Raw genomic sequence first — 63,460 nt, 5'->3', positions numbered from 1 at the left:
GCGTGTATATATAGAAACTTTACACTTGCATAATTGCATCAAGCAGACGAAAAATACAATACATCATAGATAAGTAAATGTGCGTAATAAACAATACAGAATCTTAAACGAAATGAGGCAGAAGCCAACGCAGAAGTCAATACAGAAGTCAATACAGAAGCCAAGGGAAAGGAAAGGAAAAAGGAACAATAAAGGAGGGGGGGGGGGGGGGGGGGGGGGAGAGAAGATGGTGGTCACATTACTCGTGTGTATGAAACAGCTCGGATTGATAAAAACATAGATGTACACACATTGGGAATTAAATATCACCAGACCCTTCACATCCGGTATTGTGTGTCACAATACTGATACCCCAGTCACACATAGACGCCGCTTCTATACTACGCTTGAAAAGTGTCACAGAGCGTGGCCAGTGGGAGGATCTCCATGAGCGTGATTTGGCCGTCGGGGTGGGATCTGTTAGGTCGGGAAGCTGCACGTGACGCTCTCCCTACACTTATTTTGAACTGCACAAAAGAAGCGTAGCCGGGTCGTGTCGCAGTCCAGTCGGGATGTAGTTTTTTCTTTTATTTGCTGTGTGCTGTATTTTGACGGCGATATGCCGCGATTTGATAACTTTTTCAGATCGGCGAGATCGGCATGGTCGTGATAAAGATGTAGTGCTAGTAGACTGGGGTATCAGTCAATACTTGCTGTTCCTTGTATCGCAGCTTGATGCGACACGAAGTATTATACAACACGTGACCTACGAAGTGCTGGCTTCTTTGCGTACAACCACCTCATGTCCCAAATAGATCCTTATTCTGGGGATAATAATAGAAATTTAGCATAGTGCTGGATTTGCCCTTCTCCGCATTTATTTTTGTTTCCATATTATATTCTGGTTGCATTTAGCATTTTTCATCTATCAATTCGTTCCATTTGTATGCTTCTTTAAGTGAATATGATATGTTTAGTATGTGTTTAAGGACAGGTTGCCTTAAACCTTTATCCTTGTAAAATTAAGTTCGTCCGTTTGTTCCCTGGCTGGATTAAACAATTATTCGCGCACACAGAGTTGAAAAGGCTGTAAAAAAAATCCACATCGGCTGTCGCCATTCGGTTGTCACCTTCGGGTCGACACCTTCCGGTTATCTTCGATTTATATTCAAGTATACATTGTACTACCCGTAATAAAACAAACACCTCAGCAGATGGGTTTGAGTGCAGATCTGTGTGATGAGGTCTGTTATTGTAAAACCGGTAATATGACTGGAAAGGTATACTTCATTTCCCTACCAAATTCTGCAACGATTTTAAATGAGGTGGTTTCTATACAGTGAAACCTACAACACACTGAGACACCTCCGAAAGTCACATTCACAAAAGCAAGGTTCACACGTAAAGTCGTAAAGATTTACAAAAATCAGAACAGCTGAAACTGAACAAGTTTTGAAAGAACAACAAAATGTGTACTCAAAGCTGTTTTGTTCACCTATCTGGCATACAATGACGTTATGGCTTGTTCAGCCCGGTAGCTCAGTTGGTAGAGCACAGAGTGATCGGAAGGTCGCAGCTAGGTTCGAATTCGGGCTGGGACGGACACGGGTCAACTTTTTATGTGCAGACCCACTGAGACGGAAGGCATATCCCACCCCCGTGTCACCACAATGGCACGTCACAAAAGACCTTGGTCATTCTGCCATAAGTGCAGGTGGTTGCATGAATACACCTAAACACGCAGACACCTGGGTAGCGCGACTCCGTTGCTGCTAGCTTTCCACTGGGAGGAAGCGACCCGAATTTCCCAGCGGTGGGACAATAAAGTAATGAAATATGAAATAAAAAATGCAGGTGTTATTCTTCTGAGAAGCCATAATTGCAGGTTTTGAAGACAAAAAGCAATACATTTCACTACCTCTTTAAAACACTGCCTTCAAATCAAATTGTTGTTGTTGTTGTTGCCGGGTGGTGGTGGAGGTGTTGTTGGTGGTGGTGGTAGTGGAGGTGTCGTCGTCGTTGTTGTTGGTGGTGGAGTTGTTGTTGTTGTTGTTGGTGGTGAAGGTGTTGTTGTTGTTGGTGGTGGTGGTGGAGGTGTTGTTGTTGTTGGTGGTGGTGGTGAAGGTGGTGGTGGTGTTGTTGTTGGTGGCGGTGGAGGTGTTGTTGTTGATGGTAGTGGAGGTGGTGGTGTTGCGGTTGTTGTTGTTGCCGGGTGGAGGTGTTGCGTTGTTGTTGTTGTGTCGATCTAAACATCAACCTGGCAGATAAAATCTTTCATCCAGATGCACGAATGGTCGATCAAGCGAGCGAGGGTTGTGTTCGGCGTGGATTGCACCCATTGCACATTGAGAGCTCTCGTGACAACATTCACACACATCAATGGTCCTTCACCGTCTGGTTCACCTGGGAGCCACACGTTGTCGCTCAGTGGCAGCAATGTCCCGTCTCCCCACCGAAAGCTGCCGTCGTCCTGGGTCTTTGTTGCTCCTGCCATGTACCAGCCACTTGGGGCAACTGTGCATGTACACAAACGAAGCAGATATATGTACAAGTAAAAAATAAACTGACAAGTCGCGTGAAGCGAAATTACTACATTTAGTCAAGCTGTGGAACTCACAGAATGAAACTGAACGTAGTCCGCCGCTAGTGCAAAAGGCAGTGAAAGCGACGAGCCTGTTTGGCGCGGTAGCGGTTGCGCTGTGCTTCATAGCACGCTTTACTGTACCTCTCTTCGTTTTAACTTTCTGAGCGTGTTTTTAATCCAAACATATCATATCTATATGTTTTTGGAATCAGGAACCGACAAGGAATAAGATGAAATAGTTTTTAAAACGATTTCGGAAATTTAATTTTGATCATAATTTTCATATTTTTAATTTTGAGAGCTTGTTTTTAATCCAAATATAACATATTTATATGTTTATGGAATCAGAAAATGATGAAAAATAAGATGAACGTAAATTTGGATCGTTTCATAAAAAAATATTTTTTTTACAATTTTCAGATTTTTAATGACCAAAGTCAATACTTAATTTTTAATCCTCCAAACTGAAATGCAATACCAAAGTCCGGCCTTCGACGAAGATGGCTTGGCCAAAATTTCAATTAATTTGATTGAAAAATGAGGGTGTGAGACAGTGCCGCCTCAACTTTTACAAAAAACCGGATATGACGTCATCAAAGACATTTATCGAAAAAAAAACGTCTGGGGATATCATTCCCAGGAACTCTCATGTCAAATTTCATAAAGATCGGTCCAGTAGTTTAGTGTGAATCGCTCTACACACACACACACACACACACACACACACACACACAGACAGACAGACAGACACACACACACACACACACACACACACACACACACACACACACAGAGACACACACACACACACACACACACACACACACACACACACACACACACGCACATACACCACGACCCTCGTCTCGATTCCCCCCTCTATGTTCAGACATATAGTCAAAACTTGACTAAATGTAAAAAAGCGACCAACCAGCCAAGCAAACAAGCAAGGAAGGGAGCAAGCAGCCATTCAACCAAACGAACAAAGAACAAGTCGTGTAAGGCGAAATTACTACATTTAGTCAAGCTGTGGAACTCACAGAATGAAACTGAACGTAGTCCGCCGCTAGTGCAAAAGGCAGTGAAAGCGACGAGCCTGTTTGGCGCGGTAGCGGTTGCGCTGTGCTTCATAGCACGCTTTACTGTACTTCTCTTCGTTTTAACTTTCTAAGCGTGTTTTTAATCCAAACATATAATATCTATATGTTTTTGGAATCAGGAACCGACAAGGAATAAGATGAAATAGTTTTTAAAACGATTTCGGAAATTTAATTTTGATCATAATTTTTATATTTTTAATTTTGAGAGCTTGTTTTTAATCCAAATATAACATATTTATATGTTTTTGGAATCAGAAAATGATGAAAAATAAGATGAACGTAAATTTGGATCGTTTCGTAAAAAAAAAAATATTTTTAATGACCAAAGTCATTACTTAATTTTTAAGCCACCAAACTGAAATGCAATACCGAAGTCCGGCTTTCGTCGAAGATTGCTTGGCCAAAATTTCAATCAATTTGATTGAAAAATGAGGGTGTGACAGTGCTGCCTCAACTTTTACAAAAAGCCGGATATGACGTCATCAAAAATGTCACGATCTAGTGACATGGATCAAGAAAGTGTCACTCGGTGGGGTGCCTTCTCTTGGTCAATTACGATAGAAAGCGCCTGTGCGTGAGACTGGGCTACAGCAGAGTTTTGCTGACAGCGCAGGACAAACACGGATATTGTGTCGCTCGGATTTCACGGGGTGATTTCTGCTGTCGAGGCAGAATTGTCGATAGCTGAACTTGATATGTGACAAGGTTAGTCACGTGTTTTCGTCAAGGTTGTCTGTCAGACATGATAACTGGACACTTGACAATCAGCGGCAAGAGGAGAAGGGTCGGTGTCTGCGTCCTTAGAGTATGAGGGTTTTCATCACGACTAGATATTTCACTTCTATCTACGTGCCGTTCTGCTAGCACAGTTAGGGCTCTAAAGGAACTTCAACGAGATACCACCTTTTCGCTGTTACATGTTTGCTGAGGACGAGTCGTCAATTTCTCTTCGCCGTGCGGGGATGGTTCTTCACCGCATAAAGTATTCGGCAAGAGGTTGGATGGTGTATCACTATTGACGAACAGAGGCCATTCCAGGGAGGAAGCGGTTTTTGCTTCCATGAGGGTGCTACATTCATAGGCTTTTTGAGGTAATAAATCATTATCTAACGCTGTTGACGAGTCTGTGTTTGTGGAATGAAATACTCTCTGTTTTCCAGGTTAGCGCATAATTTGCTCTTTGTGACGCTAAAATACTAATCTGTATATGGTTTTTGCAGATATGGAGAGAAGGACGGAAAATGGCTGATTTGTTGTTGTAAAAAGTCCGTTTGTGAAGGCCCACGTGCTCGATGAGATATGTAAAGATGACATGTTTAAAGGTTGAGGTTGAGGGGTAGCTGGCATGTTTAGTGCACCGGTGCTTTCTGTTGCAGCCTTTCTATCTTCTGTTTGGCTGCCTACCTGCGGGACACTGTTAGCTGCAGACGCTGTAACCGGGATCATCTGATGTAACCAACTAACCGGTTAACCAGCAAACCGGCTAACCAGCTAACCAGCGACTGGGTGCGGCGTCTGATGTCTCCACTTTTCCCTGCTTCGTAACAACGCCAGCCGGCACTACATTCTACGGAGCAGTTGTGGAGACTATGAACAAATTACAGGCCGTCCACCCAGTGGCAAAACAAAGCTAAGTGCACCATGTCTTTGCACCCCGTTGACCACCGTTGTCATCTTTTCTATTTGTGATTATATTCGAGTAGTGACAACGTGGGGTGTGTGACACCTGCATTAACTAGCACTTTTGGGCAGATCAGCTATATCTTCCTAACTTTACACGGGATCAGCGTGTTACTATAATTTTCTATATTCTAACTGGCATTTTGTCAGTGACCGTGTTATTTACGTTTTGAACGTGAAAGAACATTTTGGGAGTGAAGTCTCGAGGGAGGTGGCGAGTTGTTGCATAAACAGGCGTCTGAAACTTATACTTTTGTTGTTTCCATTAAATTGTATGACTGCGAGAGTGGATCGTGGTGTGGTTAGTTAGTTAGAAGTAACTAACCGTTTCATAATCACCTTAAGTGATATAGTGAAACGTGACAAAAGATATTTATCGAAAAACGGAAAAAAAACGTCCGGGGATATCATTCCCAGGAACTCTCATGTCAAATTTCATAAAGATCGGTCCAGTAGTTTAGTCTAAATCGCTCTACACACACACAGACAGACACACACAGACAGACACACACACACACACACACACACACACACACACACACACACACACACACACACACACACGCACATACACCACGACCCTCGTCTCGATTCCCCCCTCTATGTTAAGACATTTAGTCAAAACTTGACTAAATGTAAAATCAACCAGATCCTGATGTAAGATTCTTATCGGAGGTTTTCCGCGCTCGAGCGCACATACACACACGCACTGACGCACGCACGCACACACACGCACACACACACACACACACACACACACACACACACACACACACACACACACACACACACGGAACACACACACACACACGCACACACGCACACACACACATAGAAGGAAATGAACAAAAACATGATTTTGTGACAAATACACAAGATTAATAATTTCACATCCGTATTGTAAAAACAAATGTATTGCAGTTACTGACAGTGATCAGCATTTGTAAACGTTCAGGCAGTGATAATCATCACATTTCAATGTCACTCCTTGCTAACAAAGATAATACTCAACTTGAAATCCATAAGTTAATTTTAACACACATGAGAAACAAATAAATGACCTCATCAAGAATAAAAACGGTTAATGAGTTGGACACGTTATTTAGAAAATGTTAACGGTTCTTAGCTGTCATCATTGCTGATAAACACAGGGGCCTATTCAAATTAATGTTGTTGCTTCAAGCTCCTGTAACTGTGCTCACACTATGCCTCTAGTAAACTTGGCCAAACAACTATTGCAACAAATTTCGCGCCCAAATTAAAGCATTAATTTCAGTGTCATTTCATTAAAACTTTATATGCCAGTTAAGGCCGTTCATTAAATATCAGGATCACCTTTTGGATTAAAGATTTCTTTTTACAGGGATCACGTGACCGCCGCTCAAATAAGGGTACCCTCAAAATCGACCAGACGAAAACGGAAGGGCCAAATGGAAAATCGACACAAAATCACAATAGGCAAAACTTTGCAACTTTTACATACGAGAATAAAGTCAAATCAATTATCTATCCTGAACAAATTGCTTTGTTTAGCTACCTTGCGTATTTCGTGTGCTATGCTATTCCTACTGCTTCAGGTGTCGATCGCAAGAGCGGTCAAAAACGGGACTTTTTGCGTCATTGTTTAGGGGTATCCTGCAATGATTTTGTGGCCAAGTTTATATAATTCCACCACCTTACATAACCGACTTGCCATTCAGGTAACCCAGGTTCAAATGAATTACTCTCACTTCACCTCTTCTTTCAGTTTAACACAACTTCGGCCCCTGTTAATTTTTATCAACTATTTCTCTTGTGCATGCTATTTTCAGGATGACAAGCAGTCTTCACACTCTACGTACGAGGTGTCTGGGAGCACCTCCGCGCAGAGGGGTTTTGCGGGCAGCGCAGCAAAGATAAAGAGGGACGTTTTTCTCGGGCTCGCGAGGCAGCAAGCACTTTGTATACTCTTCAGGCAAAATATTTCACTTATTGTTGTTGTCTGTTGTCTGTTAACAATGTGATTAAAAATGATACTTCAAAGGGAAACAGTAACCAGATTTTGTTGTTGTTTTTATTTCTCGGCACACTTCACAAATGACCTTTCGAGTTTTTACTGGACAAGTTCACATTATTTTGTAATTGAGAGAAAATGTATGGTCAATGTTGGGTTCTGTTAACCAATGGATCTAAATCGAGCAAAAACTGAAATACGAAAACCAGACCAAACCAAACCAAAACGACAACAACAACACGAAGGAAAAAACAAAGTTTTACGCCCTCACGGCAAAGCCATTAGGGGCATGTTACACGGGAAAACCCGGTGTAACACGAAATTTTTACTCCACGAAAAATTTACTCCGGAGTAAATATTCCGTACGAAATTCTTACTCCGAGTACACTTTTCGTGCGAGAAAAGAACTCCCCAAGGCACGAAAAAATTACTCCCTCCACGAAATTTTTACTCCCCATTTTTACATTTTGTCAAGTTTTTACTAAATGTTTTAACGTAGAGGGGGGAATCGAGACGAGGGTCGTGGTGTATGTGTGTGCGTGTGTCTGTGTGTGTGTGTAGAGCGATTCCGACTAAACTACTGGACCGATCTTTATGAAATTTTACACGAGAGTTCCTGGGATTGATATCCCCGAACCTTTGTTTCTTTTTTTTGGATAAATGTCTCTGATGACGTCATATCCGGCTTTTCGTGAAAGTTGAGGCGGCACTGTCACGCTCTCATTTTTCAACCAAATTGGTTGAAATTTTGGTCAAGTAATCTTCGACAAAGCCCGGACTTCGGTATTGCATTTCAGCTTGGTGGCTTAAAAATTAATTAATGACTTTGGTCATTAAAAATCTGAAAATTGTTACAAAAAATATATAAAACGATTCAAATTTACGTTCATCTTATTCTCCATCATTTTCTGATTCCAAAAACATATAAATATGTTATATTTGGATTAAAAACAAGCTCTGAAAATTAAAAATATAAAAATTATTATCAAAATTAAATTTTCGAAATCAATTTAAAAACACTTTCATCTTATTCCTTGTCGGTTCCTGATTCCAAAAACATAGATATATGTTTGGATTAAAAACACGCTCAGAAAGTTAAAACGAAGAGAGGTACAGAAAAGCGTGCTATCCTTCTCAGAGCAACTACTACCCCGCTCTTCTTGTCAATTTCACTGCCTGTGCCATGAGCGGTGGACTGACGATGGTACGAGTATACGGTCTTGCTGAAATATTGCATTGCGTTCAGTTTCATTCCGTGTGAGTTCGACAGCTACTTGACTAAATGTTGTATTTTCGCCTTTCGCGACTTGTTTTTACTTCCAGTAAAAATCTCGTACGCAAAAATGGGATGCGGGCGAAGGGATAATGCCAATAAGTGATCTCGCGCACACGAATGTCGCGCTACCCCCCTTCCACCACTTCCACCACCAAGACTAACAAGGGACAAGAGAGTAAAAATTTTGTACACCTGGCATGGGAAGTTAAATTGCTTGTGTTTGGGTGAAGTAATTTATTCGTTTTTATTCGTCAGGGGAGTAACATTTTTGTACGAAATTTTTACTCGGAACTCACCTGTCTTGGGGAGTAATTTTCTCGTGAAATGGGGGAGTGCTTTTTTCGTAAAGGGAGTAACTTTTTCGTACGAAATGTTTACTCCGGAGTAAAAATCTCGTGGGAGTAATTTTCTCGTGTTACACCGGCTTTGTATGAAAATAAAAATAACAAGAAATTCCTCCGAGGAGGTAGGAAAAACACCCCCGTTGGTCAAAGGGAAATAACCATTCTCACTGCCACCAACTGAGAAGGTTATTTCCCTTTGACCATTAATATGTGCCTCTATAAGTCCTTGTAGAATCTTAATCCACCAATAACTCCCTAACCGTGTGTTTGACTGGTCCCAATTTTTGTAAGGACCGTCTCAGGAATGTATAGAACCTGTTCACCAAGTTTGGTGACGATCGGTCCGTTCATTCTTGAGATCTATATGCGAACACAAACAAACAAACACATCGAGCGAAACCTATACACACCCCTATACCGGGGGTGTAAAAATGCAGGCGGGGGATGTAGACAGCTGGCTGCCGGCCTATCAGGGCACTTTCCCCCTGGATTTTTTCCCCCCCTGACTTTATCCCCCCGAATTTTTCCACCCGGATTATTTCCACCCGTGACCGCTTTTCCCCCTCAGACTATTTCCCCCGTGACTCTTTCCCCCACACATCGCTGGTCATCCTCCACCACCCAAAAGAAGGAAATACAAAGACTCTAACGAGCGCATTTTGCGGCTCGTTCGGTCATATGACAACAGAAACCTTGACACATACCTACTCGGAATTGCACACAATGTTTTCTTTTAGACGTTTCAAGATGTGAACATAGCAGAGATTGCTCAACACGTCGCTCGTCATCCTCCGCCACACACAAGAAGGAAATACCAAGACTCTAACCAGCGCATTTCGCGCCGGGCATACAGTGTTTTCTTTTGGACTATTTTAGACTCTTTTAGATGTGTATGTATGTAAATGTACGTGTTTTAAACCAAAGCTGCTGAATTAAAAGTAGGAACCACACATGTGTAAGAATACACATTTTATTTATCCATTTTATCAAAAAATTAAGCATTAAGCATTAACAAAAAAATTAAAATAAAATGACGGAAAGAGTCAAGGGGGGAAAGAGTCACGGGGGAAAGTGCCGCAGGGCGGAAAAGTCACGGGGGAAAAAAGTATCAGGGGGAAAATGTCACGGGGGGAAAAAATCTGGGTGGAAGAATTCGGGGGGATAAAGTCAGGGGGGAAAAAATCCAGGGGGAAAGTGTCCTAGAATCTGCTTTTGGAGACCTGAAATGGGCTAGGGACCGGGTTTGGTCGTCTTGGGTCAGTGCTGAAATGGTTACTTTAACAACAAAGACGACGATGACTTACCCAGGTTGCTAGTGACGTCATGGATGACCTGTTCTTCAGGGTCCAGGGTCTTGAAGTAGTACAGATGACCACCGTCCGCAGCACATCTTGTCCGAGCGTCTGACACTTCCTTTTTCTCCTCGTACACCTTCACACATCGTCGTCTGATCAGTTGGTAACCCAGGGCAACTGGGCATGCCATCTTTTCTGCAGAGAAAAAAACAATTCTTCACTCGTCAAGCCATCCAATAGTCTGAATAGACGGGCGCAGTGGCGTGGTGGTAAGACGTCGGCCTCCTAATCGGGAGGTCGTGAGTTCGAATCCAGGTCGCTGCCGCCTGGTGGGTTAAAGAGTGGAGATTTTTTTTTCGATCTCCCAGGTCAACTTATGTGCAGACCTGCTAGTGACTTAACCCCCTTTAGTGTGGCACTAAAATTAAACTTGGAGAATACATGGATTAACCTAGTTTTCTTGGTAGTTATTGAAGTGACTTATAACAATGAATGAAAAATTTGTAAATATTAATGGACACAGATCGCCGTTGCTATGGAAACAGCCGCCATTCATTGTTATAAATCCCTCTAACAAACTGGGGGTCCTGATTTGGCCTATATGGTCCGCTGAACCCAAAAAGCAACAACTAACTAACCAAGAAAACTAGGTTATTCCATGTATTCTCCAAGTTTAATTTTAGTGCCACACATCGCCTTAAGTCAACCTGTCGGTCTGAAATTGAAAGCTCGAGACGGAAAACCTGGGATCAGTCATCGTCGAGAATACCCAAATCTGACTAGCCAAATCCCGTAAACCCAGGCGGCTCAAGCTGCATGGTCTCGGAGAAGCATGCCAACATAAGACCCAATTTGCATAAACCAACTTTCTTTAGTTCAGTGTGAACATAACATATTTATACCTTTTGGAATTATTTTTAAACATACTAATGCAAATTCGATTGAAATGACTCAAATGACTTAAAACTTCAATGAAAAACCGAATGAATTAATTCTTAGCTGAAATGCAATCCCAAAGTCCGGACTGACTCCATTGTTTTTGTTTACAAAAGTTTCAATCAATTTGTTTAAAAACTGAGTGACCACAGTGCGGCCTCAACATTTCAAAAAGCCGGATATGGCGTAGTTACTTCAGAGTCTCCCCCTGTTCAGAAAATAATATTTAAATATGTACTACGTACTCATGTCGGGTTTGTCTTATTAGAAATGCGATGTGGTGCCAACACAATTTTTTTCCATGTTTGTGTAAAATGAAAATGGACATTAAAGTTTTCTTACCTTATCTTATCTTATCTTATTACTCATGTTGGGTTTAGAATGTTAGCAATCTAATTGTTCCGGATATCAGTGACAAACTGGCAAACCAACCAACCAACGAAGAAGTAAACACAGAAACAAACCAACAAACGTAACATAGAGCAAGCGATAAATTAATTTAATTTACGAATCAAGATGAAAAACAAAGCAATAATTCATATTACCTCTCACGAAGCAGCGGTAACCAACGACACTGGGCAGGAGCTGTTTGTACCGAAGTGACGTAGTTTGCACGTAACAAGCCAATGACGTCTCGCTCCAACAGAACAGCGTGCAGCATGGGCTTGAGTCACATGATTGCTCAGGAAGGCATCTCAGAGCACACTGCCCCAGAGACCTGGCATCTTCCACTGCGTTCAGGACAGTTCCTGGGTTGAGGCTGACAGCTATGTACTTTGCCTGCTGAAGATAGGCAAAGGCTTCAGGAGACACGACGATGAGAGATGTCAAAGCCATCGCCATCCTGTAGCAAAGACGTGTTTGGATTTCAGAAACCATTTTGTTTTTCGCGTTGGCGGAGAGATTGCTGCTGCTGGTGAATGCTGATCTTCTTCTTCTTCTATTTCTTCTTGTTCTTGTTCTTCTTGTTCTTCTCCTTGTTCTGCTTCTTCTTCTCCTTCTTGTTCTTGTTCTTTTTGTTCTTGTTCTTGTTCTCGTTTCTGTCGTTAAAGTTGTTGTTGACGTGATACTTCTTCTGTCAATCTACGTGCCCAGATAAGTCAGTAATGATCGCTCTTGTCCGTCCTCAGAAGAAGAGTTTAGAAACTACATTGAAAAGTTCACGACAAAAGTGTTTTAAAGAATACCTGTTAATTAAGACAGCGATCGATCAACGCTTAAAGGGGCGGTGCGGCTCAGAGCAATACTGACGCAATGATTTCAACTTTTGTCGTAGTAAAAAGTATAACAAGAGGCGAAGCCTTCAAGGCTCACGTAAGAAATCGACAAACAGTAACACAAACTCAATGACTCCGTCACACATATACACACACACACACACACACACACACACAGTAAGCATAGGTGACACGGTGCACGAATGCGAGACACTAGATCTAGATCTGTCTGTCTGTAGCCTACTGACGGGGACACGACTGCCAGATGGCCAGATCGACACTGCGCTTTCGACAGCGCTTCCTCGCGCAGACACTGGAAACACGGCTGTGCAGATTTCGAAAGCGCTTCCTCGCGCAGATACTGGAAACACGCTGTGCAGATTAACCTGTAGGAAATCTCCTTTGGTATCTTCTTTATCTATTTTTCTGGAGCTACGAAACCGAACAATGTGAAACCGAATCGGCAAACTGCAGCTCGGTAATAACTGTATCTATACCACAATCCTTCACGATCTGACCTAACCTTGACCCCTGACCTGGTCTACATACCACACACGACACAAACCAGTGACCTGTTTTTACCCCCCCCCCCAAAAAAACAAACAAAAAAACCCAAAAACCCACCACCCGTTTTCTTTGGATACACACTTTAACTACATACGTGCCGACGAAATGTTGATCATTGCTTCAATATTTTGAAGCTGTTGCTTGGATAATAACCAGGTAAAATTAGTATTTCGGTGTTTAGTCAAATGTTAAAGTTTCTATCACACACATACAGACACACACCCACGCACAGACAGACAAAGTTTAGCATTGCATAGGCTACACTTACGTGAGCCAAAAATCAGTAAAAACTCATAAGATTTTCTCATCAATACTTTATTGGACGTTTTCAAAAATGCCGCCAATTCGGATAGCTTCAAAATCCTTATTTTGGTGTTGTTTCACCGGGTTAGTAGTGCAAACAAGAAATATTCCAGCTTAATAACATTTGGTAAGAGTACGAGAGACACTGTTACCCTCTTTGGTTTGTTTATCCAGGTCGGTGGGTTTGTCTGCCTATCTGTCTGTCTGTCTGTCTGTCTGTCTGTCTGCCTGTCTGTATGTCTGTCTGTCCGTCACTGTACGTGATTGTATGTGCGTCAGCGTTTGTTGCATGTTTTCATGCTTGTCTGTGTTGCCATGTGTACCTGTGTGGGTGCTTTTGTTCTTTCTCAAAGTAACTACATATTTTATTTATACTGTCACGGTATTGTCTGGAACCATATTGCAAGATTTCCCAGGTAATACAAAACGAGCCTTCACGCGCTGATGAGCTTAAACTAGCTAGAGTCCTGCGGTGTCTGCACGTCGACAAGAGGTTCGTTCAGTTCACTGAAATAATTATTCTGTCGTTTGCTCTGAAACGACTTTACAGTTGAGATTTTAATCATGAATCATTCAAATGTTGTTTTCAGTGTCACAGACTGACAACAAATGAATACTAATTGAAATCATATCTGGACCATTGACACACAATTTTTCCGCAGTTGTAGAGAAAGCAGGTACCTACTTCCCTTGAATGTTTACGTTCACACTGATAATTATAACACGTGACAACCTTGCATGCAAAACGCAGCCCGCATACATGTGGAGGACACACGCACACACACACACACACACACCACACATAACACTGACACACACACACACCACACATAACACTGACACACACTAACACACACACCACACACACACACACACACCACACATAACACTGACACACACACACCACACATAACACTGACACACACTAACACACACACACACACTAATCCACACACACACACAAAACACACACGCACACACACACACACACACACGCACACACTGGCACACACGCACACACTGGCACACACACACACACTAATCCACACACACACACACACAACACACACTAACACACACACTAACATACCAAACACACACACTAACACCCACATACACACACACACACACACTGAGCAGGGTTTAGCCTGGAAGAAAAAAACAATGGGACATTTGTCCCTCTCAACCATAATTTTGATGGGACATTACATAGTCGAAGGCAAAACTCGCAATGCAGGCTAGGCGGTCCGAAAATGCTTTTGTCGAATGACGCAAAATAGTGCTTTTTGGTGCCATAAACACTATGAGTGCATTACATAAACTTTCACCTAAAAAATAACGCTTCAGTTTGCTTGTTAAAAAAATGCATTTTTACGATTTTTGTAGCATGTTGACTGAAGTGACACGTTTGCCTGCAATCACGATTCACTTGACCCCTACCCTGTATAACACAATTTATGAAAAAGTAAAAAACAAAAACGATTAAATACTTTGAACTCATCCTAGACCCAGTAAAATAATCCACACGAATCTGTTTTTCTTTTTGATTTACCTTATCTGGTTCATATTTTACGACAATTTGAAAATGATGAAAAATCACTTGCAACAGTGGGCGCGAATAAGTTGCGTTTCTTTCACCGGGTACTGTACATGTGGCAAAAATGAACATCAGGAACGGACCAGGCTTGAAAGTGTATTTATGGTAGAGGTTTGCAGAAAAGGTATGATATGAACACCGCAACACTGACAGAGGTACAGATATGGACAAAGAAAGAACGTACGCAGGCACTCACACACACACACACTGACACACACACACACACACACACGCACACACACGCACGCACACACACACACACACACACACACACACACACACACACACACACACACACACACACACACACACACTCAGTTACGCCAACGAGGAAGTTTTTTGTAGTTGGAATTTATTAACTCTAAAACACGCAAACCATGAGTACGCGTACAAAGTATGGAACCCACAGCCGCTGCGTATTATCGTTCTTGCATGATAATTTTCTAAGTCTTGGACTATAAACACGAGAACTAAATCTGGCACTTCTCTACGTGTTTATGCAAAATCTATGCATACATTTTGTTCATAATGAATAAGTACATACATGAAACATTAAAGGTACTGAACTTGTCAAATCCAGGTGCACGGAGCCCCTGGGGCTTTTAGTCATACCTCAGGCAGCTATCCGTTAGAAGAACTACCAAGTTTCATTAACTTGCACCCAAAGAGTCAAGAACTGCGATCATTTTGTTACGAATTAATTTCGTACTCGGACCCGGCTGGTCTTGACCTATTTTTGGATCTAAATTTAGATCAGGTAGATCACCACATCATGCACAAAAAGACACGTCACTAGCAAACTATGTCAGACGTCATCATGAGTTTGTGTAAAACAAAATCGGGAGGCCGGAATCACTCAGTTGAATCGAACTCCGACCAAACACCACGTAACAACTAGGTTAATTCATGCACTCGCGTGAACAAGAAACTGTCGAGCTTCACAGATGTCGTCGTTGGGTAGTTTTGGGTTTGTTTTACTACCATAGGAGGATTTTTGAACTGTAAATGCACTCAGCTGCAGCACTCAAAACGAAGGCTGTGACTGAGCTGCACTGTGCCTTTAATCATACACAATACAAAATTAAAAAATACTCTCTACATAATTCAAAGAATCAATGGTTCACATAGTCTAACTGTAGCTGATAGTGAGTAATGTACAGCTCTGCTGTCTTTGGGGATCATGTGGGCTGCATTTCTCCACTCCATTCGTGGTTACCGTGGCGGCAGATGCTACAGCACTGTCTCGAAACGGCTAACGCAATAGTCGGACAGAGTTGCGCCCCTGGAACGGCAGGTAGTTCCGGGCTGTGTCAGGGACGGACAACTCTTATCACTTTCGTTTTGAGACAATGCTATAATTATACGAATGTGGGACCCAGATCGGCTAACTGGCCCAAGAAGACATGTGCAAAATAACATGGGCCGATATGAGGCTCACATGCGGTGCTGGTAGGGCGTAATGTATTGCAAAATAATGACAATTTGGTATAATGTTCCTTGGCGCTCCAAGTTACCCTTTCAGCAGTTGCAGACAGAACACACACACACGCACACACACACACACACACTCACACACACACACACCGTCACACACACACACACACACACACACACACACACACACACACACACACACACACACACACACACACACACACTCACACACACACACTAATTAGGTTTGAGTAATTGTGTCGACAGTACAAAATTCACGTTGATACTGAAGAGATCTCGTTATCAAAGTGAAATATCTATCACTGCTAATTCAATCTATTGTCGGATGAAGATCATTTAACCCTGCTTTTAGAAAGTTGTCATTCTCTTTTAGATAGTTCTAAACAGTCGCTCCTGCTCTCAATCATTTGTTGTTGTTGTTGTTGTTGTTGTTGTTGTTCGGTTGTTGCTGCTGTTCAACTGAGCTGGCAAGCGTTTGCCACCATGCTAAATTTGAGCATGCCATACTTAATGATAATAATGACAGCTTATATAGCGTGTACCAAACTATGAATACAAAACACACACACACACACACACACACACACACACACACACACACACACACACACACACACATACACACACACACACACCCACACACACACACACACACACACACGCACACACCGTCTCACACACACACACACACACACACACACTCACACACACACACACACACACACACACACTAAGTCAACAGTGGATGCATATTAATCCTAAAATAACCATAGAACAATAAATACTAATTTCTCGGGTTTGATAGACAAAATACACGTGTTCAAATGTGGTTGTGTCCCTGTGCTTTCTTCATGTTTATCAACAGTTTATATGGTGACTTGTGTAAAACGGAACACAACCTAATATCCACAGAATTAATTTTTTTCTAATCCGGCCAAAGCGGCATGTTTGGCCTGCCAGATGATGTGAAACATGACGTGAGTTAAAGTCAATCAAAATCAGTCCAGTCAGTAATGAAATGAGAAAATATATCTAAATAAATTCTACATTTTAATCAATCGAACAGGCATGTATACACAAACTATGCCAATGAGTCAGAAATTCAAACGCAATCACGCACAACTATGTTTATGAGACACAATGTACACATCCACTAAACACAAAGAAATAGAGATCCCAGCAAATGTACAACACTCAATCAATCAATGAGGCTTATATCGCGCATATTCCGTGGGTACAGTTCTAGGCGCTCTGCAGTGATGCCGTGTGAGATGAAATTTTATACGGCCAGTAGATTGCAGCCATTTCGGCGCATATTTACCTTTCACGGCCTATTATTCCAATTAAAGTCACACGGGTATAGGTAGACAATTATTAACTGTGCCTAAGCCATTTTTGCCAGGAAAGACCCTTTTGTCAATCGTGGGATCTTTAACGTGCACACCCAATGTAGTGTACACGGGGGGGAGTTCGGACACCAAAGAGAGTCTGCACACAAATTTGACTCTGAAATAAATTTCCGCCGAACCTGGGATCGAACTCACGCTGACAGCGGCCAACTGAATACAAATCCAGCGCGCTACCGACTGAGCTATATCCCCGCCAACACGGGGAGAATACAACTGTACTATACAAACCCTATTTTATTTTGAATTCCGTCACCTCCGAATGTCAACTTTGCTTAAAAACTATACTCTTTTGAAATCTTCTGCCAACTGAACAGCTGATTGTTTTGGGTTGACAAAACCTCGGGACTGTCACGAGACCGGCAAAGATGACATGTTTATGACAACAGTAGAACTCTCTTTTAAGACTCCCTCCTTTTTAAGACCTTGTCTTCTTAGACTTTCTGTTCATAACCTCTGTAAAATTACCCCCAATCTAAGACTCCCTCCTTTTTAAGACCTTGTCTTCTTAGACTTTCTGTTCATAACCTCTGTAAAATTACCCCCAATTTAAGACTCCCTCCTTTTTAAGACCTTGTCTTCTTAGACCGTTTTTGTTCATAACCTCTGTAAAATTACACCCACCTTTTTAAGACCTTGTCTTCTTAGACTTTCGGTTCATACATAACCTCTGTAAAATTACTCCCTCCCTTTTAAGACCTTGTCTTCTTAGACTTTCTGTTCATAACCTCTGTAAAATTACACCCACCTTTTTAAGACCTTGTCTTCTTAGACTTTCGGTTCATACATAACCTCTGTAAAATTACTCCCTCCTTTTTAAGACCTTGTCTTCTTAGACTTGGGCGGGGATATAGCTCAGTTGGTAGCGCGCTGGATTTGTATTCAGTTGGCCGCTGTCAGCGTGAGTTCGATCCCAGGTTCGGCGGAAATTTATTTCACAGAGTCAACTTTGTGTGCAGACTCTCTTCGGTGTCCGAACCTCCCCCCGTGTACACTACATTGGGTGTGCACGTTAAAGATCCCACGATTGACAAAAGGGTCTTTCCTGGCAAAATTGCTTAGGCACAGTTAATAATTGTCTACCTATACCCGTGTGACTTGGAATAATAGGCCGTGAAAGGTAAATATGCGCCGAAATGGCTGCAATCTACTGGCCGTATAAAATTTCATCTCACACGGCATCACTGCAGAGCGCCTAGAACTGTACCCACGGAATATGCGCGATATAAGACTCATTGATTGATTGATTGATTAGACTTTCGGTTCATAACCTCTGTAAAATTACCCCCAATCTAAGACTCCCACCTTTTTAAGACCTTGTTTTCTTAGACTTTCGGTTCATAACCTCTGTAAAATTACCCCCACCTTTTTAAGACTTTGTTTTCTTAGACTTTCGGTTCATAACCTCTGTAAAATTACCCCCACCTTTTTAAGACTTTGTTTTCTTAGACTTTCGGTTCATAACCTCTGTAAAATTACCCCCACCTTTTTAAGACCCGATTTTCTTAGATTTTTGTTGGTCTTAAATAGGGGGTTCCACTGTATTCACGTGTGGAGGCACACTCCTTCCCGTGTTGACCTTTGGGCTCACCATCTCAGATCTGCATGCCTACTTGGCCACGGACAAAAAAATTAATAGCCTGACAGGGATGGTCAAATCTCAAATTTTAACTCGTCAACCGGGCGAGTAACTTCAATAAAGTTACTAGCCCGCCAGAAATTTCGCCGCCCCGGTAAGCCTACATACCACAATTGCTGCACCTGCAGTGTTTACATGGCTTTGAAACTCGTTATTTACAACCAAAAGTGTCGCATTGGACCAGAATTGTCACTGGCCAGCCGGGCGAGTTGCCAGCCGCTCTCTACTAGCCCGGTGGATGTTTTACTCGCCCGGCCCTGGCGAAAGGGCGGACGATTTGGCCATCCCCGTCAAACTACTTTCTATATAGAGCAGGATGTTTTGTTTAAATGAACTAATTTAATAAAAAGCCGCTCCCGGCCACATCGGAGATATTGACCATGACCGTTTCCAGGGGAAAGACCTCGAACATGTTATGCTTATTAACTTCTTGTTATCCTTTCGAAATTCTTATGTAAGCTCGACTAAATTTAAACTTTGAATGATATTATGCTCATTTACTTCTTGTTATCATTTGGATATTCTTGTAGAAGTCAAACTAAATATAAAGTTTGAATTATATGATGCTCATTAACTTCTTGTTATCACTTCGAAATTCTTATGTAAGTTAAACCTACTCTAAACTTTGAATCTTTAAGAAAGTGTAAATGATGCATTGGGGTAACTCTGACTGAACTCCCGCAGAACAGAACATTTACTAAGTTTTATTTTACAAATCACCTCTGTAAAACAAATAAGCCTACATTTAAACAAATGAACACACATGGTAAACATTTATTTCAGCAGCTATGATGAAAAACAATAAAAGGTCTGTACTAGTCCCCGCAATGAGAGTCAGAACACCTTCTAGTCCGTTTTGTGCCAAAACACAGTCAGAACACCTTCTATTCCGTTCTGTGCGAAAACACAGTCCGAACAGAACAGACAAGTTGTACATGTACGATGTTGGTGCATTAGCTACAGCAAGTTATACACAAACAGAAAAGCGCTACTCTTATTGAATAGTTCATATAGCCTACGGTAGCATTGTATATTTACAACCTACGCACTAATCAAAACACGGGTACCCCCACCCCCCCACCCCCCAAAAGGTCAAAAGATGTGAAGGCTTCTTATGGTTAAGCACACCTCATCACTGCAATATAAATGCTATCAGTCACTAATCATGCTGTCCCGGAGCAGTTTCATACATGATAATTATATTGTACTCATAACATATTCATTTATCAGTGCCTTCTAAGCCCACACGCTTCTGTGCTTTTGTCTATGAAAACACTCATGGTCTACAGTAGGGTGAGAGTAGCACTAGTATTAAACAATAGTGGTTACAAAAAGGCAAAATACACAAACATCTTTTCATTTTAGTTTGAAGCAGACTATCAAACTGTAGAGCGTCTTTATTCCACTAGCACTAATCGTCCTAAACAACAATATACAAGTTGCTTTGGTCTTTTTTGAATAACAAAAAAATATGTCCATCGTTTACACATCAGACAGATTGTTCGCGAGAAAGGGTTTCGGCGAATCTACCTACGCAATACTAGAACGTAAGCGCGACTTATTCAGTGAGTAACTTCAACATCCAAAATGAATATGATTGTGAAAATCATTCAGGCGAAAGTACTCAGACATATTATTACTATCAAAATTGTCGTTGAAAAAATCTCTGCTTGTGGCCCGCAGTGCATAGCGGTTCTGTACCACACTGTCAATTGTGTTCTATTATGCCCCCTAAGTTTCTTTCGGATGGTAACTGGCGCCACCTCGCGGCAAGATCACACGAGAAAGGAAAAAAGACTTGCATTGGTCCCAAATAGCATATCGGTTTGGTAACAGTTCGTGTGTAAGTCGTGCATTTTATACGGTAAACAGACAATGGTCGGTTCTGGTGAGGTAATGCCCCTTCTTTCTTTCGGCTGGTAACTGGCGCCACCTTGCGGCAAGATCACAGGAGTTGTCTCGCGTTATCACCCCAGAAGCGCTCATTGATTGATATACTGATTTGCACTTCTATCATTAATTTTTTTTAACTAAAGTTGGATGTACAGCTTGAATAAATATCATCTGTGTTGTATCTAACTTATTCTCATCAGCTTCCATTCAGGGACACCCGAGTATGCTCAGTCTTGTGTGAAAATGTGTCTTTTATTATGGGTAGTTGACGTGTGTGTGTGTGTTTGTGTTTGTGTTTGTGTGTGTGTTTGTGTTGTGTGTGTGTGTGTGTGTGTGTGTGTGTGTGTGTGTGTGTGTGTGTGTGTGTGTGTGTGCTCTGTTTGTCTGAACTGATGTTACTTCCCATTTTTGTTGTATCGCTTGCCGTGAGTTGCAGAAAACCACTCTGGCTAACCCGGGACAATCCAAACTTTTTATGGTCGCAATTATTTGGAGTTTACACTCAGTTATTCCCCGAGATTAAAAATGTCAGAATAGTCCAGCCACAGATGAACATGTTCAAATCAATCACAATATGAGCGTGATCGGATTGTCAGCCAAAAAGCCAACATTTTTTCCTTCAACTTTGGCCTCACTTGCGTCATCGCCGGCTGTGACGTCACAGTCCATGCCTACGTCACTAAGCATCACGCTCATCTCGTCGACGCTCAGACACGTGCAACCACAACTGGAGTAGCTCGTGAGACTGAGTCGCGCGCTGTCCAAGCTACTGAGAGAACCCCCTCCCTTGTTTTTGGTCAGACCACACGAGTCTGAGAGAAACGCCGGGTTCAGCGACTCATACAGAGATTCCTCGGTATCGTCCAACAACAGCTTGGTTTTGTCACCGATGGCGTAAATATCCAGAGAAGCGGAGGAGTTTTTTCTTTCTTTCTCTTTGGAAAGAAGTGCGGAGAGAGCGATGTCTTTGAGTCTTTTCTTGCAGAGGTCATAGTCGGAGAGAGTATTTTCGTCGTGTTCATCCTTGAAGGGGTAGGTGGAATAGGTTTTGTAGTGAGGAATCACATCCTCGTCATGGTGGTGCCTGCGACGGGTGGGAAAAGTGGAATATCTCTCCTCACTCTTATCCCTGCTACGGATGGATCTTGTTTCAGGGATGAGCCTTCGAGTCATCTCTGGCGTGATGGCCCTTCTACCCGGCTCCGGTTTCGGGTTGGTGTTTCGCCGGGTGGGCGGGACAGGGGGTGGTGTCGGAGACTGGGCTAGCGTGTCGTAGCTCGAGCGTTTCTTTTTCTCTTCTATCAGGCGAGGGGCTACGTCACTGAGCACGTCGTACACATGACCTTCACCTTCGTAGATGTCTTCCGTGTCTTGCTGGGAGGTAGGAGTAGTCTCGTCGTCAGACTTTTGGGGACCAGTTTCTGCAGGTGCAGGTATTTCAGGTAACTGAATGTGTTGTCTGCGACCATGAACCTGACTTTGTTCATTTTGACCTTGACCTTCACGATTTTGGCCTTGACCTTGAGAAAGTTGACCTTGGTCTTTAGATAAACTGTCGCCTCCCAGCTTTGCTCTGTTCTGGCAAACGGGACACTTGTCGTCTTTGCTCTCTTCGTCCTTATGCGTGTGATCGGTCCTGGGCTTTTTCAGCACCGATTTCAGAGGCTTCTGAAGACCGGGAGCAGCAATGGGGCGCACGGCTCCGGAGTAGGTGACCTTGGGCCTGGAAGTCGGGGACGAGGAGGCAGTGGCTGTGCACGTCGTCTGCGTGGACAAGGAAGAAGAGGAGTGGGTGGTGGTGGGCGAGGAGGAGGAGGAGGAGGAGGTGGTGGTGGCTGGAGGTCTGGACGAAGACGAAGTTGGACGCTTGAACCCTGAAGAGTACACCTCTATCGTCTCCTCCTGCTCCGCCATCTCGCCACCCACTGCGCCATCGTGGCTCTCCCCAGGGCGGTAATCGAGGAAGACCATTTTGCGGGGAGTGCTTGGCAGATCCGGGAGGTGGATCTCTCGGTTGTGAAAACACTCCCACGGTCTCAGGTGACGCATGGGGGTCCGGATCACAGAGTTACTGTCTACTTCCACGCTCTCGATGTAAGGCTGTGACTCGCCATCCGTGTCGGTTTCGATCGAGGCTCGGTATTGGAGGAGATTTTCACGAGCCGCGATCGCTGATTGGTTAGCGGCGTCTGCGACGGCAGCGTTGCTAAGGTCCTCTTCGCTACGCTCTTCTTGGATGCCCCAATCGTCGTGGAACTTGGGAAGCTCCGCCCTGTTTCTCACGCCCTTGTCTTGCAAGGAGAAGAACTTGTTGGTTAGCGTGGGCCTGCCGGAGATCAGCTGGTTTCTTCGGAAAGTGAAGTTGTTCTCCAAATCTGCCTGACGATACGGGACGGGCATGCAACCATTGCGATTCGTCGGCGCGTTGAGACGAGCATGGATCTGCATGTCTTCGGAACAACATGGCAGACCGCACGTGTGCCCCGGTGGATTGTGGGAGAATCTCTCGTGAGGTTGGGATTTCTGCTTCTTGCGCATGCGCGTCAGATTGCGCCGCCTGGTGGAGAAGGGGCGAGGTGGCCTCCATCCGAATCCAAACTGCACCTGTTAAAAAAATAAACAAGATTAAAAGGTTAAAGGCTGATGTTAGTATATAGTGATGATAACCAACCCCTTTAGGACTGCCAAAATATATGAGGAATTGACATCTGAAAAAGGAGGGAATCTTTAAATGGAAATAACTTTACAGCCAGGTCTTAAAAGGAAGCGAGTCGTTAAATGGAGGTATCTTTGCAGAAGTAAAGAATTTTTACCGTTATGACCGCAGAAAATCGTAGAAACACTGTCTCAAAAGGAGACGGCTTAAATAGGGGGACCTAGAAATGGGTTCCCTCTGAAATAGAATGACAGCATTCGCAAAATGAGTTCTAGGTAAGCGTGAGCCAAACCGTTTAGGCCTAAAAAAAAAAATAGGTGTGGTTACGGTAACCCGACCTACCCTATTTTTAGGGGCCGATCCTATAACTTTTTATTACATTTGTCAAAAACAAAAAAAACAAAAAAAACCGAGTGCAAAAAACGCAATGAAAGCGAAAGCGCCCGTGTCGCACACTTATTTCCCTGTCAAGTAGGTTTAATTTGTACACATTAGAAAAAAAAGTTTAAAAAAAAAAAGTGATTGCCTACCTACTTACCCTATTTTTTGGGGCTATGTTACCATAACCACACCTAATTTTTTTTTGGCCTTACACGGGAAGGGCTGTGCTTTCAAGATGTTGGTAAACGCGAGTTAGTCATTCGTGCACTACCGGCACGGTGGCCTAGTGGTAAGGCGTCCGCCCCGTGATCGGGAGGTCGTGGGTTCGAACCCCGGCCGGGTCATACCTAAGACTTTAAAATTGGCAATCTAGTGGCTGCTCCGCCTGGCGTCTGGCATAATGGGGTTAGTGCTAGGACTGGTTGGTCCGGTGTCAGAATAATGTGACTGGGTGAGACATGAAGCCTGTGCTGCGACTTCTGTCTTGTGTGTGGCGCACGTTATATGTCAAAGCAGCACCGCCCTGATATGGCCCTTCGTGGTCGGCTGGGCGTTAAGCAAACAAACAAACAAACAAATTCGTGCACTGAGGCGGAAACAACGAACATGTAAGGGTTATGGTATATTAACGAGTTAGTCAATGGGTGTTATCAAAGCTTATGTATCTATACATTTATACTTCTAAAGAATACAAGTTTCATACACGTAAAGGTAAACTTTTTTTGTATGTCAATGAGCTGTGGGTCAGTAACAAGATGGATTAAAATTAACAAAACAGCACCGATGAGACAACGGAATACACATTGTAAATGTAGTTAGTGAAATTACAACCATAGAAGTGATAGTGACACTGCAAACAGAAAATCGAAAGTTATACATCAATCAATCAATGAGGCTTATATCGCGCATATTCCGTGGGTACAGTTCTAGGCGCTCTGCAGTGATGCCGTGTGAGATGTAGAGATTACATGCCGAGTCTCATTGATTATCAAAAATAATGGTCGAAGTTAGCGGATCATGAAAAATGCGAGCTTTAGCGAGCTTTTTCATGACCGCGAACTGAGACCATTATTTTTGATAATCACTGAGACGAGGTGTGTAACCTCTTTATTCCTCCTTTCTTCAGTTATTCAAAGAAAAGAGGAGGTTTTTTGCGAAAGTTTGATCGAATCCTATTCACTCAACCAGTCAACCTGCGCAGGCGATCGATTAATGCGCGGTTGTATAGTTCCGTGCAAATCATTCCATTCTGTTAACACTTCTTGTCAGTTTTCCTATTTTGGACTAAAATCAAGTACACAGATATGCTGTTATTCTGCTGTGGCGGCAAAGGTAGATATTGTGTGTTCTGTATATGTTTTGGTATCGCTTAGGATAATGACTGTTCTTTCGTCAAATGGGACTAGCAGACGAACTTTTGCACCCGTGTTCCAACGTTAAAAACTGTATGAAGTTAAGTTTTCTGGGGAAAATAGTGTATGAAACCGCTTTATGTTGTTTAAATTGATGATATGTGTGCATTTGGTTGCGTGTGATCTGTTTATTAAATGAAATATTGTTGAAAACTGACCGTCGGATTGCAGTCTGTTGTCGAAGAAACTGAGTGAAAAGAAGGGGAACTACTCTTGTCGCGAGACAAAGTATGAGCCTTGCGGGAAATTGCTTGTGATGAACGTTTGAGCACGGAAAATCTAGATTCAGAAAACAACCGAACTCATGGATTTTATATGAAGATTCATGTGTTCAGGCCTGTAGTTGTTAATTTAAATGCGGTATGTTTGTATTGTTTGCTCCAGAGATGTATACTTCGTACGTTAGAGCGTTCGGAACTTTTCAGTCGCAAAAAGTAGTACCGAAACAGAACAATTTTCAACCCATTGCACTATCGAGGATTCAGGCTGTTGCTGGGTCGTTATTTGTTTGGTTGCTGGGTCATTATCGAAAAATAACTACCCCTACAAGTTTACAGAGGTAAAGAAGCAGAGGGGGGAATAAGAAATTTTATACGGCCAGTAGATTGCAGCCATTTCGGCGCATATTTACCTTTCACGGCCTATTACTCCAAGTCACACGGGTATGGGTAGACAATTATCAACTGTGCCTAAGCAATTTTGCCAGGAAAGACCCTTTTGTCAATCGTGGGATCTTTAACGTGCACACCCAATGTAGTGTACACGGGGGGAGGGTTCGGACACCGAAGAGAGTCTGCACACAAAGTTGACTCTGAAATAAATTTCCGCCGAACCTGGGATCGAACTCACGCTGACAGCGGCCAACTGAATACAAATCCAGCGCGCTACCAACTGAGCTATATCCCCGCCCCCATTGGAAATGGTAGACAGGATATGGAGAAAGAGCACAACTGTTATTTGTGTTCAGGAAGGACCAGTTAAAACACAAATCTGAGATGAACGAAGAGGAAAAAGACACACCAACAGACAATACCGTAGTGGCCGAGTGGTAACGCACTTGCGCTCGGAAGCGAGTTCGACCCTGGGTCAAGGCGTTAGCAATTTTCTCCCCCCTTTCCTAACCTAGGTGGTGGGTTCAATTGCTAGTCTTTCGGATGAGACGAAAAACCGAGGTCCCTTCGTAACAATGTCCACCAAAATACCCGTGTGACTTCGAATAATAGGCCGTGAAAGGTAGGATATGCGCCGAAATGGCTGCGATCTGCTGGCCGATGTGAATGCGTGATGTGTTGTGTAAAAAAAATTCCATCTCACACGGCATAAATAAATCCCTGCGCCTTGAATATGTGTGCGCGATATAATTTGCATAAAATTAAAAAAAAAAAAATCCCTGCGCTTCGAACTGTACCCACGGAATACGCGCGATATAAGCCTCATATTGATTGATTGATTGATTGATTGATGAGTAGAAAACATATATAAAGAGTCTGAAACTTTGAAACAGTGTTGGAGGTTAGAAACAGTTAAAAGGACTTTATGTGCCAAATTCAACAAGGTATTGAAGTAAAGACAACTGGTTTACAACTTTATAGAGTTCTAAAGAAAAGCATGATAGCTATTGGAACATTTTCTTGTAAAATGATATTATTGTAAAATGATATTGTAAAATAATATCAGAAAATAGTTAGTCACCGATATTATTAACCATGCAAATCGTCACCACAAATATAGGATACACCTTGCTATCTATTGCAGAACTATCCCTACAACATCTATATGATTAAGCATCTCTCTCACACACATATAAACTGAGCCAAACGCCAATCAAAACTGGTTAGTTGCACCTTCTGGGTCACTCGTATCCCTTGAAACATTCTTCGCCGGCAACCTGATCAGGCTTGCTGGAACTTCCTCAGAGGTGAAGTTTGGGTGGAACACCGGCACAAATTGGTAGTATGTCAAAGTTTGATATCCATACGTCTGTGAACATCAAATATTATCGTCTGATCTCATTTTAAACTCGCTTCAGTCATCTTTGGTGTCGCCTTGTGTTTTTTCTTCATCTGAATTTGCCCAGTGATTGTTCTGATGTTGAATGTGGTAAAAATGTGAAGACGTTCGTTTTCTTGTTCTAGAAAAAGACATCAGTTATTTCTTAGATGGATCATGCTGTTTGCAAGAAGAAAACAATTATGATTTGCTGAATCAGTGAAGCTTGGATATATGTAGTCTCTTTTTGGTAGACGCTTCTTAACAAGAATATAAGGTGTAAGTGTGCACACACACACACACACACACAGACACACAATCTCTCTCGCACACAAACCATGACTACAAATTTGAAGAATATTTTGATTTATTGTCGTTTCATACATGTGTAGAAAAATCAGCACATCTTTCGCTGTGAGAAATATCTTATGTTTGCAACATGCTCATGCACAATATTTTTTGTCACAACACACACACATTCAGGCATGCATGCACATAACACTTTCCTCTCTCTATCACTTCCTCTCTCTTACACACACACACACACAAACACACACACACACACACACACACACACACACACACACACACACACACACACACACACACACACACACACAAACACACACACACACACCTTCTCTCACTTCAGAAAAACAATATTATTGCAAGTTTGTTACAATGTCAGATGAAAATTATTCAGTATGATTCGATAAAAAAAATGTCACAAAAGCTGAAACAATCTCTGGAAAAAACAACACCATGTCATTTACTTGTTATTTTCCTTCTCCATACTGAATACTGAAATGATTGGAGGGTGGGGGGTTAGGGTGGGGCAGGGTTGTGTGGGGAGGGAACAAGATAGGGCAAATGTCTGTAAAGGTCAAAGTATTCTACCACATTTAAGTTCAAAATAAAAAATCCTATCTGTAATTTCTTTGCCATGAACATGTATGCAAGACACATTCTTTCTTTATTTGGTGTTTAACGTCGTTTTCAACCACGAAGGTTATATCGCGACAGGGAAAGGGGGGAGATGGGATAGAGCCACTTGTCAATTGTTTCTTGTTCACAAAAGCACTAATCAAAAATTTGCTCCAGGGGCTTACAAAGTAGTACAATGTACTACCTTACTGGGAGAATGCAAGTTTCCAGTACAAAGGACTTAACATTTCTTACATACTGCTTGACTAAAATCTTTACAAAAATTGACTATATTCTATACAAGAAACACTTTACAAGACACATGAGTAATTTACATTTTGAATGCACCTACAAGATACTATGATCACAAGTACTCTTTCAAACACTCAAGCAAACACACACACTCATACACACACACTCATTCACACTCTTTTTTCTAAAAAAAACCCAACATTTTGGGGGAAGAGGTTGTTGCCAGGGAAGCTCACGTTGAATGCAACAATGCTTTTATCTTTAGAAACTCGCCAACAAAATTATCAGGAGAGGTAAAATCTTTCATTTTAAAAGTGTTTCACCTCAACTCACACCCTCCAAAAGCAATCAACAAATCGCAGCAAAATGTTCAGGTAGGTAAACCCTTTTGTTTAGCTCTAGCATGCATCACAGTTGCCTATGCCCAATAATGAATTCTAGCATCGAACTAGCCTGCTTATCATGTGAGACAAGCACAGCCATGTCATCCATTCACTCACTGTCACATCCCATGTTGTGTTCAGTGGTACTTGCGGTGTGAAGTCCCTCCTATGAGAGGACACTTCTCTTAAAAGGACACCTTCTGTTGTTCCTTTATCTATTATCTCTACCAAAATATACCTGTCATTGCAGGACAGTAGGAACACTTTCGGCTGGTCCCAAGGTGTCCATTCATCACAGGTATGACTGTACCTATTATGTGATAAACAGGCACCACTGAAACCGGTGTAACACGAAATTTTTACTCCACGAAAAATTTACTCCGGAGTATATATTTCGTACGAAATTCTTACTCCGAGTACACTTTTTGTACGAGAAAAGAACTCCCCAAGGCACGAAAAAATTACTCCCTCCACGAAATTTGTACTCCCCATTTTTTTTTACTTCCAATAAAAATCTCGTACGCAAAAATAGGATGCGGGCGAAGGGATAATGCCAATAAGTGATCTTGCGCACACAAATGTCGCGCTACCCTCCTTCCACCCCTTCCACCACCAAGACTAACAGGGGACAAGCAGGCATGGGAATTGAAAATAGTAAAAAAGGCGGAAAATTTATAACTGAAGACGCAAAGCGTCAAGTCGACGGCGCGAAGCGCCTAGCCTTACTAGGGGGGTCCGGGGGCATGCCCCCCCGGAAATTTTTTTTCTCCAAAGAACCCAGATGGTGCAATCTGGTGTCATCTGAGCTCCAAGTTTGCCATTAAATTCTGTTTTTAGAATCAGAGTTTTTAGTACAAAAATGTACCAAATTTTGCTTACATGTATTATATATGGTTTAAATTTGAAAAAAATGTTATCTGTTGAGACAAACAGGAAAATGTAACTTGTAACACAATCTGTGCAATCTTGTTTACTTTCAAACAGAATAGTTCAATAACTGAGGCGGGCGGTAGCAGTGCGTAAAGAAAGTACGGAAAGTTTTCGCGGGCTTTTGCGCAAAGGCCAAAGTAACCGGTGCTTTTTTTTGTGTGCCTCCCCCCTTTATTTTTTCGGCGGACACTTTTGCATTTTCGGCGGAACAAAAAAAAAATTCGGCGGAAATCCGCCATTCGGCGGACAATTCCCATGCCTGGACAAGGGAGTAAAAATTTCGTACACCTGGCATGGGAAGTTAAATTGCTCATGTTGGGGTGAAGTAATTTATTCGTTATTTATTCGTCAGGGGAGTAACATTTTTGAACGAAATGTTTACTCGGAACTCACCTGTCTTGGGGAGTAATTTTCTCGTGCAATGGGGGAGTGCTTTTTCGTAAAGGGAGTAACTTTTTCGTACGAAATGTTTACTCCGGAGTAAATATCTCGTGGGAGTAATTTTCTCGTGTTACACCGGCCCAAAAGAGTCCCTACATTACAGGCATCCTCTAATGGCAGGTACATTTGGCAAGCTTCAAAGACACGGGGAAACAGAAGGTATCCTGTATCAGGAGGTGTCCTTTCATCAGAGGGACCGAACATCACAGGTACCATTGCACTTTGAGTTTAGCTAACATCTCTCACTCTACACATTTTCCAGCGTCTAGTCTGCACACACTGTCTCTTTCTCACGTCAGCTTAGTCGTGCAGTATTTTTGTACATGTATATATTCATACATTTGTACAGTTTTTATACAAAACGCACATAAGTTCTATATTACAAACGCGGAACACCAAACGCCGGAACAGAAAAACACTGGCACACTCGCAAGCCAACATCGATGGAGTACTAACCATTCTGCACTTGAGACAACAACATACACTGTACATTTTCATTTTGATTCAGTTGTTTCACATCATGGTGTAGAAACAGAGAACATAAATATCAATTCAGTCTAAAAACCTTCGTTCCACAGAGGCAGAAACTAAACCCAAAATGCTAATTTATGATCATCTTGAAATATGGTTATAAAAAAAAAAGAAAAAAACAAGAAGAGCAAACGCTCGATCGAGTCACTTTCGCAGTTCTGAATATTATATGAGGCATCAGATGGACAGGAAGAAATTGCTATTCACAACACAATGAGTCACGTTCACATAAAATTTGAGCCCGGTCACTTTTATAGTTTCCGAGAAAAGCCCAACGTTAAGTTGTGTGTTGCCGAACAGAAAAGGCTAGTTATCTCCCTTGTTTTTCTGATAACGTTCGTAAAAGGCTACAGATGTAAATACTTTGATGTAAAGAATAATCCTACAAAGTTTCAATCACATCCGATGAACTTTGTCAAAGATATAAAATGTCTAATTTTTCCTTTGACGCTGACCTGTGACCTTGAAAAAGGTCAAAGGTCAACGAAACCATCGTTAAAGTGTAGAGGTCATTGGAGGTCACGACTAAACAAAATATGAGCCGGATCGCTTTGATAGTTTCCGAGAAAAGTCCAACGTTAAGGTGGTGTCTACGGACGGCCGGCCGGCCGGCCGGACAGACTAACACTGACCGATTACATAGAGTCACTTTTTCTCAAGTGACTCAAAAACTGTTGTAAAGTCAGAAGATAAAAGATGAATGCTCTAAAGTGCAAAGAACAAAAATGTATAAACCTGATAGTGATATGCCTAAATGTTTCTTAACTCAAAAAGGGAGTAAAAAGTGGTGCCTGGTATATGGAAGCTTGGTGATTAAAATGAAAATGAGAAATGAGTAAAATGATGGTATATATTGTGTGTAAAAAATGTCTGTTTGTGTGTCTGTCTGTAAAAAAATTCCATTTCAAACGGCAGAAATTAATATGTAAGCGCCTAGGGCTATATCTAGATTAGGCGCATAAAAATGATCACAATAATAATAATAATAATAAACCAAATGTAACTTACTTACTTAGTAAGAAATCCCATGTTTCGGAAACATTTGAAGCATCCTCAAATTCAAAATATCGTTGCATAAGCCTAGACTGTGTATACTTTCATCAAATTAATCAATCTTTTTAAAGAACTGCTGCTTAAAAATGAGGTTCCCACATTGATTTAGAGAAAAATGGACCATTTGCTTGACTGCATAATTTAATGTGTAAGGCGGTTAAATTTCAAATGCCATCAGTTGAAAATGTCAAAGAAGAATGAAAAAAGGCCTCTGTATGGCACTCTATCATTTTGTGTCCTTAAAAAATACATTTAACAAAAGTTCATTTAAAAATAAATAAATAAAATAAAACCAAGAACAGTAAATTTGTCTAACTTTTTTGCACTATAATTTTTTTCCCCTTTCAATCAAGACTTCAAATTAGCAGTGCACTCAACATTTGGCAGACGGAATACATACATTTACGTAGTTTGAAGAATCCTCATCTTGTCTGACAGTTAATCAGTATAACTTATTCTCCCCTGTCTCTTCGCACAAACATTTGTAATCAACTTTGAATGAAAAAACAACAACAAACTTTCCGTAACTTCAGTGTGTGAGACTTAACAATAACAAAAACCAAAATTTTAGTCGTACTAATATTCGCTTCTGTGGTTTATGTGGTAATAAAAGTTCATGCAAAACAATCATTTTCATTTCATCAAACATAAAGAAAAACATTTAACAGGTGGGAAGTACATTTGTTGATAAAAACATTGACAGAAAATGAAACAGAAAAATGCTGTCAATTGGACAAATATTTCCAGAAATCACAACACTAAAATTTAAAATGAGTTAAAAAGAAGTCTGTGGTTGTACCTCACAACTGTGTATAACAAGGCACTGTCATTGCAAGTTGTTACTTTAAATATAAAAGACAAAAATCATTGGCTTGGTGATATGTAGACATGATTTTGTTTAAATCTTAAGACCACAAAACTGATGTTAAATTCCAAAGAAATGGAGAAGTGTGGATGGATTCTTGTTCAGGGGAAAAAAATAAAATAAAATCAAGAAGACAAAATGGTGTCACACATACATGCACTTATAGAAAAAGCAGATTTCTTTCACAGAAAAAACGTGTGTACTGAAACACAGCTGAGACATTCTGAGTTCTTATGAAAATGCTCAACTCTCAGTCTTACAGGATAGAGGTAATTATCTCCCGTGAAACTATAAGGCTCTGACAAAAAAGCTTTTTTTTTCGCAGTTGGATTGCTTTTACCCCCTTCAAATGGATCTTTTCATCAGAATATTTTTTACAATATGTTTAGAACCTGGCTCAGAACCTGGCTTATCAAAAGTGAATTTTACAGAGACCTTCCTCCCGATGTAAACCATTCTGAAAATCACTACAAATCTGTCTTAGGTTTTATATGGTCAGCCCAAAAACAACAGCATGGCTACATCATGTAACATTCTGTGCCAAGTGGAGATTTTTTCTGAATTAATTTTGTAGCTTACAGGTCGGTAAAGCTGTGAAATTAATTCAGCAAAAATTCCACTTTTACACAAAAAGCTGCCAGACTGCTTGTTTTTGTCTCAAGTGTATAACTATAAGTCAAGGGATGCCCCTACCCATGAAAACCTTGAACTTTCTTTATTTGGTGTTTAACGTCGTTTTCAACCATTCAAGGTTATATCGCGACGGGGAAAGGGGGAAGATGGGATAGGGGAAAGATGGGATAGAGCCACTTGTTAATTGTTTCTTGTTCACAAAAGCACTAATCAAAAAATTGCTCCAGGGGCTTGCAACGTAGTACAATATATGACCTTACTTGGAGAATGCAAGTTTCCAGTACAAAGGACTTAACATTTCTTACATACTGCTTGACTAAAATCTTTACAAACATTGACTATATTCTATACAAGAAACACTTAACAAGGGTAAAAGGAGAAACAGAACCGTTAGTCGCCTCTTACGACATGCTGGGTAGCATCGGGTAAATTCTTTCTCGTCCCAACCAATATGGGACTCCCCCTAACCCGCGGGGGGGTAAAACCTTGAACAGATCTGGGATGGTATACATGATTGTTAAAATGGGGAGGAAAGTATCTTAAATAAAATGTAGACTTTCAGACGAAGAAACGCTCACATCACACATTGTAAAGTTCATTCAAATCCACAGATTGTGCGAGATCATTAAGTACTTAATCTCATAATGGAAAGGATTCAACCTCTACAATCTTTCATTTGTATCTACAATCCATAAAGGGTGTTTAAAAAATCCAGGTTAGGTGGAAACAAAAATGCCTTAAAAGAAATTCACCTCTTGGTACTTGTAAACCAAAATTCCTATAAAAAAAAAAGAGTAACCTTTAAAATAAAAAATCATTACAAACAGAATATTTCTTAACTTTTCCAAAACAAAACTGTACAGACATAACATTTGTTTATGTACATTAAGCACACTCACTGAAACCAACAAAACATTACTGCACAAACTTGCGTATAAGTAGTATTTCATATGAATGCAATTCTTTTAAGGGAGGTACTTCAACTTCTTTTTCTGAGTAAACCTAAGAAACAAAGTCTGTTGATTATCAGGTAACACAACGCAAAGCACAGAGTCTCTGATAGTAAGAGTCTGTTGTCTCTATGCTGAACCTCACACAAAGACAAGTCGGAAGAATGACACAAATATAAGCGTGGCAAATACAGGTTGATGCTGCCTGGTGAACTTGCAAGACGGATTTGAACACCAAATGTCTGGACGCAATGTTTGTCACACGTAGTTCTTCTATCAAAACTACAGCAAGTTTTACATGTAGATGAGTGATAACTTCAAAGAGTCTGCTCTCTTATTTTGTTCTTCTGGATTTATTTCCACGCACTCTTGCTACACCTTTGTGAATCCGAGACTTCCGTTCTCTCTTCTCTCTATTGTTGTGTGTTTACTATTACTATGTCTCTGTAATTCAATCTGTCTTGTTCTTCCCAACATTCTTCTTCCTCTCTTTCCTCTCAGTTTCTGCTACTGTTCACATCAAGTGCCTGTGTATTACAGCTTTTCTTCATGTGTGTTGTGTTACAGGTAGCTTTCCATATCAAGTGCCTGTGTATTACAGCTTTTCTTCACAGTGGGAGTCTAGTGCAACAGGAGCACAAACACACACATACGTCTCTCTCCACTTTCAGACTGACTAAAGCAGTGCTTACAAAGTCACAGCTCCACAAAAGCACACTGAACAGCAAACAGCAAAGGCCTGGCTAGCTGCAGTGATCCAACAATACTGTTCTCAGCAACACTAACAACCACAGATCTAAATTCAGGCAAAACCAATCTCTTGCTGAAAATCTAGATCTAAGTCTAGAAAATCCAAGTACTCTTTCAGCCACGGACAGGAAGAACAGAATGTCTAGTCTGCCGCACGTACATCACATTGTACATCGAATCACCACAACACTGATGAACAAAGATGAATGATCACCACGACGACGACGATGAAGAAAAAAAGGGAGAGCACCACGCACGAATCGGGGATCAGACAACGACTTCATAGATAACCTTTTTGGGTTTGTTGATATCGCCCGTTGAGTAGCCACTCTCCTGGCTCTGAAGGCTAGGATCTTTACGATCCTCAAGGTCAATGTATTTGTCCTTGGATGGGCTCATAGGCCGACTCTGCATGTGGATGGATTCTGAAACAATGCACAAACAATACATGTTGTACAAGTCTGACTACAAAAACAGCAATTCCCATGGAAGTTTGAACATAACCACACTCTGACACCACACCCCTGTCCCTTCATGGAAAAAAACAACAACTAACAAACACACGAACAGCTGCAAATCTCAACAACAGTATCAATAATACAGTTTCAAAACGAATCATGCATAGCTGCGACAGTGAGAAAGTCTAGTCACACAAAAGGAATATATATGCATAAACATTTGAAGTACTCCTTGTTGCTGGGGATTAAGTCAAACTATACTTCCTGCAAGTGTGTTGTTGCATGAGAGAGAGAGAGCGAGAGAGAGAGAGAGAGAGAGAGAGAGAGAGAGAGAGAGAGAGAGAGAGAGAGAGAGAGAGAGAGAGAGAGAGAGAGAGAGAGAGAGAGAGAGAGAGAGAGAGAGAGAGTTTAATTACCTTGTTGTCCTCTGAAGCCATCTGCTCTTCCATCTGAAACAGCAAAGAACACGTTTAACTCAATGAGAGGGTACTGGTACATAAGCGTGTTCAGTGTATGTGTAAGCTGAAGCATATATATATATGTGTGTGTGTGTGTGTGTGTGTGTGTGTGTGTGTGTGTGTGTGTGTGTGTGTGTGTGTGTGTGTGTGTGTGTGTGTGTGTGTGTGTGTGTGTGTGTGTGCCTGTGTGTGTGTGTTTGTGAATGTGTAAGTGTGCGCGTGTGTGTGCGTGCATGCGTGTGCTTGCTTATATATATATGCACTTCAGAGAGAGAGAGAGAGAGACAGAGAGAGAGAGAGACAGAGAGAGACACAGAGAGAGAGAGAGAGAGAGAGAGAGAGAGAGAGAGAGCGTGTGCATGATTATATATACTTCAGAGAGAGAGAGAGAGAGAGAGAGAGAGAGAGAGAGAGAGAGAGAGAGAGAGAGAGAGAGAGAGAGAGAGAGGAAAAAAAAAACAGAAAATGGAATTGAAAGATTGTTGGAAAGTCGAATTTAGAAAACAAATACTATTATTGTAACACGAAAAACATCTTCCCCCAAAGCTTTTGATTACCCAATGTAACCCGAACACTGTACTTGGAGAAAACGTTTTTAGACGAGCATGAAAGGAAAAATGTTAAGTGACTAAGCTGACACTAGAAGAACAGAAAACACTCACACAGTCCAGTGCAAACACAACACTAATGACACCTGCACTTTTTCCCTATGACTATGTGAGCAAAAGGAGACACCGAACTAAAGGAGTGAGAAGAGAGAAACACACCCATTTTGCTTCTTAAATGGCGGAAAAACTGAACATTCCCATATGTGAGCAAAAGGAGACACCGAACTAAAGGAGTTAGAAGAGAGAAACACACCCATTTTGCTTCCAAAATGGCGGAAAAACTGAACATTCCCCTATGTGAGCAAAAGGAGACACCGAACTAAAGGAGTGAGAAGAAAGAAACACACCCATTTTGCTTCTTAAAAGGCGCAAAAACTGAACATTCAAAGAAAGAAAAAAGCTTTCGTAGTCTTAAAAACAAGCTACAGAGCATAATCATCAAATGTTTCATGCTTTTGCTATGTATGATTGTCTTCTCATAACAGAAAGGGTAACAAAACAAGTGCATAACTAGAGGAGTGTACTAAAGTCAATACAGGCACAAAAGAGCTGCGTTTCAACGGAATGACCCGACTCGGTGCCAAAAGAAACTGGACAAAACCAGTATGTGATGTGTCCAGCCCCCAAGACAAAAGAAATAAAGGGAGTTAAGTGTAAAGGAAATATTGACAATAAAAAAGAAACAAGAACAAAAAAAGAAATAAAAATCATTAACAAAGGACAAGTTGTAAGTTTAGAAGGAGAGACGCCTAATCAAAACACATGAGGAAAGAAGCAGTAATTGACCTTTTAAAAATATCATTAACAATCAGCTAAAAGAACCCATCAAGGAATCAGGTGACTTTTATTAACGGCAACCAGCTGACCTTTCAAGAACACAAACACATTTAGCAAGACCAAAAAAATGGCTCGAAAAGATAGAATCTACCACAAAGAAATGGAGACTGCCTGTTCTTTAGAACTTCACACACCCTCTTCAGCTTCACAAATAACAGCATGTGTTTAAAAACAGAAATGGAAGACTGCATTATTTTAGTCATTCATGAGTGGGTGGGTGGAGGGGATGGGCTAGTTCTAACTATGCATTAGATTATAAAATTGTATTCTGTGTAGACCCTTCCACCAGCATCTTAGACCACTCTTTGTACTTTTTCTTTTAATAGATGATTGTCATTTGTTTTACCTCATGTCTGCCCTGCGTGTGATGGTGTGATCGTGACTGCTGTAGTGTGGGCGTGTGTGTGTTGGTGTGTATGTCAGTGAATGTGTGGGCACGTGTGTGTGTGTGTGTGTGTGTGTGTGTGTGTGTGTGTGTGTGTGTGCGTGATTTTACCAACACTACGCTAAATTCCTTGTGCTTTAAATGTTTTTTTAATGTCACTTGGCTCAATACATACTGTATTCTGTATTCTGTATTCTGTATTCAGATACCTTTGGGGAATGTCACTCCACAAAATAAATGCAGCAATGAGCAAAACTCCCCCATCAGGCAAGAGATCATAAATCTGTAAAGAAGGCTGAAAGCATTCTTCCCTTAAACAAATTGTGCAACCTGGGGATCTCAAGAATGATATGTGGACCTTTGAAAATGCTTGCAATCCACTAACTGATGGAAAAAACATCATGCTTGCCTCATGCCTGTTTCTAAAGTAGCAGATACAACTATGCAAATAATGCTGACAGCCATCTTCCAGACAGCAAGACATAAACCAGCCACTGTCTCCTATCAACAGATGGTCATATAGTATCCGGTTTATGTCTTCTTGACCAACTGTCTACAGCATAAGTACCAACCTTCTTTGTAATTGTGGCCAAACCGCAAAAATCATGTGACACCATAAACACCAGTGGAAAATATCGGTTACAGCCCACACAGACATGAGTCAACTTTATGTGCAGACTCAGAGACAGAATCCGTGTCCCCCTAAACCCCTTCCACCATGACCCCAGTGTCACCACTGTGGCACCTAGAACACCCTGGTCATTATGCCAGAAGTACACTTAAGGCCCCCCCCCAAAAAAAAGTTGTATGTTTCTGGTCACCCGACCCTACCTAGTTTTTTCCCGCCGACCCTAGACTTTTTTTCATTGCATTTGCAAAAAAAACCACAAAAAAAACACGTCAAAACGAAAGTAACAGACGGCCGACGACACAAGGGGGATAACCCCGCATCCCTTTTGTCTCATTTGTTTTGTAATGTGTTGTCTTTCTCTTTGTATAGTAAGTCTAGTCTCTTTGCGTCACTGTATAGTTATTTTCTACCCTGACCAAAAACAAAAAAAATAAAAAAAATAAAACAATTCCCTACCTACCTACCCTATTTTTTGTAGCCATGTTACCGGAAACATACAACTTTTTGTGTGTGGCCTAAACAGGTACAAACCTGGGTAGCGAGTTGCTGCTAGCTTTCCATTGGTGGGAAGCGATCCAAATTTCCCAGCGATGGGATAATAAAGTATTTTTTCCCACAAAACTTGTTTTGAGGAGATTTAAAAAAAAAATTTGCATATATATATATAGATGTGAAAAACTATCCTTTATCATGCAGTGGCACTATTTCTATCGTCAAAACCAACGAACAGTCATCCTGGACACGTACATATGGCCAAATCGTTTCTCCTGTTGAGCTCATGTTCGTACAGCTGCCTGTCGATCTGGGAATCAAAGGACAGGTTGTTGCGGTGGTCGTAGTGTCCATCAAGATCATGATCGGGCGAGTTCGAGTCCCAATAAGTAGGGGGATGCTCACTACTTGAGGCAAAGGTCGGGTAGCGCCCATCTAGAAATAGGGTAAACAAATATGCACTGACCATGCTTATACTGATGTCATTTCAAACTAAGTGTTTTTCTTAACACTGTATATATATATGGGATTACTTTTATTAAACAAATTGATGACTTTCATTACTGATAATCTTGACTACAGTACTCTTTCTAGTTTACAAAATGCCATGCATAGGAAGACGGCTGACCTGCTATCCTAGTTTTATTGTATTTATTGTAAATCTACTATTGATGTTCAATACATTTCAGTTCTTCTATAACCACTGACCAAAATGTCATGCATTAATAACCTGCATTTTTTAAGTCTCATGTTACAAATACAATTGTTTCTGACCTTGAAATACATAGTCATACATAGTCATTAGTCGATTAGAGTTAACAACCAAAGGATATTTTTCTGAAAGATTGTTGTATTTTAAACTAGAAGCCAAGCATCACACATTTTCTTCTATTTGAAATGTTCATTCAAAAGCAGGCAAATCAAGAAAAGCAAACAGCCGTATCTATTAAGCAGCTTGTTCTAACATAGATATGTAGAACTGCAATGCAAATTAATGTTTGCAAGAAAACGTTTTACCTATGCTTCATTTGTATTCAAATCGCTACATTGGTTACAGTTAATCTTATCTTTCAAGGTTCTTTCATGCAGCTTTTGGGTTGAACATCAAGCATTAAACTCATTTATGTTCATGCATTCTCCGTTTAGTAACACCAGATGCTGTGTTGAGATCTCTCTTCTGCATGCCTTGCACAACGGTCTCAATGCAGTGAGTCACATTTTACATGATATAAATCCAACAATGCAAAGTTGTTGATGCTGTGTTCACAGGGCAAGTTTGTTTGTTCGTTCATGGGCTGAAACTCCCACGGCTTTTACGTGTATGACCGTTTTCACCCCGCCATTTAGGCAGCCATACGCCGCTTCAGAGGAACAGGGCAAGTAAAATCCATTCCAAACAAGCTTCATTCCATTTCAAATGTTTGAACGGAAAAAAAGAGGTTTACAAAAGCCAAAACATTCCCAACAGTCAAAGCCATTCAACATGCCACTGCTTAAAATATTCTTTCTTCAATGTGATTTAGAGGTCTATGTCAAACACATTTACACCAAGCTTACCATCTGTCATCATGATCTATTTTAGTCTAATCAATTTAACATTGGCAACAAGGCCTCTGCCGACATACATATATGCGTATGACTAAGCAAAGTTATGAACCTGGCATAAAAGCATATGTACATGTCTGTAGCATTATTACACCCCCGGTATAGGGGTGTGTATAGGTTTCGCTCGATGTGTTTGTTTGTTTGTTTGTGTTCGCATATAGATCTCAAGAATGAACGGACCGATCGTCACCAAACTTGGTGAACAGGTTCTATACATTCCTGAGACGGTCCTTACAAAAATTGGGACCAGTCAAACACACGGTTAGGGAGTTATTGGTGGATTAAGATTCTGCAAGGACTTATAGAGGCACATATTAATGGTCAAAGGGAAATAACCACACTTGTTAGCAGTGCCTGCTCAGTTGGTGGCAGTGAGAATGCTAAGGACGGGGGTGTTTTTCCTACCTCGGAGGAATTTCTTGTTAATGCTGTTTTGCCAGTGCCAGAAATCACAGCCAGAACCTACAGCCTTAAAGTCAGAGCTAGGCGAGTCACTTCTGACATTAGGTGGAGGAATAATATGCATGGGCATCGGATGTGATGGGAGGGTAATGCCGCAATGGGGGAGAATATAAATCACAATTGTAAAGTGCAGCTAATAAAGTTTGCCAAAGCTTGAAAGTTAAAATAAGAATCACTGTTTTTTTCAGATAACCTTCCCTGTACCTATCAAACAAACACTCCAGAGCATTAAAGTCATTCTCTGAAACAAGCTTCTAAGATCTGAGAAATGTATTCAAATTCAAAGGCTCTTCCTTGTTCCTTGTTTCCTGATTAAAACGTGTCTCTGAAGATTCAAAGGATCTTCCTTGTTTCCCGATTAAAACGTGACTGTTAATCTTGTTATCAAGTCACTTAACTTTGCCACTATCAGCATTCATTGCAGCAACCACAGCTCAAAAAGTCAAGTGGCAAAACGTTGTAGTGGTGTTACTCTTTTCAAACAGTAGAGACAATTATTTGTTCACACAGATTTTATTTGAATGAATATTAAGTTTAAAACCATTTAAGTCATTCCTTCTTTTCAGCAGAAGAGTTGTCGGACTTGGTTTCTATATGCATGCTGTGATAAGTCTGAATATTGAATGAGACATATAGGAATGCAATTTAAAAAAAACCTTGATACACATTATTTTATAAGTGTATTAAACCTTTTTTTCTTTCCAAGGATTGATAAACACCTTCTGCCAATAATATTAAAGTTTCTCTCTTTTATTTACTAAAACACACACAGAAAGCTGTATTTTATGGAGGACTCTAACGATCATCATGAAGGCAAAACGCAATCCCTTGGAGTTAAAGTAAGGCAACTTCAAACAATCTGTTCATCATGACACTCTTTGACCCTCGCAGATTCAACATGCAGAGCCCCAGTCATTCCAAAAGCCAACATAGCCGCCAAGCCAAGATGCAAAGCTCGTACAACACGCAAGGGCGGAAGGGGACAGGATGGGACCAGTCAAGGTGAAAGGATGGGACAAATCAAACAACGATTCAAAGTAAAGGTGGAACAGGACAAACAACGATTTTAAGTAAAGATTAATATTTTCTTTGCCCTCCAGTTTTTGCAATAAAAGCCAAGAAAACGTGCAAAGATTATTTTCATCGTCTGAGTAACTGGGTGCAAACATAACCCTTGATCAAAATATTCTCGCATTTACATCTTAATTGTGTAGTTAAATAGCTCCCTTACCCACAAAGTTACCTATCTTGTTGGGAGTTGTGGATCTCAAGAACAACCTTTGGTCAACATTCCCACACTCATATCTTAATTGTATAGTTAAATAGCTCCCTTACTCACATAGTTACATATCTTGTTGGGAGTTGTGGATCTCTAGAACAACCCTTGGTCAACATTCCTACACTCATATCTTAATTGTATAGTTAAATAGCTCCCTTACCCACAAAGTTACCTATCTTGTTGGGAGTTGTAGATCTCAAGAACAACCCTTGGTCAACATTCCCACACTCATATCTTAATTGTATAGTTAAATAGCTCCCTTACCCACAAAGTTACCTATCTTGTTGTGAGTTGTGGACCTCAAGAACAACCCTTGGTCAACATTCCCACACTCATATCTTAATTGTATAGTTAAATAGCTCCCTTACTCACATAGTTGCATATCTTGTTGTGAGTTGTGGATCTCTAGAACAACCCGTGGTCAACATTCCCACACTCATATCTTAATTGTATAGTTAAATAGCTCCCTTACTCACATAGTTACATATCTTGTTGGGAGTTGTGGATCTCAAGAACAACCCTTGGTCAACATTCCCACACTCATATCTTAATTGTATAGTTAAATAGCTCCCTTACCCACAAAGTTACCTATCTTGTTGGGAGTTGTGGATCTCAAGAACAACCCTTGGTCAACATTCCTACACTCATATCTTAATTGTATAGTTAAATAGCTCCTTTACCCACAAAGTTACCTATCTTGTTGGAAGTTGTGGATCTCAAGAACAACCCTTGGTCAAAACATTCCCACAGTCACATCTTAATTGAGCAGTTACATAGCTCCCTTACTCACATAGTTACATATCTTGTTGGGAGTTGTGGATTTCAAGAAGGTTCTTTGAAGCTTTAAAAAAAAGTCGGATATCATGACTGTACAAGTCCTAAAGTGTAACCTAAATCCTTCAAAGTTCACAAATCTCAAAAACCCATTTTCCATCTGGAGCTTACATAAAACCAAAACCAACAGAACATCTGTTAGCATACATGTGTAACTGAGAAGGCAGGAGTAAAGAGCTTTTCCCTATGGACTGGAACTGAAAGGGAAAGCTAAGAAGAAACTGCTTTGTCAGTAGGGAGAAACAGCTCATTATGAACAGGGCAGTAGCAGATCGTATCTCTGGCGCATTACCTCACAATAAATCACACAGAAACTCCCCGCCAAATCCCAAACCCTATACAACCAACAAACAGGGTCTGGGTCCGCATGGTATGCTCAGGGGAAGAGCGACTCGGCAGCAGTAAAAAGGAATGGGGGTAAAAAGCATTCAGAGCAATCATTCACCTCAGCATCCAGCTGCTAAAAAGCTCTTGGTGGTACACAGTACAGCAAAGCAGTGAAAGACAGTAGAAGTAAGTCTTGGCCAGGAGAGGGGTCTGGTGTATGCTCTTGGCAGCAGAAAGCCTGGGTAAAAAGTATCTGCGATGTTGTGTGGTGTAGGAGTAAGTGAAGAGAAAGAATTTCAATTAAAAGCTGTCCTGGGAGAGGGAGAAAGATAGAGAGAGAGAAAGATAGAGAGAGAGAAAGAGAGAGAGAGAAAAAGAAAGAGAGAGAGAGAAAAAGAAAGAGAGAGAGAGAGAGAGAGAGAGAGAGAGAGAGAGAGGGGGGGGGGGGGGAATTTTTGTCCAGAAAGAGCTTGTTTGTAAGGTCTTGGCAGCAAAAAAGCTCGGGTGAAATGGTTTGGTGAAAGTGTATGTTGTGCTGCAATGCTGGGTGGTGCAGGGGTAAGGGATGAGAAAATAACTTCAATTAGGTGTCATGAGAGAGAGAGAGAGAGAGAGAGAGAGAGAGAGAGAGAGAGAGAGAGAGAGAGAGAGAGAGAGAGAGAGAGAGAGAGAGAGAGAGAGAGAGAGAGAGAGAGAGAGAGAGAGAGAGAGAGAGAGAGAGAGAGAGAGAGAGAGAGAGAGGAAAACGAACAAAGATCATTTGTTTAACCAAGAAAAAAAGAAGGCGTCAAACACTTAGTTCAATAAATTGATCACCCTAAAAAGTAGTTATTTGAAAATAATGGTGAGGAATTGATGTTCTTCTGATTTCTACTCGACATCAAAAACAACAATGAACACTCAAAGAAGCACATGCACACATTTACAGAAACAGCCGACCTGATTTGGCAATGAACAGCACATGAACACTAATGTGTAGAACATACAACACACAAACATAACCATGATGCACAGAGATGCTACATTTGACAAGAAGTCTTCATATCAAGATTAAACTGCCTGAAGACAAACAAATGTGTTAGTTTGTTGTTAAGAGTGTGAAACAGGCAGGCTTCTCTACATTAAATGCACAGCTAATTATCTTTTTTATTTATTTATCGAAAAGATGTTTTCTAAAATCTAAACCTTTTTTTGTTTTTGTTTGCAGTTTTAGACAAAGTCAATAAATGGGCCAGATACTTCTAATACCATGAAAATGAGAAAAATGGCTTAAAGGTCAAGAGCTTTATTCATAGCAAAGAACTTGGGAAAGCTTTCTTCATGACAAAATAAAGCTCATGTTTTCTAGGATTTCATTGTATTCACTCATTTAAAAAGAAATTCTGTCTGTAAATGCTGGCCTAAAACTTGGGAAAGCTTTCTTTGTTACAACTATATCTCAAGTCTAGTGAATTTTAAAAAACAATAATTGTATTTCCTCATTTAAAAAGAAAATACTGTATGTCTCTAAATGCTGGCCAAAACCTTGGGAAAGCTTACTTCCACACTAAATGAGCAACATTTTACTGGATTGTCATTGTATTAGCCCATTTAACCAAAACAATACTGTCGGTTTATGTCTTATTGCTAAACAAAAATTCAACAAAACAGAGAAGTGCTGTACAAGTGAAAACACACATGTGCGTACACCAACACAATACTTACTACACTGAACGTTAGTAGTGTTAGCATGCGCAGAGCGAGGCGCTCCGTTAGACGACAAAGGGACACTACTGGTGCCGCGGTCGGGCGAGTCATGCAACACCATACCTGCATTGTCATATGACTGCCCTGGACCCTGCTGCATTTTCTTGACCGGTACTCCCCCGTTTGACGCAGGTGGAGGACTGTGGAGGGATGAGATATTATTCTTCAGTGAACTGAAATGCTTGAAAGAATATCCCTAATAATGTTGAATATCTACTTATGAAATACCCATTTCCTTATTCATTTACTTGCTGTTTCTTCATGACATAATTGCATCCATGCACTTTACTGTTATTCACTTAAATAAATTATGTCAATCTTGCAATCTACTAACCCCGCTATCTCCCACCTACAAACATTGAGTGATCTTGATAGCCTAGGGTCTTTCTGGGCAAAAACAATTTGAATAAGAACAAAACTTGACTAAATGTAAAAAGGAAATATCAATATTATCAATATTAACTGAATTTATCTATGCATATAATACAATCTTCGTCAATGACATTCAAATGCACACATACACACACAACACAATTTTGCATTCACACATAAAAAGGCAAAAATAGTGAACTTACACTCCTGAGTTGTCGTATTCTTTGCCTGCAAAATCAGAGAGTAACCCATATTACATGTGCACTGTTTAAGTCTGCTTAAAAATGTTCTCTTAACTTCATGATCATCTTTAAATTCAAAGCAAGCAACAGCAGACTATTTGAACCAATAATTGTCATGCCCCCTCTCCTCCGACCCTGTTTTCTATTTTTATTGTCAAGAGTATAGGAATTTTTGTAGAATTAGAAGTCAGTTATACTATTACTAAGTTTACTTTTGATAAAAGTGACCTGTATAATTCACATACTAAATGCATTCCCTTCAGTGTATCTCCAACTCTCGAACAGTTTAATAGTAATATACCCACCCCTGAGCAATAACTTCAGGACATCTAAAGCACCCCCCCCCCCCCCCCCCTAACCTTACCACAACCCTTTCGAATCGCAAAAATATGCATGGACAGATTTATGATGCTGACGTATGTTCAAATATGAAGGAAAACGCGGCTCCAGACAAAACTTTAGATGAAGAACCTTCTTGGCATCAACATCATTAGCTAATCTACTGCGTTTGCAAACCTAAAACGTCACAAATCTGCCTGTGTCAGTAATGGAATTCATAACTGAGATTCTTTTCCAGCGATCAATCCTGCCAAGAAAGAAACCGTGTGAGAAAAGCGTAAAGTCAGTTCGCTTGCCAGCTTAGGACGGCGATTGACTCTGTGCCAAGTCTTTTGACATCAATCAAAGATGGAAGCAAACACTGTTTATTTGTCTGCATAGCGCAATGTGAGAAAGGGCAGAAAGAAAGCAGATCCTAACTTGGCAGAAGCATGTTATTCTTCCTCACACACTTCACATTTAACCTCTGACGGTAACCATGGTTTGCACGTCTGCTCAGAGCTGACTCATGAGGCAGAAAGTATGCAGGCAGAAACATTTTTGCAATTACAATTAAAATCCCTTTTAGTTTAAGTTTAACAAGTGTTGTTCTCTTCACCTGAGTCAATCTGATCAAATTCTTTCTGAGCCTTGTGCTTTTACTTCAGAAAAATTTACTGCAGACACTTAGTTGTCAGGGTAAGAAAAACACAAAATAATATTAATATTTGTCTACTCAGACACATACCAAAGACATACAGCCTTACTGTTTTGTGTGGAAAATTAATTTTGGGGATGGCACCCTTCCTTGTTAGCCTATTGACCTTTTCAATATTTTTTATTTATGGTTTCCTATATATTGAGTTAATAGGTGATATGCAAGTTATCCACAACAGGACAAATACCAATCGCTGTAATGCTATTATGGTGGAATACAATCTTGTTCTCTCTCTTGTTCTCTTCACCTTCTTTTTCTGCGTTAGTGGGCTGAAACTCCCACGTACACTCGTGTTTTTTGCACGAGTGGAATTTTTACGTGTACGACCGTTTTTTTCCCCCGCCATTTAGGCAGCCATACGCCGTTTTTGGAGGAAGCATGCTGGGTATTTTCGTGTTTCTATAACCCACCGAACTCTGACATGGATTAAAGGATCTTTTTCGTGAGCACTTGGTCTTGTGCTTGCGTGTACACACGGGGGTGTTCGGACACCGAGGAGAGTCTGCACACAAAGTTGACTCTGAGAAATAAATCTCTCGCCGAACGTGGGGACGAACTCACGCTGACAGCGGCCAACTGGATACAAATCCAGCGCGCTACCGACTGAGCTACATCCCCGCCCCGTATTCTCTTCACCAATATGGGAAATTTATTGAGCAAAAAACTCCCCTATTCACATGGAGCAACCAGGTTGATTATACTGTGTTTCTTAGTTGTAGTAGAAGGGGACGGGTCTTCTTATTCCATGTAAAAGCCTTTTTTGTTTGTTTGTTTGCTTAACGCCCAGCCGACCACGAAGGGCCATATCAAGGCGGTGCTGCTTTGACATTTAACGTGCGCCACACACAAGACAGAAGTCCCAACACAGGCTTCATGTCTCACCCAGTCACATTATTCTGACACCGGACCAACCAGTCCTAACATTAACCCCATAATGCCAGACGCCAGGCGGAGCAGCCACTAGATTGCCAATTTTAAAGTCTTAGGTATGACCCGGCCGGGGTTCGAACCCACGACCTCCCGATCACGGGGCGGACGCCTTACCACTAGGCCAACCGTGCCGGTTATGTAAAAGCCTGGACAGATCTGTTGTGGTATACATGATAGTTTACACCAGAAGGAAACTGGAAAGTAGCTTTTCTAATTTTTACATTTAAACATTTTTTTTTTATTTAAGGAAAGTATCTTTAAGTTTCAATAAATTAAACATTAATTTGATTAAAAAAACACGTTCTCAAACATATTTTTTAAAAATCTGACAAATCTAGGGGTTAATTTGGTTGTGGTAAAGCTTTCTTGCACAATACAAAGAGAAAGACTGTTCAGCTTACCGTTAGCTCGCCGCCTCCGACAGATGAAACAGATGAGGACGATGAGAAGGGTGATGATGATAACAGCACACACACAGGCGATGATTATCACATCCCGCTCTGTCAGTGTTGGGTTTTTGTCTGGGCGTGCTGAAACACATGACAAAGAGATTTAGACACGAGTTCGCAAATTTTGTCAAGTGTGTAAACGTAATAAATAAATGCTCGAGTTGCAAACATAAAAATGTCGGGATTTGGACCCTGGAAGCATTACCTCATGATTATTTGTTCAGAATTCAAGTGAGATGAGAAACACACATGCTTTCATGCTTTGAATCACTTTTCTCCTAGTCACAAGTACTGCACACACAAAAAGTAGATGACCACCCATTCTGTCTGTGTTTGTGCCTTTTGGATTTTTCTCTCGACTGCCCATACCATGTTTAAAAAAAAAAAGTTTTACACAACTGAGTTTCTTATTTCTTTACCCTTAGACCCCAAGTTCCACTTCTGTTTCATCAAACAGCCATGTTCAACAATTCTTCACATGTACAGTTTTCAATAACATATTTCAAATGACACTTGCACATTACAAACATTACCCTGTATAGTTTGATATGGCATAATCCTTTTGAAATGATCTCAGACTCTGCACTGTTACTAGTGTAAGTGTTACACACCTCAAGTGCTGAACAAACATCAAATGCAGTAAATTTCTCAGAACCTGATGCTGTATGTATCAGACTTTGCTCTGACTGGCAATAATCCACAGAATGGTGGACATTTGTATGAGAACATCAAACAGATCACGAGAAACAGGAAAACACCTTAGTTGTGCAGTTATTAATCACTTTATAGGCTGCCGCTTCGACACACACCCAAAAGCTGCTTACCAGCACCAGCACGGTATGCCTCTCTTTTTCTCTTTGCAATGAGATAGTAATGCTGATAAATTGATGAAAGAATTAGCAAGACTGTTGATATAAATATATATCAACCATGCCTCTCTCTAGCCAGACCACACACTAGGTCATACGAACAATGACTGCTGTTTGTAATGTGATGGTAATACTGACAAATTGTTGTAGAAATAACCAGCTTTGGAGGCTTACAAACAAAGCCTTTTCTATTCCTCAACCTCCCATCCCCAACCCACAGGCTGAGTATGTGTAGTCTAAAACCTGTTAGGCCAAAAAGAAAAATATGTCTGTTTCCGGTAACATCGCCTAAAAAAATAGGGTCGGTCAGTCGTTCCCCCCCCCCCCCCCCACCCCTAAAAAAACAACCTTTTTTTTTTTTTACGTTTTGTTAATGTCTTTTTACGTGTTTATTATTTTTTTAAATGCTTCCTTAGTTTACTTACAATTATTTAGCACATGTTTTTGACCTAGATATATTGAAACTAAATAAAGTATACTTGACTTCATTTATTTATTTTGGTGTTTTTTTGTACGAAAAGCGAAAATTTTGTTTAGGGTCGGCGCTTAAAAATAGGGTCGGGCGGGTTACCGGAAACAGACATATTTTTCTTTTTGGCCTTAGGAACCATTACCAAAGAGCTTGCTTGCATGAGCTTGAATTAAAAGTGAAAAACTAGAACCCCCTTCATTAGACACCCCCCCCCCCCCCCCCCCCCAATTTAAAACTCCCTCCCTTTAAATATTCGGATTTTTTCAGATTTGTGGAGGTCTTAAAAGGGGGGTTCCACTGTATTGAAATAAAACCCTCCATGTATTCCCTCCATGTATTCCCTCCATGTATTCCATCCATGTATTCCCTCCATGCCTTTTATTTATTCAAGACCAAGTGAAACTGAAAGCTTTTCAGAACAATTAAGGTGATTGGCAGAACGGGGAAGAATGGAAAGAGGGGTTGGGGGTTTGGGGTGGGGAGTGTTTAGGAGGACAAAAGAAAACGAGGGGACAGCAGCAAGGAAGCACTGACAATGTGATTTTCCTGAATGGCCTGGCTGACCACTGGCCAGCCGTCCCATGGACCTGACTTCAAAATCACACACACATCCAACTCAACCCCATGCCGTCTTCTTGCTGGCTTCTGTGGCTAAGCAAACGTGAATAATACGATAGTGCAGCCTTAACTTCCCCCTCTTCAAATCCAATACAGTTTGACCTCTCTTCCCTTCCTATGTACTAGTTTATACGTATAGGAATATAACTGTTTGAGGACTTTGTTATTGACATTTGTTGTTTATCACAAATCACATACATTTTGTGAGGTATGAAAATATTATGATAGGTTATAATTAAAAAAAAAATTCGGTCTGTTTTCAATAGCTATAAATGTCAATTTTGCACCAAACTGTAGCATTCCAAAGGATGTATGCTTTTAATAATTTGCTGTAAAGCCCATCATAACCAATGGCTAATGAATCCGCCCAGAGAACCACGACCATCCACCAGAACAAAATCAAAATTACTACAGTGGAACCCCCTCTCATTCTCAAGACTGAGACACTCGTTTTAAGGCCCCCCCCCTCTTTTTAGGACCCTAGTGTTTTGTTTGCCTTAAACAAATTATTTGTAGACTTTTCGTTCCTAATGTTTGTAAATTTACTTCCCAATTTTTAAAAAAAGACAATTTTTTTTCTGAAATTTTTGAAGGTCTCAAAAGGTTTCATTGAACGCATCTCTGGTCATCGCTCCAGCATCATCCATTCCACACCCATCATTTGTCACATGACCGAATCATCACTGACGAGATTAACGGCCTGGGGCTATGATGGAGGGGGGGGGGGGGGGAAGGGGAGAGGGGGGGGGGATTTTGATGGGGACCCCGCCCTGTCAAAGCATGAAAGTGTGCGGAGGGAAGGCTTATGAATTGATTTTCTTATTAGCGCTTCGTGTCATAATTGATTGCAGAAACCGCAGAGTGCTTGCCCTGGTGGGCAGGCACGTTTCATGAGAGAGCTCTTCAGTCTAGACAAAGGGCGGACGCACAGAGAGAGAGAGAGAGAGAGAGAGAGAGAGAGAGAGAGAGAGAGAGAGAGAGAGAGAGAGAGAGAGAGAGAGAGTGGAAAGAGAGAGAGAGAGAGAGAGATAGATAGAGAGAGAGAGAGAGACAGAGAAAGAGACATATAAAAAGAAAGAGAGAGAGAGATAAAAAATAGAGAGAGAGAGATTCAGATTAACGTTCGGTAGACCGCACACAAACCGCAATAAGCCGAGAAGCAAGTCTCATTATTTCCACAACTCCACGCATGCATCTCACGCAAAGGCAAGCGTAATGCACGGGCAGAATCTTTTGTCCTACAACTCATTTCCCTGCCCTAATTAATTCCATGGGGCCTGTAAAGAAAATGGCCAGCAAATGGCTGTCTGACCTCGCTAATCTCATTAGCTGATTCAGCCCCGCCCACACAATTCTGCCCTCTTTTCCGTCTAATCCCGTCCTGTATTTTTTGACACTATAAGTATAAAACAAAATACTGCACTGCCGGACTTCGTGAGAAATTCATCGGTCCTTTGACAAGTTTAATCCAAGTGCTGATCAGATGATATGTGTTGCCCCCTTTTCTTTGCTAGCAACCACACCATTTTATTTGTTTTAATAAATTGAGAAATTAATCATGGACTTCATTCTTAAAATAAATAAAATGGAACTGACTTTAGAAAATGCTTATACCATATTTCTATGAACAAATTATCAAAGAGTTTTCTTCTAGAACCTTTTATAGTGGCAATTGTGTATAAGTCAATGTTATACTACCGTCGTACCGAACACGGCAAAGTGACCAGGTGTGTGTTCTCTCTCTCTCTCACACACACATGCACACTATGCACTTTGAATGCAAGCGCTGTTTTAGTGTTAATACTGTTATCATCCTACAACACTCGTAGTGCTGTTTAATAGAAAAAAATATCACACTATAGCAGCAGGGTGCTGGGACAGAGAAGTTACACGACTTGACCATTGCATTGTCCAGCCTGTCACGCACTTTCCACAGCGTCCCTGTACAACATGTCAAAGCACAGCCCGATTAGTGGAAAGATCCAACCTGTAGTCTTATCTCTTCACACCATGGTCTGTACTCTCAAAGGAGGCATGGAAATCCTGACTGACTGTCTATGTACCTATCTGCAGGACACAAACACGATTATTAGACTGACTAAACTAGGTGAAATCTGAAGTTCTTGACAACCTCACACTTTGCTAATCTTTCCAGGCAAACTGCCCACATTGTGCGCAGTATCTTTCCTGTTTGTTCTACCAGCTTATCGCCTTGACCTACAAATAAGGTTTGTTCTACTACAGTGAGATAAGACTGGGGGGTTGGCAATACATGTACAGCGGAACCTCCCTTTATTAGTTTTTAAGACCTTCGTTTAAACCCTCCCCCCCCCCTTAGTTTTAAGGCCCTAGTTTTAAAACCCTACTTTTCCAGACGTTCTTTTTAACTTATAACGACCAACTCACTTACTTTATGCCTTGTTTTTATCAGATTTTGGGAAATTTTTAACAAGTGGGATTCCTCTGTATCGAAAGTGGGAAAGCAGCCACCATCTTTGTCCACAATGGTGGCTGTCATGAGTGTTAGTGGATTTTGCTGCAAACGTGTGGCTGGTTCAAAAGCGCAAAACAACTTGTGGTCCAACACATTGCGAGAAAGTTTCTCTTTTGCAAGATAAAGAAGGACCTTTTTTGAAAGCCATGTTCACGAATACTGGGGCATAACTATAAGTTCAAGAAATACAATCTGAGGGATTCAATTTCAAAGAACCACTCTAGTGTAGTGCCCTTTTCCATCCATCTTTAAAACAAAGGGCTGTGATGGTTTAACAATAACGCAAGGTCCGACTGGTAATTTGATGAGATATGACCAAGATGTGGACTGGGTGGCCGAGTGGTAACGCACTTGCGCTCGGAAGCGAGAGGTTGCGAGTTCGACCCTGTCGGTCAGGGCGTTAGCAATTTTCTCCCCCCTTTCCTAACCTAGGTGGTGGGTTCAAGTGCTAGTCTTTCGGATGAGACGAAAAACCGAGGTCCCTTCGTTGTACACTACATTGGGGTGTGCACGTTAAAGATCCCACGATTGACAAAAGGGTCTTTCCTGGCAAAATTGTATAGGCATAGATAAAAATGTCCACCAAAATACCCGTGTGACTTGGAATAATAGGCCGTGAAAAGTAGGATATGCGCCGAAATGGCTGCGATCTGCTGGCCGATGTGAATGCGTGATGTATTGTGTAAAAAAAAAAAATTCCATCTCACACGGCATAAATAAATCCCTGCGCCTTGAATATGTGCGCGATATAAATTGCATAAAAAAAAAAATCCCTGCGCTTAGAACTGTACCCACGGAATACGCGCGATATAAGCCTCATATTGATTGATTGAAGATAACACCCACAAGAGACCTTTATATCTATTTTACATTGATCATGGACATAAGCACACGTACACCCAAAAAGCCCAATAATCTACCCAAGCTAAAACAATACCTTTCAGACAATTGACAAGCTTTTACAGCTAAATGGTATTCCACCAAGCGCTCCATTAGCTTTCACTGCTCGCTTCCCGAGTCTCTCTATCTGTCAATACAATCCTGATACGCCTCACAGTCGCCATGGCAACCAGGACGGTATTGTGCTATCAGGAATTCAGAGAGCCCCACATGGCCACGGCGTACCTGGCCCGTGCAGAGCAAGGTATACACGGGGAGGCTTGAATGGTAAACACCTGTGTGCCAGGCATCACCCCAGGTCCTTCTTCCTTCCTCAATTGAGATGCCCCATATTCATTGTTTCTGAGAGTGAGTGTGTGTGTGTGTGTGTGTGTGTGTGTGTGTGAGAGAGAGAGAGAGAGAGAGAGAGAGAGAGAGAGAGAGAGAGAGAGAGAGAGAGAGAGAGAGAGAGAGAGAGAATGTGTTATGTTCAGACTTTGTTATAGCGGATGGACAGACCTCCCAGAAAGATCTACAATAAAATTATAAAGTCTTATCTCAACGATGATTTGACAGCTGATTATCTTAATCCATAACGTAAAACGTTTGCAAAAACAAGAACCAATAATTTATTTTGTTTGCAAGGCAAGGATTTTCTTTTTGAAGTCAAAAGGTGATAATTTTTGGAAAAGACTTCATAAAAACTATTTTTAGTTTCAAAAAGATGCCTAATAAGACTTTTGAGTTTGACCCGCTGGATAAAATGCTTGCCCAAAAGCAGATTTTCTTCCAAAATCACGACTGAACAACATGAACACGCCACCAGAAGTGACCATTCTGGGGCAGAAAACACTGCCGCAGAATCAGCCACTATTGCAAACTGTGCCCTTCATACACACTACTAGTACTACATCTAGTATTAATTTCAAAAGCCGAAACTGAGTTTATTGCTTTGTAGTGTATATACTCTTCACCGCATTGTATCCTCCTGTGCTCTGAGGGCTGTCGCTGTCAGTGTCAACCATTGCTGGACAACCCCAAACATGGGTGACAGTCCCTCACAAACACAGCCGCGCGTTTACAGGTAAACGTAAACATCAAAGAGACCGCCAGGGGACAAAAGTCACGTCGCTCCTGTTAAAGGCGCTTGGTGCGAAGACTGTGACTCACCGAGCTATGCACAGAACGAGGGATTTGTATGCAGTGTGAGTTTTCAGCGGCTATGATTAGTTTTTTGTATGTATTTTTGTTTCGTGCCCTTGCATACATAGTTTAGCTGAAGCAAAACGTTTTTTCTTTTCGTGCAATGTGCAGACTATTGTTAGTATGTTACTGCTGGTACTAAAACAAGTTGCAATCCTTTGTTGCTTTCTCCGTTGGAGCTACTGTGTGTGTCTTTTCTTTGTGAGACTGTAAAATGATATTTCAAATTCAAATGATCCTTAACCAACACAAGTGTCGAAACAATAAAAAAATCTTCTTCCTTCAACTCTTTTCCTTGTTTCTTAGTAAATTATAAAGGTAATAACATTATAATTCAAACTCTAAGCGTTTCTTGTTTTTAATTTGCCCTGCCGTCTTTAATTTATTTAAATGATAATGATAGCCATCATTATGTATAACTTTTACAGGCTAAAACTACCTTTCACAAGGAATAAACTAACCTCTGGAGGTGCCAAACACGACAAAATGTTAAATATTATTTATCCTACATACGTGAGAGAGACACCCGTGAGATAATAATCGTTCAAATCACACGTGTGTATATCATGTAAATGAGGTCATGTCAAGCAAGTCTGGCAGGGACCTGTTTTTCCACTGCTTATGATGCCAAAGTCACCGAGACAAACGTCATTATAGAAACACAAATTGCGCTCGCTAATTACCCTCGATGAATCTTTAGAACTAACACGTCACGCCACACTTTCAGAGTGACGTTTCTTTGCTTTGACGTAATAGATTGCACGAGGCTTTAGAAGAGATCGAGGTTCCAAAACGAGCGTCTTCAATTTAGCTGCCTCGAATGCAGGACATGTTCAGTAAAATACACGTAGGTTCAGTATGTAGGATGAACAGAATACTACATGGCTTGCTGTTTCGTACCAGATTTACACTCGTTGCTTTTTCAATAGTGAACAGCTCGCTTTCGCTCGCAGTTCAATATCTAAAAATAATAAAATCGTGTAAATCAGGTACGACACAGCAAGCCATGTAGTATTCTTTATTTTCCCCTTGTCCTCATGCCTCAGATCAACTTTCAATCATTTTCCTAAACTTTGTTTTTGTACCTTGTATCCCTTTCAACACAATATTCATTTTACACTTTCTTTGCCTCGTACAGCTATCACAAACAAATGTATACATCTTACACTGTACAGGGCTCATGCCTATTTGATTTTGATGTGGGGCTTAACTGCAATACAACAAAGGCAGATGGATAGTGCCATCATCATAAAAGCACAGAAACTTGAGAAAGCAAGGATGCCTGCTTCTGGCGAATGTTAAATGATCAATTATTCAATCTAGTTCATGAAGCTATTGGTGATCTCCTGCACTCCAACGCTTTGGTTGCATAGATCTCTATTAGTATTAGTTCGTCACCCTTTAACTGGGTCACCATAACCTGGCCAAATACTTAGTAAACAACTTCCCATGCTTGTTCCTATGGAAACTCAGGCAATCAATCAAGATTCTAGTAGGAACTGAGTGAATGATTGCTTTGATGATGATGACGTATAACTATAAGTTCTCAGGATCAATTCAAACTGTGACAAACAGAACAAAATTGACTGAGAGTATCTTTTTTGTTATAGGTAATATCTATTTAAGTGTAACCTAATTATCAGCTGCATAAAAATAAGATCAGAGTCTTCAGACAGCATTATAGAATGATAACTTTATTCTTCATACATTTATGATAAATAAGAAATTCAAAGTTCACACTGTACTGTGTACAACACCTTTGTTTTTGTTCATTCCTCAAAATGTGTTTTCAACAAAATGTGAACGTTTCTCATGTAATGTGTCGACGTTTAACTTTTAAAGTATGATCTACATGAATGCTTTGAAACAATGTTCAATACAATGACTCGGTAAATTAAAATATACTTTTCAAAAAGAGTATTTAACCATTGTATCGTACATGATTTATTGCTAAAAGTATAATGGTAATCCTGCATTGTTTCTTTCATTTCAGCACAGCCTGATCTGTACCAACTACCATTACCAAACAAAGAGATCCATTATCATTTTGGAAGCAAGGTTTTCAATTTCAGTACGTACCACAAGTTAACAGCCCAACCATCAGAGTACAATTCAAATGAGTTGCTAAAGCAACACAAAATACCCCCCCCCCCCCTTTCAAGTACCAGTTCAATGAGTAACTCGTACATGTATGTATTAGTTTGTGATCACTGTATTGATAATCTAATAAAAGCCCTGAGAGTAACAATGCTACACCCCAGGATTTAAGTTTGTCCTTGGCTTGAGTTGAGTTGTTCTTTACTGATGCTTAATGCAATTTTGACAAATTTCACACCTGACTGCGACAAAAGAATTATTCAGTCAAAGACACTTATACCTGTGACGAAAGGACACCCTTAGAACCAGGTAAATCATGTCAATGTGCCCCTACATTGCATTGGCCTCTCAGGACAGGTTTATTTTGGTCCAAGTGACAGGCAATGGCACAACAGTGTCCTTTCACAGGAACTGGCCTCTCTTTCAAGGGGGCCTCGCCTCGCAGGTACCAGCAAAACTTATATTTTAATCAATGAATGTTACCAAAACCACACATGATAATTGACAACCATCCCTGCAACCTTTCTCTTTCTTTCTATCCACCCTCCCCAGCACACACAGAAAGCAATCAACATCAGCGCAAGCCCAGCCCTTTCCCCAGCAGCCCTACCTGTAATTGTTGAAGGCAGGTGTGTTTGCCACAAATGGCAGGCGAGAGCAGAGTAAATAATGAAGCTGAGGTATCCTTTCTAGCCACTGATACAACACCCACAGTGTTTCAGTTTCACAAGCAGAAAAATAGCTGCCTGTTGCTGTCTAAATAGTCTTGCCATAATCACCACAAGAAAACCATGGGTAGTGTAATACGAAATGAGAATATGTCACTATTGTCACAAGTTGTGTGGCTCAGGATTCTAAGTTTAGAATCACATCATGGCCGACTTAAAATCTTACTACTAAAACAATTCAAAGTTAAAGTTTAATCAACCTTTGGGCTCCATGTCACAACAAAACACTGAGAATTTCACTATGCTAACAGTTGTGTTGACATACACAACTAAATTTAGAATCACATGATGGCAGACTTATAGATCTAGGTGGAAGCCAATAACCCTCCACATCATAATGACTGTCACAGACTTATGTCACATCTTCCTCACAAAATACATCATCCATGGCTGAGAAGATTATAGTTTCAGTATCACTATCACAACACACTGAAAACCACAGAAAAAAACAGTTCCACTTCCAGCATCCCTGTTGACAGATGGTTCCAAGCAAACTAATACAGGTAGAATTCTAACTGATTATACCTGACATGTGTCAGGTCCACACCCAGTGGCAGACATCCACCCGGGAAACCTCATCCTGCTCACAGGCGCCAAAGCTGATTCATCAAACATTAGTAGTAAACCTCTATTCGGACATGGTAATGCTATACAAAGTGCGATGCTTTTGAAAAATCCATGATTTCTGGGTGGGGCCTGTGAAAGCTGCCCGTGTCTCGAAGGAATGCCAGACTCTGTGTGTGTGTGTGTGTGTGCGTGTGTAGAGACAGGTGGGTTATTATTGATTCCCGGGTACAGGCTCTTCTCTCTGTACTAACACCCACGTTGTGTCAGTGGTAAACACTGTGTTTACTGTCACACATAATGTCACTACGTATAGGTCATCAGTCAGTCATTGTTTGGTGCCCTGTTTGTAAATTTTATTTGCATCGCCACAGTATACCACTACGACGTACTACTACTAGTACTCATCAAGTACTAGGGTGTTCCTCATATCTGGCAGTCGCTACTGCAATACTGACTTATTAAATTACTTAACATTTCTTCTGCGTTGGACTTCTACAAGATAATTCTGATGAGGAAAAGATTCTCTGTCAAGTAATGGATACACTTTTGTTCATACAGTATTATGAGTAACACTATTCATGCGTTGAATAGACTGAGCCGCTGATTTCACACTGAATCCATCAAATGACATAGCAAGGGGAAGCAACAATGTGAATCAGACAAAACCATAGTAATTGGTATACTATAACTATAAGGAAAAGCATCAAAAGAGCTGACTCGCATTTCACCCAGTCCACAACAGTACCCAGTTTCCCCCCAAACCCCTGAATAGCAATTTTCTCCCCCCTTTCCTAACCTAGGTGGTGGGTTCAAGTGCTAGTCTTTCGGATGAGACGAAAAACCGAGGTCCCTTCGTGAACACTACATTGGGGTGTGCACGTTAAAGATCCCACGATTGACAAAAGGGTCTTTCCTGGCAAAATTGAATAGGCATAGATAAAAATGTCCACCAAAATACCCGTGTGACTTGGAATAATAGGCCGTGAAAAGTAGGATATGCGCCGAAATGGCTGCGATCTGCTGGCTGATGTGAATGCGTGATGTATTGTGTAAAAAATTCCATCTCACACGGCATAAATAAATCCCTGCGCCTTGAGTATGTGCGCGATATAAATTGCATAAAATAAAAATAAAAAAATAAATCCCTGCGCTTAGAACTGTACCCACGGAATACGCGCGATATAAGCCTCATATTGATTGATTGATTGATTGAATACTTTCAGTGGTAAAAGATTTTAACTCATCAAAGACTGACTAAAGTAAAAGAGGCTGAAAGAAGAATAATTCTTTTGAACTGCAAGTATGATCAATAAATAGGATGGGGCTGGCTGTTTGATCGGCTTATTATACTGGTTGTTTTTCTCTCTCACAGAGACACACAAACACACCGCTTCACACAACCAAAACTCAGTGCCATGACAATAATCCCAAAAGACATACAAACTAGTACAAACAAACAAAACGATAACGCCTAAGTTACAGTCACATAAAGCGTTTTGAGTAATTATCACAAACGCTTGTAAGGTAAAAATGATTCAAATGCGTTGGTAAGTTGGGTATACAGATGCGCAAGAGTTTACTCTCAACTTTCATCCTGCAATCGGCAATAAAAAGATCTTGAAACAGACGTTGATTGAAATTATATATGTTTCATACTTATCACAGTATGATTATGAACCATAATCATGTCATGAAAAGCAATACATTTTACTTCTTTATTTTTTTTTTAAAATATATTTTTTAAATGATTTGTTTTTAAATCTAACAGCTTGTTATTCCCCTGAAAAAAATGGGTAACTTCTTTTTGAGAGAGAGAGAATGCCAACGTAACTCCTTTCCCCATACTCACCATCCGCCATTATTGCAACTCAACCCCTTGGGAGGAAAACCAAGGCGAACTCAGAAAACTCCTCTCCCCCTTTCGGTAGGTAATCCACACCGCACACAGAACACAACACACCGGGAAGGATCAGGTTTTTGTGACGATCATCAACACTTCACTGGACTCAGGATAGCGAGTAAACAATCGTACACACAATAACACCCTCGTCAATCCTCATAATTCCACTGCTGTTTGGTCGAGAGATTTGGGCTGGAGAAGGAAGGCCTAGCTAGCCCTCACACACTGTAGCAAGAAGTTTTCTGTCTTGTACAATACTCCACTAGGACGGGGCACAAAACTTCTCTCGCCAGTCCCTTCGATCAGCGATTTTGTCGTTTCCTGCTTCGGAGAGAGTCGGTATGAATCATGCCTCTAACCTTTCGAGAGTGACGGATTGTGCGGATCGCCGCTTTGCAGTGGTGGGAGAGAAAAAAAGGGGAAGACGTTCAGTGACAAAGTTTGATCTTTCCCTGAAGCAAGAATGGGCCGCCTTGTGTGTGTGCGCTGGTACACACGTTACTCTCCCCCCGTTTGCACTCACAACCTCTCTCTCCCCTCTTCTCTTGGTAAAAACACACACGGCTTCTTCCTCCCTGGATAGAGGAACACGCAATTTGGAGGTCTGTGGGGCGATCAAACAGTAGTGTCCTCTAGTCGTTTGGTTGAGGAGTCCCAGGTGTAATTTTTCACTGTCCCTTCTCTCTTCCTTTAGTACACACTAAGACCACTGAGGGGATACTGTCCGGCGAAGGCGGAGGAAAATGGCCGTCCACCTGAGTCCGAACTATTGTTGTGGGGTCTAGCTGACCGTGCTGGACAATGGGGGTCATTCACGGGGAACCTCCAGTCTCCACTGCCCTCGGCGAAGTCTCCACACAAACAATCCCGACGCTGGACACGCTACACCGCTTCGCAAGGCTACTCTCCAGTCCAAACTGTCGTCTGCTTCGCAAATCAGACGCCGCCGTTTCGGAGTACAAAATTCCAAGGGATCAGCTTTCGTTTTTTCTCTCTCTCTCCTACTCTTTACTTTCAAGTAACTCAATTTTCTCCCTCCTTTTCCTTCTCTAATTTTTTTTCCTCTCTGCCGAAATTCTCTCACGCTTGTAAGAAGCCTTGTTTCATTCCCCCATCTCGGTAGCGAGCAGACGACACAGTACAAACAACATGGCTTCGCAAGCCGCGACTTCAACTGCCCCTCTTTTTCTCGTTGGAGTTTCTACTCTTTTTCCCCCAATCGATTTTTATTTTCTACCACACAGGTACACATAAATGTGAACGTTCAAAGCACCGCACCGACTTCACCCCTCGTCAACTATTCAATGCGGTTGGTTCACACATGGGAAAACACGGGTGGGAAATAATCACAGAAAACTTTCTGCTCTGGTAGCTCCGAAGTTTTCTGACAAACTTTTCGGCGGTACGTGACCTCCTTTCGGCGTTGCTCGAGTCGGGAGGGGGGAGGGGGGGGGGGGGGAACCACCCGAGGGAAAAGAAGCCAAACACAAAAGCGTGTCCAATATTTCTTCCGCCACCTTCACACTTCCGTCAAAACACTGCAATAACTTGAGCGGGCACTCGAGACCCTGAAAGTGTCCGCTGTTTGACGGCTAGTGGAAGTAATTACGAAAACCAGTCGCCCCTCCTTGGTGCTGAATGGACACGAACCAATTTTGAGCGGATACTCTCCATTGGTTGAGAAGAGAACAAGAGAAGAGTCAAGAACTCACGGCGGGGGGAACAAGGTTTGGGAAATATTGTTCTCACCGAGCGGTCGACGAGGGGTAGCAACTAGATACTCTTAGGACCACTGGGTAGGGCGGATGGTGGTGGTAAGAGGGAAGGGAGGGTGAATGTTTATGGTGTGCCGGTCTGCGAGATAAGAGATGTCAGCAGAAGCTGGAGGTGAGGTGGTGATGGTGGTTAGAGTTGAAGGCGGGGGATGCTCTGCCTTGTTGCCTTTCCAATTTCTTCAGGCCAGCGTCGGGGTGAGAATGTTTTAGATTGAATAGTGCTGTTCATATCAAGCAGAAATGGTGTTACGATAAACACTTGTATAGCTGCTATTAATTATGTTTTTCTTGACATAAGCGTAAAAACGTGTTTTTCGTGTGAAATTAAAAATTGTGTACAACAGGCAAAGATTCATTTTCTATGCGACTCACCCCGATTAATATCTGTTATTCTCACAAAGAGGGTTGTGTTAATTAAAAATTTCATAAAAAACCCATGTATGGTAGTTGCTTTGAACAACAAATTGATCGGTCAGTCGAAAATCAGTTAATGTGTCAGATGATGGTTTGTGTTTGTGTGTGTGTGTGTGTGTGTGTGTGTGTGTGTGTGTGTGTGTGTGTGTGTGTGTGTGTGTGTGTGTGTGTGTGTGTGTGCTCTCAGAATCTGGGAGTGTTTTAACATGCTGGAAAATATGGAAGAAAATGAACAGAGGCTGAGAACAATCTATTTTGTTTACTTACACCAAGAAAAAGTCTATAATGATACACACGAACCACAAAACGAATCTAAAGTCCGAGGAGCACAAAACACTAAGCTTACACAGCAGAAGACAAAGTAATGTAAATATGACCAGCAAAGCAAGTATAAGACAAGGTAACATCATGAACAAGGCCGGAGGGGGGGAGGGGGGGGGGGGGGGGGGGGGGCAGGGTGTTTTAAAGTACAAGTATAGGTGCAGAGATCTTGTTCAGGAAAAATACAACAACACGCGAGAACCACACCTGTCGACTATTAATGTTAAGCAGGTTCCATCACTATGAAGACTAATTGTCAAGAAATGATTGAAATTAGATCCGGCATGAAAACAACGCATCATATCTGTGACGGTGGGTTGTGTATTCATGAAAAAATACAGTGAAGTAGAATATACCAAAAAACATATACAGATATCCGTCTATCTGATTGCATTCCACGTACGGGTTGATATAAAGATAGAAGTGTAATAAGCGAATTCATGGAATTGGTAACAAATATCGGCAAGATGAACTCGCAAATAAGCAGAATTTTTCTCTTTGTCGTAATTAACCTGAACATTGACTGAACAAAAAATGAATACAACCAAAACCAAAAGC

General features: G+C 41.2%; 2 protein-coding genes across 6 annotated transcripts; both read right to left on the bottom strand.

Moving 5' to 3' along the window:
• Positions 1-20,477: 20,477 nt before the first annotated feature.
• LOC138973042 (uncharacterized) lies at positions 20,478-23,863 on the bottom strand. The gene has a single exon (XM_070345698.1). It carries the CDS (start codon positions 23,800-23,802, stop codon positions 21,832-21,834), a length of 1,971 nt encoding a protein of 656 aa, XP_070201799.1. The 5' UTR covers positions 23,803-23,863; the 3' UTR covers positions 20,478-21,831.
• Positions 23,864-28,051: 4,188 nt separating this feature from the next.
• On the bottom strand, positions 28,052-61,761 carry LOC138973041 (uncharacterized). Of its 5 annotated transcripts, XR_011457871.1 has the most exons (8): positions 60,342-61,761; positions 48,518-48,646; positions 46,112-46,136; positions 45,495-45,676; positions 39,539-39,718; positions 36,289-36,321; positions 34,200-35,839; positions 28,052-33,784 (listed from the first exon to the last, which is right to left on the bottom strand). XR_011457871.1 is itself a non-coding variant. In XM_070345694.1 (7 exons), the coding sequence occupies exons 1-7, from the start codon at positions 60,349-60,351 to the stop codon at positions 35,682-35,684; spliced, it is 717 nt and encodes a 238-aa protein (XP_070201795.1). In that variant the 5' UTR covers positions 60,352-61,761; the 3' UTR covers positions 28,052-35,681. The 5 variants fall into 5 exon arrangements, 4 of the variants coding, with proteins under 4 accessions (XP_070201795.1, XP_070201796.1, XP_070201797.1 ...); XM_070345694.1 differs by having other exon boundaries at positions 28,052-35,839; XM_070345695.1 differs by having other exon boundaries at positions 28,052-35,839; positions 45,600-45,676.
• Positions 61,762-63,460: the final 1,699 nt, after the last annotated feature.

This window comes from Littorina saxatilis, linkage group LG8 (assembly GCF_037325665.1).
Source record: "Littorina saxatilis isolate snail1 linkage group LG8, US_GU_Lsax_2.0, whole genome shotgun sequence".
NCBI classification, from domain to species: Eukaryota; Metazoa; Mollusca; class Gastropoda; order Littorinimorpha; family Littorinidae; genus Littorina; species Littorina saxatilis.
This window is presented reverse-complemented; position numbering and strand designations above follow the sequence as displayed.

What these genes read in the sequence shown, in the direction of transcription:
- LOC138973042 (XM_070345698.1), bottom strand. Translation starts at nt 23,802, where the DNA reads ATGCGCAAGAAGCAGAAATCCCAACCTCACGAGAGATTCTCCCACAAT.
- LOC138973041 (XM_070345694.1), bottom strand. An exon ending in TCGGAGGCGGCGAGCTAACG is followed by an intron (nt 46,137 to 48,517) that starts GTAAGCTGAACA and finishes CTGATTTTGCAG; the next exon opens with GCAAAGAATACGACAACTCA. An exon ending in CACTACTAACGTTCAGTGTA is followed by an intron (nt 39,719 to 45,494) that starts GTAAGTATTGTG and finishes CCCTATTTCTAG; the next exon opens with ATGGGCGCTACCCGACCTTT.